Source organism: Balaenoptera acutorostrata, chromosome 3, assembly GCF_949987535.1.
Source record: "Balaenoptera acutorostrata chromosome 3, mBalAcu1.1, whole genome shotgun sequence".
Classification (NCBI taxonomy): domain Eukaryota; kingdom Metazoa; phylum Chordata; class Mammalia; order Artiodactyla; family Balaenopteridae; genus Balaenoptera; species Balaenoptera acutorostrata.
Window position 1 is genome coordinate 91,962,908 of NC_080066.1, and position 60,948 is coordinate 92,023,855.

At 44.2% G+C, this 60,948-nt stretch overlaps 1 protein-coding gene across 1 annotated transcript; it reads right to left on the reverse strand.

The window, feature by feature from the left end:
- Positions 1-14,391: 14,391 nt before the first annotated feature.
- On the reverse strand, positions 14,392-59,809 carry SQOR (sulfide quinone oxidoreductase). The gene is made up of 10 exons (XM_007169710.3): positions 59,473-59,809; positions 38,826-39,076; positions 36,110-36,280; positions 29,186-29,239; positions 25,412-25,606; positions 23,586-23,795; positions 18,577-18,760; positions 16,444-16,511; positions 15,970-16,148; positions 14,392-14,730 (listed from the first exon to the last, which is right to left on the reverse strand). The coding sequence occupies exons 2-10, from the start codon at positions 39,057-39,059 to the stop codon at positions 14,673-14,675; spliced, it is 1,353 nt and encodes a 450-aa protein (XP_007169772.1). The 5' UTR covers positions 39,060-39,076; positions 59,473-59,809; the 3' UTR covers positions 14,392-14,672.
- Positions 59,810-60,948: the final 1,139 nt, after the last annotated feature.

Here is a 60,948-nt window from a genome sequence, read left to right on the forward strand (position 1 = left end):
AGAAATTAGGAGGAAATGTTAAGGCTGTGTCTACACACTGTCTGAAATGAAGACTGACATCACATAAGCTCTCTTTAACATACAAGGGGAAAGCTCCCATGAAAACGGCAGTGATAATAACTGGTATTTAGCAACATGCAGTATAACGATAGCTCTTTTTGGATTACAAAGCACTTTGGAGAACATTATCTCATTTTATCCTCATAGTACTGGGGGGGGGCAATTATCATTATTGTTGCCATTTTTTTATATTATTATTACATTTCTATTATGAAGAAATGGCAGTTCAGAGGCCTCAAATTGGGGCTAAATAAATAATATTTTCAATGATGGTTTACTTTTTCAAGGAGAGAAGCAAGATTGTACTCATAACTTGCACGCACACACATACACAACCACAAGCTTAACATTCCCTGGACCGCAGAGGCACTTCTCAGGACCCAGAGGAAAAGGTTATAATTGTGCATTCACTATGGACCTTACATTCCTGAGAACAGGCTCGAAGACCCTCCAAACACAGCTGCACGTCTCCCTGGTTTCCACCTCTGCACCTGCGCCCATGTTCTCCCTCCCCACGCACCCTTCTCCAACACAGCACACTTGCTCTCGGCCTTTAGTTCTTGAGCTGAGGTTGGAAGAATGCATCGAGAGACCAGAAGGAACACAAACAGAGAAATCAAGAAAATTAAGTCACGGACTGTATGATATCACTTACATGAGGAAACTTAAAAAGCCAAACTCACAGAAACGGAGAGTAGAATGGTGGTTACCAGGGGATGGGGGCTGAGGGGAAAGAAGAGATGTTGGTCAAAGGGTACAAACTTCCAGTTAGAAGATGAATAAGTTCTGGAGATCTAATGTACAGCATAGTGATTATAGTCGATAACACTTTATTATATAATTGAAAGTTGCTAACAGAGCAGATCTTAAATGTTCTCACCACAAAAAAGAAATGGTAATTATGTGACGTGATGCAAGAGTTAGCTAACTATGGTGGTAATCATTTTGCAATATATGAGTGTATCAAATCAACACTTTGTACCTCTTAAACTTATATCACATTATATGTCAATTATGTCTCAGTAAAGCTGGGAAAAAGATGTGTTACAAAAGACAAAGAAAAGCTGTGGAAATGTTCCAGATTAATGAAAGCTAAAGAGACATGACAACTAAATGTAATACCTGACACTAGACTAGATTCTATACTAGAAGGGGAAAAGTGCTAGAAAAGACAGCTGATAAAATTGGAATATGGACAGTAGATTAGATAAAATACTGTATCGCTGTAAATTTGTGAGGTTGATAACTGTACTGTGGTTACCTAAGAGACTATCCCTATTGTAGTACACCTAATATTGTAGTTCAGTATTTAGTGTAATATAGTATTTAGGGTTAAAGACCATGATGCATGTAACTTACCCTTAAATTATTCAGAAAAGAAATGTATATACACACATATATATAGTATGTATAAATATATGTATATGTATGCATGTATATAAATGTATGTATATGTATATAAATATGTACGTACAAAGATTCCATATATTTAGAGAGCGAGGAAGAAAGATAAAGACCATGAATGATACAGTAAACCCGAGTAAAATGTTCCAAAGGGTGAATCTCAGTAAAGGGTATATGGGTGCTACTTGCACTATTTTATGTTTGCAAACTTTTTGTAAGTTTGAACTTATTTCCCTGAAAAATTGGAGGAAAGACATGGTATTTCTGGCCCTCAGGGCTGGGTTCTGGAAGAGCTAACAAGCAGGAAGAATTCAGGTATGTCTTTGGCCCTCACCCGACAGACCCTTTTCTGTGCCCCAAACTTTTTAACAATAATATTAATTCACATTAAAATGGCTAATGCTTTAATAGCGCTCTTGTGCTTATCAGACACCACTTTACCTTAAGACACCACTTAATGCCTTAAGTATATTAACTCATGTAATAATGGTTCACACACTATTATCCCATTTGATATCATAAGCCCAATTTTATAAATGAGAAAAGTATAAACCAGTAAGCCAGTAACTGTCCGTAAAGGGTGGTCACCTTGGGCAAGTGGTGAAGCCAGGACTCACACCTGCCTCTTTCTGTTCCATGTTCCGTCCTTTTTCCACCCCCATATGGTTCCCAAACCTGGAAGAGCACCCAACTTACTCAAGAGCCTTTTAAAAGTATAGATTCCTAAGTCCTCCCTCAGATTCACTGGTCAGAATCACCAGAAAGGGGATCCAGAGACCAGTTTCTGGATTTTGTTTGGTGGTTTGCCACCCTCTTCTGTCCCCATTATGCTCCCCCATTATCCCTGCTCCTAGACATCCAGTGTCCCCCTGATCACACCCTCCCAGACCTGCACTCCTACTCATCTGGCCTCTGGCCTCCTCTATGGAAACACCAGCACCCAGAGTCCCTGCATGCCCTGGAAGGAAGGCCCTAGCTCAAGGATGTCAATGGCCAGCTGATTCCAGCTGAGGGGTAAAAGGCCCCATAGGCCAGTCCAACCTTCTATTTCACTCCCAGGTGATGTGGGATATGGTAAGCCTAGAGGATTCTATGCTCATATGCCCATTACCACACCTCCTTCACTGTAAAATGAGGTTTCTGGTCTGAAAAGCTGTTAGGTAGGCTCCCATGACAGTAAACAAGCACTCTGTGAACACTGGGATGATATTAGTAGAGGCGCAGGAAAGGCCAATGACTATCTGGTGGGATCAGTTCCAAAAAGGATGAATCACTGTCCCATACAGGGTGATAAAGGCCTGAGGGCATCAACTTGGTGACAAATGTATGGCTGGACTTCTTGAGAAATGGTACCATACCAAGAGTTCATCTTTTGTCTCTGCCGTTAACACATCAGGTATTCAGAAGTGACAATAACTGGACCAGCTTTGGGCAAAGGAAGCCCATGCAGAGCCTCTATCCCTGCTGCTGTAGCTCCTCCATCCATGGGCCCATTGTGCGAGCACAGGGACTGCCGAGAGCACAGGCTGACAGACATCCATCAGACGAGTCATCTTGACTACCTGGTTGCTGAGTGACCCCTCTGCTGGGTATTGATGGTCAACATAAAGATCTGCCCACTCCCACAGTTCAACCACACGCTTCTTCCCCAGACTGCCGGTCTTGGATCTTCCACTCCTGCTCCTTCCAGACACCTAACCAAATTATTCACCACTGCCCAGGAGTCCATGGAAACTACCTCAGGCCACCTCTCCTTCCATACGAAATGGACAAACAAGGGTACCACTCACAGCTCTGCCTATTGGGATTATCTCCCTCATCACAGTCCTTAAGGCCACTCTTGAGTGAGGCAGTAGTGTGACAGCAGTCCATTTCAACCCCTGCCAACAGACCCAAGCTCTTCTCCCAGCGTCATAGGGAACCTCCACCCCACCCCACCCCATGAAGCCATAATAAGAGCTGGGGGAGATATTGGTGCAGCAGAGGTAGATACCACAGGGATGGCCACCACCTGTTCATGTAACACAGATTGCCAGGCTTCAGCCCAAAGTGATCTAGACTGAATCCCCAGGCAAAGGCTTTAAAAAGAAAAAAAAAAAAAAAAAACTTGATTGTCTGTACCACCAGGTTTGGGAACCACAGATATGCAGTTGCCCAGCATCAAAACTCAACACAGAACATAGTAAGGCTTCATTGCATAAAGTAGATAGATCTTTGCCCTCCTGAAGCCTAAAGTCTGGTGGGGGGAATCAGTGGATACAAACTTCCTTAATGAAGGTTTAAAAACTATCACTTTAAATCGATTGATAATTAGAAACCAGAGTGGTTACTTACAATCAGAAATGGCCTGTTGAAATGAGGCAATCAGAAATGGCCAATAGCAATATTCTCCTCTGTAACAAATACGTAATTTAGACACCCCTCAATCAGATCAAGAGTTGGGAGCAACGAAAATTGGGAGAGGGAAATAGAAAAAGAGGAAGACTGGTGCCTTTAGGTTACCTCAGACAGAGGAAAGCAGCTACCCCAGACTTTAATCCTAGGTGTTATCAGGGCAAGGGAGAACCCAGCACTAGCCTGAGAGGACGCTCTAGGTAAGTGTGCAGCTTGCATGCATATGCACACGGTGTGGATTGCCAGCCATAACTCACCAAGGCCTCTCGTGGCTTTACAGTTTCCTCCCATATGGTACCGATGACCAACATCCCAGATTGTACAAGACTCCTAAATTCAAAAATTCTGCCTCCTGTCACAGCAGATGTAGTCTAATTTCCAGTTCCAGAAACGTGTTCATCCTACCTACAGCCCATATTCCCAATGCTGTCCATTTCCTCCAATAAATAAACACATACATACTTACTTACATACATACATACATACATACATACATACATACATACATACATACTGTGTTTATGTGGGTTCTTAACATTTGTCAAAATACATTGTGGGGGTTTCCCTGGTGGCGCAGTGGTTGAGAATCCGCCTGCCAATGCAGGGGACAAGGGTTCGTGCCCCAGTCCGGGAAGATCCCACATGCCGCGGAGGGGCTAGGCCCGTGAGCCACAATTACTGAGCCTGCGCGTCTGGAGCCTGTGCTCCGCAACAAGAGAGGCCGCGATAATGAGAGGCCCGCGCACCGCGATGAAGAGTGGCCCCCGCTCTCCGCAACTGGAGAAAGCCCTCGCACAGAAACGAAGACCCAACACAGCCAAAATAAATTTTAAAAAAACATTGTGGGTTTTCCCCAAGGAAAAGCAAGACTCATAGGACAGTATTGAAAAAGGAGGTGCGCCCTCTTGTGGCCCTGGCCTGACCTTGTCGCTTCCTAGCCACGTGCGCTGGGCAAGTTACTTCCCTAATTTGTCTCAGTCCTTTACAAAACACAAGTAAAATGCCCTCCCGTATGGTGATCACGAAGATTAAGTATGAAACTGGGTGCAAAGCCCCTAGTCAAGTGTCTGCCTCAAAGTACTCAAAATTATACCAATTAATATTATTTTGATTATGATTGTGATTATGGCTGAGCCGACTCACCTCGCAGGAACTGGTAAGGGAAGGGAGCGCGGCGCCGTCCCTGTGGTCCCTGTGCCGTGTGAGGTGGTGGGGAAGGTGGCTGGACAGACGGGCAGAAGCTCCCAAAGACGCGGAGTTCTGGCTCCTTTACTCAGCGCTCACCTGGCTGCCAGTTAATCAGGTGCAGGTGGTAAACACGCACAGCTTGGCGTTACTTCAAACCTAGCGTTTACTGGGCCCCGTTTGTAAAAGAAGATCCGCAGGCGCTCCAGTTCTCCAGCAGGCGGCGCCCACAGCCCAGCTCCGGGACCCAGCCAGGCGCGCTCTCCTCTTCCCCGCTCCCTCTCCACGGGCCAGGACTTCACTGGCTCTGTCACAGAGCCTACTGAGAGACCCTGGGAAGCTGAAAGGGCTCCTGTTGGCAGGTCCTGGAAGGAATCCCTGGTGTCAGCAGGCATCCTGGGGGAGCTGCCGTCCCCCATCCTAGTCGGGAGGATGCTTTGAGAGGGTGCAAAAGGACCATTCCTGAGAACGCAGGCTCCCTTAGGGTCTAAGCTCTTCCAACGGGGGAACCCAACTTACCCACCTGAAGACCCCAGCAGCCGGCCAGAGACTGAGTGAGTGAGTAAGTAGACTAATGTTGACAATGGAGAAGAAGATAGGATGTGTCCACCTTCTTATTCTTGTAGTAAAAAGAGGTTTTTAACCCCAGCATCTCATTGGAGAATCACCACCACCACCCCCATTCTTAGTCCAAGTGGCTCCCACAGGGCTGACCCAATCCTCTCCCCCAAGATTGGTTCAACAAAAGTCACAAACTCAGCTTGGATCATCACATCTTTCCCCAGATTTTTGCCATTTTAACAGTTAGAAAAGAGGGACTGTGGGCTCTAAAGACCAGAGGTAAGCCTGCCCCTGCCCCACTTTGTTAGCATGTGAAGTGGTGTACCTGAGGAAGAAACCAACACAAAGAAACGCAGAGCAAGAACAAGAGAGGAAGAAAGTGAGCCTCTGTATCCAGCCATGCCTGATCTCCTTCCCAAACTTCTAAGTACATAAGCCAATAAATTGCTTTTTTGCTACTTGGAAAATGAGAGAACTTGGACTAATGCCTGGCTCCTTTTTCTTTTACTCCTGAGAAGAAATATGACAGCACTGAAGTAAGAGAAGCCTTCCAAAGTAATCCTGATATCAACAATTTTTCTAAGACACAGTGAGAACAGACTGCAGTTCAAATCCCAGTTCCGTGTCTCATTTGCTATGCAATCTTGAAAATCTTTTGGAACTTTTGACAATGAACACATAGTTCCTAGTCACAAATAACAGACTTTTCCTAGATTTATAAATTGGATTCTAGAAAAGTTTCATTTTAACCACAACCATTCAAATTACTATATTGTTTATACAGTTATTGATGTTGAAGCACCTACAGTATTGTATTTGCACAGAAAATCCATAAGAAGGCATTCCTCATTTAGAAGACAACCACTAATTAGTCAGATATACAGTGGGTTCGTAGGATGTATGGATGGATTTACAAGCTGCACTATTACCAATTTGGAGGAAGTAAGCAATAAAATCAGCTTTGCTGGAGTGAAAAGGCCTCCATTTGCTGAGATAAGGAAGAAATAGAGTGGGGAGTTTTCTGCCACAATCTTGTTAAACTTCAGGGGATGGTCCCCAGTCAACCTAGGGCATCTACTCTGGGAGGAAGGGCCCTGACTGACCACTGAGATAGTAAACAGGGGTGGGCAGAGGCCAAGGGCTGGTCAGCACTTGTCCCTTTCCCCACATCCTCCCATTGCCCCCATACAGGGATTAAGTGACCACTGCCCTTTTTAATGAGGTCCTCCCAGGTGCAACGCTTTCTCTCCTCTCCACCCTCTGCCTCTCACCACCTCTCCCTCCACTCTGCTCTTTTCACCTCATTGCTTTGCTTCAGGCCTCTCTCTGCCATTCACAGGACTACACATGCCAACAGGGCCCTTGGGCCAAAGAGATTGCCAATGTTTTCCATTTCCTGGAAGGTCTCCTTTAAAAGGAATACTTATAACTTGCTTTAGCCTATAAGCTTGGAAAGATATGTTAATCCCAGGCTTGTAAATCCAATTTTCTTATGTCAAAACTACTTTATGGTTTCACTCCATGAATATCACTGAGTGAAGGAGTCTGGGTAAAACCCCACCGCAGAACTTGGCTGAGACCCCACAGTTGGCAGGGATTTGGGAAACTAACCTGCTGGCAGTGCCTCTCTCCCTGTCCGGAATCTTCTCCTCCACCCCCCTCCCTCTCCGTGGCGGCACTGTCATCCGTCACAGTCACCCAAGCCTGGCAGTCATCCCAGCCTCCCTATCGCCCACCCACTGTAGTCATCCCAAAGCCCTGGGCTTCTGTATCCCTGACCCTCCTATACTCACCTCTGTATCAAGGAAGAAAGCTGGGAAAAGACAGCTGATTTCATCCGAAGTCTTCCAGTGAGGGAGGGGCATTCGCACCAGATTGAAGACGGAAGAGAAGCCCTTTCCCTTTGGCAATGGCTGGCGTATCAGTCTGTAGACATGAGGCTTGCATAGGCTTGCAGGCAATCACCTGATTTGATGGGGCAAATGCTGAGATCAATGGGCCAGTATTCCTGCAATTTCTGTAGCCTCTTGACCCCCTGAAAACCAGCAGTACTTGTCCATGATGTTTGTTTCCCCAGCCATTCCTAGAGTTCTGTACGTACCAACTTCCCAATGTTCCAGGAGTTGGTAAAGTTTTTTCTGTAAAGGGCCAGCTAGTCAATATTTTAGCCTTTGAGGGCCACGTTCAGTCTCTGTCACAACTACTCAGCTCTGCCGTTGTAGCGCAAAAGCAGCCCTAGACAATACAGAAATGGAGGAGGATGGCTGTGTTCCAATAAAACTTTATTTATAAAAACAGGCAGTGGCGGCTTCCCTGGTGGCGCAGTGGTTAAGAATCTGCCTGCTAATGCAGGGGACACGGGTTCGAGCCCTGGTCTGGGAAGATTCCACATGCCGCGGAGCAACTAGGCCCGTGAGCCACAATTACTGAGCCTGCGCGTCTGGAGCCTGTGCTCCGCAACAAGAGAGGCCGAGACGGTGAGAGGCCTGCGCACCGCGATGAAGAGTGGCCCCCGCTTGCCGCAACTGGAGAAAGCCCTCGCACAGAAACGAAGACCCAACACAGCCAAAAATAAAAAAATTAATTAATTTTTTAAAAAAAACAAAACAGGCAGTGGGCTGAATTTGGCTCACAGGTCATAGTTTGCCAACCTCTGCAATTTTCAATTCCTTTCTGCCTGCACTATTTATATAGTGGTTTCTGTTTGCCTGACGTACAGTATCCTAAATATTCATGAATTTTTCCCCTCCTCTCCTTCCTTAGTGCCTTAATTCAAGCCCTCACCCTCCCTTGCTGAAGTTAGTTGGCCCTGGCCTTGGTCAGCCTATCTGGAGTCTTCTCTCCAATCCATAGCTCACCCAAGCTGCTACAGTCTCCTCTCATTCACGCATAAATTCCTTCAGTGGCTCTGCACCCCTTTGAGTTTACGTTGTGTCAGTCAGCGGCCCAAGGGAAAGCAGATGACATGGTCAAGTGAGGATAATTCACGAAGGGCTTATGTACAAAGGTGGGCCAGGTTGGGGGAACCGCAGGCACAGTGAGGTCCCTCGGGATTCATAGCCAGGGAGCTGTTTCCACCCCTGTGCCCATCAGGATGGGTGCAGGGAGAGGGCATCAGAACCCAAAAAAAGAGAGTGGGTCTTCTCCAGCCATCTGTGCTGAAGGACCAGATTTGTGGGTTTTGTTTTCATTTTGTTTGATTTTTTTTTAAAATCTAATTCTTCTCAGACTAGTACTTCTGTAAAATACAATTAAAAATTATTGGGAGAAAATGAAATTTGAAAACACATAAAACGCAAGCCCCAATTTTTTTATTATTAGATTCAACAGGTAACAGATATAAAATATCTGTCAAATTAACTCCTACTCTCAATTTCTGTTCTTACCTCATCATAGGGCCAAGATAGCCCCGCCAGGAGGGAGCCAGAAAAATAAATGCCCCAACCTTACTCTCCTCCTTCCCTCCCACCTCTTACCAACCCACACTGGCCAAACCCAACCAGAACCTAGACAGCAGCGGAGACCATTCACACGGCCTGTGCTGGGCCACCTCCCAGGGCAGACAGCAGGATGCAGAAGGTCCAGGGTGGGGCTGGAGGAGCAAAAGGCAACATCAGAGATCCCAACCCAAGATCCTCCAGAAGCCCATTTTCCACCCTGTCTTCCTGTCGTTCAGTATCCCTCGCACGCGTACCAAGTTACCCAAAGTTCCCACAGCCTCCCGCCTGCAGCCCTTAACACATACTGTTCCCCACGCCCGGGAAGTTTCCGCTCCTCTGCTCCCGGCCAAGTCTTCCTCGCGGTTCAGGACTGTAGCGGTAATAATGGTTTGGGGTGCTGAGAACATTTGTCCATCAATCTACTTCTTTAGGTAGCAAACCCCACTCCCCTAGCTATGAAGTGGGCACATGGCCAAAATGTAGCTGGTTCGTTCAGCTAATAAATATTTACTGAGAACTTACTGTGTGCTGTTCTAGGTCATACTGTTCTAGGCACTGCTAATACAGCACTCAACAAAAAGAGCACTCTTTCGGATAGGGGAAACACATTTATTTGTTTATCTGCTGATAATCAGAATCGTCCCCCAGAACTGGTCTGTGGACATTTAGAAAGACAAGTTCTTTTTTCCACTAAGGAGCACAAACCAGGACATGCATGTAGCCCTCTTCCCTGGGCACAGTGAGAAAGCCTGTCTGTCACAGAGAGTGAGTGAGAGGGAAAAAGAATTGAGAGAATTGAAAGGAAAAGAGAGCACCTTGATTATATTATGACTCGTAGATCTAGCCAAATCTGAAGTGAACACCTGAATTTCCCAGTTACATGAGTCAATAAGTTCTCCTTTTTCTCTTAGGCTTATTTGGGTTGGATTTCTGTCCGAACCAAATGAGACCTGGCTAATACACGGATTCATCTCAAACTTTACCTTCTTCTGGATATTCTCCCTGAATGTCTGGTGTAAGACAGTGGCATATTCTGAATGCTATGACCACACACAGATGGGACATCTATCTTGGCGCTTTATGGAAAGAATCCAGCAGAGGATTCTTGTCCTCACTGAGGACAAGGGCTTTCATCTCTGAATCCCCAGGGCCTTGTGTTTATTAGATGCCCAAAAAATATTTGTGGGAGTAGCTGATAGTGAATTCTTGCAGTCAGTGAACCCCTATAACCAATAGTATGTATCTATCATGTGTATTTATATAGCCTGGAGAGAGGGACTGATTGAGATCAAGAGAGATTGAAATACAAAGGGCCTTCTGTGATCTAAATTAACCAGTGGCCCAGAGAGTTTCAGGGACTTCCCCTAGGTGACAAAGCCAGTGAGAAGCAGATCTGGGATTCAAACCAGGCAAGCTGGATCCAGACATGTACTCTTAGCCACTACCCCACATGGGCTAATCTATAATGCTGGCAATTTCCCAACTCTGAAAGTCTGTCGAAATGAGGCAGGGAGCTGTGGTGGTATCAAGTGACAGAATCCGTCTTGCTAGAACAAGGATGTTGGAGAGCCGTCATGACCCCATTTCTCACAGACAGGCAGGAATTTCTAGTCTAAGGGGAAGCTGTATTTCTGAGCACTTCATTCAACTATTGGAGTTAACAACAACAATCACAGCTACAGTCTATGCGCCGAACTGCTAAAAGCTATACCTCAATTCATTTAATGCTTGTGTTAACCCTGTGAAGTAGGTATTGTTACCCACTCTCCAGGTTGTAAAGTGGTGATTAAAACGCACTAGTGGGACGCTATGAGGCACGAGTCAGTGGGAGAGCCAGGACCCGAACCCCCGTCTGTGGCTCCAAATCCTGTGTTCTATCCAGCTGTCCCTCGAGAAATCTGAACCCAGCTTGTGCCAGTACAGCACCAGAGTTCCTGCCTTTTGGCACCACTGCGGGCCTGGGTGTGGCCCCAAATTGCAGCTGAGGGATGCAATTACAGGAGTTTTACTGCATGCAAACATGGAAAGTTATAACTTCATTTAGGGTTGTTCACAGCGTGCACTCCTCCCGGGAAGTTACTTTTTAAAAATCAATACTGGGGGAGAAAACTGTTCCATATTTCACCACCCATCTTTCTCAGCTGTGTCTTGTGACCTTTCTACCTATCTGTTGCAAAGTATTAGCCTTGACTTTCTCTAGCATTAGACAAGCAATCGCCTTAGCTACTTGGCAGTTAACCTACACAGAGAGACCTGGTTTTCATTCATCCTTTCAGAAAGCCTCATCTTATCCAAAGCATCGCTCTTGTTCCTTCCCTCCCTGAAATGATTACAATGAGCCTATCCCAAACGAAAGTTTCATCTCTGGTCTTAGGGCATAAAGCAGGGACTTTGCTTTAAAATCAGACTGGACTTATCCAGTGCATACAAACAATCAGAGGAGCCACTCTTAACTGTTGCATTACAAAGCCACCTTACACAAAAAGACCTTCCATGTCTTTGATAATTATCTGTTATTGGAGGATTATGTGAGAAAAGTATCTAGTGCTGACTATATACCAATACTCTCCAAGGCACATGACATATATTTGTTACATTAGTTAATTAGCAGTTTTCTCAGCCAGGACAAATGATCCGTGCGCCTTGAGTAATTACTCACCCATCTCCTTCTCCTCTCTACAACCAACCCCTGGGTCTTCAACGCATATTAAGTGTAAAACACAGGTCACAAAACAGTACTTACAGAATGATCCTATTTGTTTTCAGGAACTTTATATGTAACAGCAATATTAGTACACTAGAGAAAAAGACACCAAGATGCTATTAGCTGTTACAACTGGGTGATGGATTTGGAGTGATTTCTATTCCTTTTGTTGATCTCTGTTCTCTAAAATTTCTACAAAATTTAGAAATAAGGGGGGAAAAAACCACCAAAAATGTTTTTAATATTTAAGAAATAAATAAATAAGAACCAACTAAATCTGAAACCCTGTGCCCCCACTGCTGACTTAAGTCTCACTTCCCTCCCTGTATCTCAGTGGTCCCTAAGCTGCCACCCAGCTCGGCTTTCACTATATCCACACCTCACCCCGGACTGACACCAAGGGTAGGGGTGGGGGGACAAGGAGGGATTTCCCAAGTCAGCAGTCCTAGCCCTGTGTCACTTCTGGACTCTGGAGGCATCAGCCTCTGAGCTGGAGCCCTCCACATGGTGGGACCAGCAACCTCACCCCACCCCAGGCACCACCTTTGGAGAAACCACCACCTATCCTGGTCTTACCCCTCCCGCCTTACTGCTGCTGACCCGGCTAACTGGAGGCGGTCCCAGAGAAAGGCCTCGCCTCGGCCGATCCCACATTCGTGGTTAAGGAGATACGGTTTCATTGGAGACCAATGTACTGACCAATAATGGTTACTGCTGCCTCCAGCCCCGGCAGTAAATTCTGCCCGGCATAATGTGAACTGAGGCAATTTCCTGATGCTTGGGGGTTTATTCGGAATGCATGATCAGAAACAGACCCAAGAAGCTCCAGCTCACCCCGGGAGGGATTTCAAAGTGACTCACCCCAGAGCCTCAGCCATTCCCAGAGACACAGCCTCACTCTCTGAAAATACATTTTTGCCCACGTTTAGGGAGAGAGTCATGGCTGGTTATTCCCAGGACTTCTTGGACCTCGCAGAGAAAGATCATTTGGGGGTGAACGGCCCCCAGCTCTCCCTGACTCAGCAGCCCACCAGGAGGCAGGCTGCAGCCATCTCGGGCAGGAACTCTGTAAAGGCCCAGGGACTCAGAGAACAGGGCAGAAACACTCCACCTCCGCCTGTTTCAGAGCAGCACAGGGGGAAAAACAGTGCCACCTATTATAGCACTGCTCTCCCATTCTAGAACTGAGGTGGGAGTGGGAGGGCTGAGTGTGATCACTACAGTGGTCAATATAATCTACGGTCCAAATAGGACATTTCGGAGAGTGAAAGGGGGCGCCATTGATAGCTCTGCCAGAATAACAGATGTTAAACAGGAATATGTGTGGTCATGCAGAAAACACCTCCCACTTCTATTGCCAGATTAGGGGTCTGCTGCTAGGATGGTACCCCGTTCGTCCTCAGAACATGTGCCACATGTGAGGAAAGTCTACTTTCCAAATCAGAGCAAGGCCTCCTTCGGCAAGCACCCCAGCATCCCAGGGAAAGGAGAGGAAACTGTCCTTCAGGAACCACAAAACTGTGGCAGGGCGCTTATCTGTCAGTTCACCACTGCATCTCCAGGGCCAAGACAGTGCTTGGCAGCTTGTAGGAGCTCAGTAAATCCTTGCTGAATTAATGAATGAATGCCTAAGCAGAGTTTCTAAAGTCATCAGGGAACATCAGGAAACCAGAGAGACTTAGCAACCCTAGGTAACACTGTTACCTAAAATAGGTAACAGTTTAGGTTTGAACTCTAAACCGTTATAAAAATCTAAGGCATTGCATAGACTGCTAAGCAATGCCCTTTGGCGGAGTGTATAAATAAATATGAAACATGCAAAGCTTTCAAATACCAGCCTGAACTGAAACTGCAAGCTTCCAAACAAACTGGTTGGGAACAAATGATTTTGCTGCTGAACTTCAAATAAAGTGGATCTACTTCCTGCAATATTTCCAATGTGATCTCATTCAAAATTTTATTGGTCAAAATTGGGACTGAATCAATGCCACTCTCGCTGTGTGTATGTTCTCTGCAAAGCAGGGGCCATGAGAGAATTAGATTTGCAAGAGATTTATTGGGGGAAATGTCTGTCAAGGCTAAAGAAGGAGGAACAGGAGAAGGCAAGGGAGGGCTTTCAGACCATGATTCAGCAGGGACACCTGGGAGAGGAGGAGGGGAAGGAAGGAGGGATGGGAAAGAACCACCTCAGGCTTTATGCAGTCCTGAGAAAGTTTCAGCCAGGCTAATGGGAAATCCTGGAGCCAAAGTTGCCAGGAAGAAGAGTTCCACATCCTGTAGGAATAGGCCAGCATGAGTACCCACCCCCAGCCCCGCATCAGTCACCGGCTAGAAGAACGTGATCTCAGCATGAACATGGTGGCAGAGCAGAGGGGCAGCAGCTGGGCTCTCGGTCCACTGCCCCCGCAGCACCAATTCTAGGCCACACGTCTTCGGGGCTTTCACAGACACTGTTTGAAATACTATTCTCCCTGGAATGACTCTTGTTTCCTGTAAATCCAAACAGGCTCTGGTGAAATTACGCCCGCTATCAGTTGACTACTCGAAGTAGATAACAGGTAAGCTATCCCACCACCACCATCTTTTCCTCCCCAGGGCCGTAACTTTTCATTCCACTAGTCAAGATAGAAGTTTCTCACAGAATGTCAATCAATGGCAAGCTTTTATTTAAAAAATAGAAGTCTGTTCTTTCATTTGCGTATTTCCAAAGAATCAAGCTCATCCCGGGCAGCCTGCACGGTGGCTGTCCAGAGGGACTGAAAAGGGAGGCATCTGGTCACCATCATCCAGCAGTAAATTCTTTACGGGGTTAGATTTTGAATTCTTCATGCTGCTCGCGGTCAATCAGTGGCTGTGATTTTGGTCCAGGAGCCATCCAAGGATGGATGGCCATCCCTCCAAGCCATCCAGAGGCTGAGCCATCCTTAGCTCCTACCCAGATGGAACAACTTCCGCAGAAAGGCCGGTCCTCCCCAGTAACCCCTGTAAGAAATGACACGGAGAAGTTCTTTGCGTCGGAAAAGATGGGGGTGACTTCGGCCAGCCTGGCGGCTCCTCACACAAAATACTTATCAGGCCATACAGCAAGGCTGACAGCGCAGCAGGAAGATCCCAGGACTAGGAGGGGACAAGTCCTGGCTTTGACACTGACTTGCTATGTGAGCCTGAACACGCTGACTCAATTCAGCCAAACAAAGCCCCTACTACATGCAGACTGCAATCCTTTCTACTTTCACTTGCTCATGAATTAAGTATAGGTCAGGGTTTCTCAACCTCGGCCCTCTTGACATTTTGGACCAGGTACTTCTTTGCGGTGGAGGCTGTCTGGTTTAGCAGCATCCTTGGCCTCTGCTCACTAGATGCCAGGAGCGTCCCCTCCAGTTGTGACAACAGAATGTATCTCCAGATGTTGTCAAACGTCCCCTGGGGAGCAAAACCACCCCTGGCTGAAAAACACTGGTATCGATATTCTGACTTACTTTTCTTAAAGGGTTTAGGAAAGTCAAATGAGATCATTTTTTTTTTTGCAACAAAAAAAGAGGAATTATTAAGTTTGGTACTCCTTTCACTACTTGAATGCCTACTATGTAGCTGTCTCTTTTATGTATTGTCTCATTCTTCCCCATCCTGTGAGGAAGACAATGTTACTTTCATTTTGCAGATAAGAAACTTAAACACAGAGAGTTTAAGCAACTGGCCCTAGGACACACAGCTAGTAAATGGCAGACACATGATTCAAACAAAGGTCAGACTCCAAAGCTTATGCTCTTAATCGCTATGTGTTCTTTGTCCTATAACATAATAGAAACAAAAGCAAGGTAGCAGATGATAAAGTACTTGACATGTCAAAAGTGATTTACTATGATGATTACTATTATTTATCCAGCAGCAAGAGAGAACCAGAACCTGGAAGACAGAAGACTCGGTCACTGCCAATAATGAAGACAACAGGCTGCACCCCCTGTGGGTGGTAGCTGCGCTAGGGCTCCCTTCCCTCACCCAGGGCAGCCTCTTTCCCACCACATCTGGCTGAGGCTTCAGAACCCTTCTCAGGCTGCCATCACTAATCTATGAGACATGGCACAGCAAGGTGGTTCCCTTTCGCCAGTCCTGCTCGGGGTCATATCTCCTGAAGCTGGAAGGCCTTTTGGAAACAACCGCCCTGCACAAGTCGGTACGATCTGCTGACAGCTGTGCCTCTCCCCCAGGCAATGCACTGACCTTAGCATCACATTCCAATACAGGAATGGCATCATGTCAGCCTTCATGAGGTACATGGAGAGCCTCTCTTTGCTCTGGTCAAAGGGGAAGGTTTCCAGGGGCTGAGCGTTGTAGTCAAATTCCGCAAGAATAACACGGTTGTAGCCAGTCACCAGCGGACACGACGTGTAGCCATCATACTAAAATTGGCCATGAGACAGAGTTGGAAAGTGGCTTCTTTCATGGTGCTATCTAGATACTTTAGAATTTATTATTTACTCTGAACAGTTGTAATTTTTTCTTTTTTTGTATACTCTAATTTTTTGTACAGTGAAAAAATAGAAATTATATAACACGAATATACTAAAGGCAAAAACTGAAGTGCCCACATTAGAGAAACTAATTAAGAAAGTGGCAAAATTGTGGGAAAACACTGTTTTCATGCAGAATGGAAGATGGTCAATTGAGACAGTGATTCTTACAAGGCATACAAACCTTCTTCACTGGTGTTTGATTCTTCATAATCAGAGAAATTGTTCTGTCAAGTATTCCTGACTGGGCAGCTACATGAGAAATGGAGAAGTCAGAAAAACATAAGCATCTAGATTTTCCATGAAAACCAATTTGCAAATAACTTTAATGTGAACAAGTTAAGAAGACCCCATCCCTCTAGATTGTAACTAGAGCATAACTCTTAACCCAGTGATGAAATCTAGCTTCACCAGGGACAAGACAAACTAACATGAGGGGCTCCTGAGGTGACACAGTGGCAGGTAACACAGCCTCACTGTGGAAGTCTTGCCGAAACGTATGATCTGAATCTGATCATCAAAAACTACTAGACGGTTCTAAATTATGGGATATTCTACAAGATAACCGGCCTGGACTCTTCAAAAATGCCAATGTCATTAAAGTAAAAAAAAAAAAAAAAAAAAAGTCAGAGGCTTCTAGATTAAAGAAAACCAAAGAGACAGGACAACGAATACAGAGTGTGGCCCTTGACCGGCTCATGAATTTAAGGGGAATTGGGGCCGGGGGGCAGATAAAGCTATAAAGGACATTTTTAGGGAAAATGGAGAAATAAAAATTGGATTGTATTGATGATTTTATAATACAATGTTTAATTTCTTGGACATGATAATGGTCTTGTGGGTATAGAGGAGAAAGTGCTTTTTCTTAGGAGATAGAGGTAGAAGTGTTTGAGGGTGAAGTATCATGATGTCAAAACTTACTTTCTAATGACTCAACCAAAAAATGTACATAGTGATCAAGCAAAATATTAATTTATTGGTTAATTATGTTAGTCACAAAATACTAATAACTGGTTAATACCTGAAGGGTATATGGGTATTCACTGTACTTTCAAATTTTTAATAGATTTGAGATTTTTGAAATGAAAAGTTGGGGGAAAATTACTGTTAATAATGAAAAAGACAGGTTTCCCTGGTGGCGCAGTGGTTAAGAATCTGCCTGCCAATGCAGGGGACACGGGTTCAAGCCCTGATCAGGGAAAACCCCACATGCCGCGGAGCAACTAAGCCCGTGCGCCACAACTACTGAGCCTGCACTCTAGAGCCCGCGAGCCACAACTACTGAGCCCACGTGCCACAACTACTGAAGCCCGCGCACCTCGAGCCCATGCTCTGCAACAAGAGAAGCCACCGCAATGAGAAGCCCGCACACCACAACGCACCACAACAAAGAGTAGCCACTGCTTACCGCAACTAGAGAAAGCCGACGCGCAGCAACGAAGACCCAATGCAGCCAAAAATAAATTTTAAAATAGTAATAATAATAATGAAAAAGACATTCAGTGGATTTCCTGGAAAGTCTTTCTTAGGTTGACATAGTCAAGCAAAAGTAACACATGTTTGGCAGGTGTGTAATTCACACAAAACGCTCCCATACCCGTCAGCAGGGAGGTCCGTGTTTCATAGCATCTAAAGAAGACAGTTCCTGTCTACAGAATACAGAATCTAAAAGGCAATTCCCTCCATCACTGCTAGAGCAGAACATTGACGTGAAGAATTTAGTTTCCCAGGCTGAGGCCTTAATCATGTACCAATCAGGGCACTCTCCACTGTATCTGTCTTAACAGTGCAATTTTCTGCTCTGCAAGCTTTCATTGACTTGCATGTGTTTTCTGGGGAAACAAATGCTTCCCTAGTTTTACGGTGTTTCAGGCAGAAGAAAAATAGCCAACCTGCCTGGCATCGGGGGCAAATAAGGCCAGGGATGCGAGCACGGCAGTATGAGAAGTAACAGAATTCTAGAGAGCTGGAAAAGCGGTACCTCTCTCTCTCTAATGCCCCCTCCCCTGAAAACCACCCCTCTGCCAGAGAAAAGGCAGATGAGGTCATGCTACTCTGGTGCAAAGCACTCAACAGATACTTTCTTCTTTACACAACACTAGGTTCACTTGACAACTTGCTTCTGTGTTGGGGAGGCCAAAGTCATTTTTAGGCCACAAAAGTTTCTTCATTATTAATGAAGATAATGAAATATATCTTCATTAATATAATTAGCACATAATGAAATGCCACTTGTGCCCAACTTTTGTTTTTGTTATGACGGTGCCTGAGGATGACATCATGTTGGGTGGGGAAGAAACACAGCTCGTGGTCTTACCTACAGCAGCAGCGGTCTTTGACGTTGGCAGGTTGGTGCAGTCCCCAATCCCAAACACGTTTGGGTAGCGCTTGTGCTGCAGAGTGTCTTTATCCACGTCCACCCAGCCGGCAGCATCAGCCACAGGACTCGTCTTGAGGACATCCGGTGGGCTCATTGGTGGTGTAACATGAAGCATTTCATACTGCAAAAAAGGAGAGCATCCAAATGTGTGTTTCTTCTGTTATTTCTATAGCCCCACAAGCTCCCGTCCTAACTCCCTAACCCACACACTGTACTATGGCTGCACGGAGCAGTATAAGTTAGTGCTCAAACTGATCCACACCCACTCCAAGATTTTCCATGCTCCTGTGCAATGTCGTGATAAAATAACTGGCATGGTCTCCCTGTACAGAGGGCACGTGATCCCTTGGGCAGTAGGCATGGGGGAATCCGAAACACTGGCGTGAACCTCACTAACATTTTGAAAGAACTCATTGATGTTTCTATTTATTACTAAAACAAAGTGGGGGGTGTATCTCAGTTGCTCTCTCCCTGACCCTCAGCTATCGACTTGTAAAGTCTGGTACTTCAGTTTTATTCTGCAAAGAGGTTCTCAGAGCACCTGAAACTCGGCCATGTTAGGAGCTCATAAGTGGGCACCATTCCCAAATGTGGATCAACACTCAAAATACATAAAGAAAACCATCAAAACACCAATTTAAGGTGAAATAAAGGTGGCAAGAATATTGGCTAGCACTTTGAAGAAGGAGGGGTCTGATTCAGCGTTGGGTTTACTGAACCATGTGGGAGGCAGGGTGGATTTTTTTTCCAAAAACCTGTATCAGGGTTACCCTTGGCAATAGGCACTAACCAAACCTGGTCAATTCTGATCGCTCATTTAACTCTTTTGTTTATGTAATGTTCTTTTTTGTTTACATGATATTTTGCAGTTTATCCTTTTTATTCCTTTTATTTAATAAACTCCATCTAGCAATATCAAATTGATTTAAATGTACACAAAACATTTCATTATGGTGAAAACTTTAGCATCTTAGGACAATCCTAACCTTGTGATAGTCAACAACCCCTGGTTTCTATAAGGAGCTCTGTCCCCTCACCAGGGCCTGGCAGTCATTGGTGGCAGAGGGAGTTAGGAAGGTGACTTGTATTTATTCCCACTCTCAGACAATTATAAGCTTAATCAACCTTAAGGTAGAAGGAGTGGGGCAAATGGGCAGTGTTCTGCAAAGTACTCTGGGTGGCTCTTTAGGGGCCTGGGTCCCTGAGGCTGGGTCTGTTCATTTACATGGAGACTGAGCACATGTCTGCAGGACAGCAGATGGAACGGTCAAGAACCGTCATCCACCAAATTATTAAGGCCATGTCTATACTTCTGCAGTTAACCAGACCACTTTTTTTAGCTGAGGACTAAACCTTACTAAAGTTAATGTGCTTGAATTTCACAAATACACGTGAATTTCATATATCTTTTCTAGAAGGAAGGTTAAATATTTCCACATAATCATCATAAAGGTATGAAAGTTTTATTTGAGAAAAGAACTACTGGGGTCTGCTTTATAGATTTGCTGAAAATTAACATTAGCATTCAGTTGTAGCTTGTTCTTTATCCATTATTTCCATAAATTGAATCTGATAAATAACTTGGTTCTCCTTCATTAACATAAATCATCTATTCAGAATATAAACTTTAATGTTTATAAGCAGCATTTGGGAGACTTGTGGAAAATGCAGGTTCCTGGACCCCACCACCCCCAGATCCCAATCCAGTAGGTGTGGGAGAAGAACAGGAATCTGCACTTTAACAAAATCCCCTAGTGATTCTGACATATGAAACCTGTAGATGATAGTCTTAGAAGCTCTGGCTTGAAGGAACAGGTTCATTTACAATGAAAAATGAAATGCTGTTACTTAGACAAGTGATTTCACCTTTCCCTTCCTCATCTATAAGGAAATGCACTACATTAGACAGTCTCCAAAATCTCATCTAGTTCTAGGACTCCATGATATAAAAAAAGTTTAGATTTTTAAAAACATAGGAGACTTGGACCAGTTCACAAGCTCTCTATGAAGGATCAGAGACTACAGGCTTTTGGGTACATTTAATTCTTTACAGCAGTGGTGTCCAATCCTGGTGACACAAGAGAATCATTAGGGGAACTTTTGAAATTCCCAATCCTCAGTCCACACCCTAGACCAATTAACCAGAATCCTTGAGTGTTAGACCCAGGCATCAGCACATTTTAAAAGCTCTCCAGGTTATTGCAATGTGCAGCCAGGGCTGAGAGCCACTGCTCTAAAGCCTTTTGGTTGATTTTTTTAAATTCATATTTTAAACAGTAGAATTGGGTCTGGAGGGAAAATCTTACCTAAAATCCTATACTTCAAAAGGGCACAAATAATCTTCTTTCCTTATAAACCCTTTAGTAGAACAATAACCATTTATTTATGCAAGTCCCTATCTGTAGCCTCAACTATCCACAGCACAGTTGAGAACCAAAGTAAAAAGGACCAAATAACAAAATTAAGTCCATGCACTCAAGCTCATACACTTTGCTCATAAAAGTATGCTGTGGGCCCTCACACATAGCCCATTTGCTTTTACTTTACATGAAATGTAATGAGTTTGGCTATCTCATTTTCCAGCCAATAAAAAATTAGAAATAGCGATTTAAAAGAGCTGAAGCTGGAGGGAACTTCCAAAGTCACAACTGCCTGACAGCCAGGAAAAAAGAAAACTGGAAAACCACAAAGGGGACACACACAAAGTCAAATAACAGAGTAGCCTGAGACTCTTTTGTAAGGTGATACCTAGCCCTAAACAACCCAGTAGGCCCTAACAGCATAACTATGCAAGAGCTATGCAAAATTATGACCCTGAGCTGGGGCAAGCAGATGAGCCTGAGACATGCTGTGACACCAGAAAGCGAGGAACTGCTCAAAAATATGATGGGGACATGTCACAGGGACATAGGAGCCATCCTGAAAGGGCTCCTACTGACCAAATCTGGGACAACTTGAGCACCAAAATAATTAAGGACAGGGATGAATTATAAACCACTGGGGGAAAAAACAGAAATTCATGAGTTCATACTAATAATTACTTAATTAATTGAGAAGAGAGGGCTTTTGCTGACAGGATGCCAAGAGTCTACCAGTAAAGGTGGAGGGAATGCTGGACTGGAACATCATTTTGCAACCACCGTAGTAAAGCCTGGATTAGGCAAAAATCATCAATGGATGTTAAATCTAGTGGGAAACTTTACTGAGTAGGGTGTTTGCATGGTCTGAAATTGCACCCCCCCACCCCCGCCAAACTCCTTATTATTACCAAGGAAGAAAAAGAATAATAATTATACAGTGGAGGAATTGGACCATATCTTGACTGGCGATCAAAATGAACATCTTCAGCGAGGGGCAGATGAGTATTGTGTGCTTTCCAATGTGATGCCCTAGAAATACACACCACTTATGCCGTATTTCAGTCCAAAAAGCAGAGCCTGAAACTCATCAGAAGAAAACATAAACAAACCCAAAATGAGGAACATTCTATTAAAAAATAAAAGTGGGGTGGGAGGGAGCTGTATTATTCCAAAATGTCAGTGTCATGGAAGACAAAGAAAGGCTGTGGAAACATTCCAGATTAAAGGAGGCTAAAGAGACATGACAATTATACCGGCTTCTGTCCTGGAGGGGATGGCACTACAAATGCTACTTGTCAATCAACAAAACCAGACTGTAACTCATAGATTAAAATATTGTATCCATGCTAAATTTACTGAATTGATAACTGTACTGTGGTTATGTCAGAGAATACTCCTATCTCTTAGGAAATTCACAGTGAAATATTTAGGGGTAAAGGACCATGTTGTACAATGTACATAACTCACCTTTAAATGCTTTGGGAAAATATATTATATTACATTACATTACATTATACTTACACATAGAGAGAAAGAGAGAAACAGAAAGTGAAATCAACGAGTAAAACTTTATAATAAGTGAATCTAGGTAAAGTCTATATACAGTCTTCTTTGCACAATTTTTATTTTTGCAACTTCTCTAAGTTTGAGATTATTTCTAACTAAAAGTTTTTTAAAATATGACCTTGAGTCATTAGCAACATTTTAAATGATAGTCATTACATGCCATTTAAGAAAGGAAAGATGTGTGAAATACATTTTAAAAAGAGCTTGTACTAGGAAGCTTAAAATGTGAAGTTTTGATGTTTACAAAATTAATCTTTGGTTCACTTCAAAATTTCCTTTTATGGACTCCTTCATTCCTCTAAAAATGCTGAATGAATAAACTGTGACTCTATGTACTGTTTCCTCATTAGTAACAGCTCTTGCCAGAATGACATAAACAAATGATGCTTCCATGCATCTTCTCCAGATGCCTTTACATCTTGTTCTTAATGTACTAGTCCCACACTTCACAGAAGAAGAAACAGACACATAGAAGCCAAGCCCATATACAAAGGCTAGATCTTTCCAAGCAGGATATGGCTCCACCAGATCTTTCAAGGATTTTTAAGCATTTCCTTTCAGGCACAGGCGAAAGATGTTTAAAGACAGCCCCTTCCACAGATGAAAGATACCCATCATTCTTGAACTACCCACAAGCAGGGCTGACTCTCACAAACCATAAATTGAGACAATCACCAAATCCTGCATTTAAGGAGCCTTTCTTAAACTCTAGGCAATAACTGAAGTTGTAATATATTTTTGGCAGCTTCAAGTGACTCAATGCCAAGGAAGTACACACAAAATAGCATAAAAATTCACTTGGTACCGGTAGATGAACCCTGCTCACCTCCCATAGACACAGCCTCTTATCTCTTTCTCTTCCCCACCCATTTTGGTCCACCGTCTCCCCTGTTGCAACCCTTAGATGCTCACTGTAACCAGCCTCCCAAGCACATGATGATGATAGACAAGGAAGTGGGGGCCTCAGCGTCGCCTGCATCTATGGCACTGCTCAGCTGACAGCTTCACCTCCACACTCACTGAAATCACTTGGGTCTCTCCAGGTTTGTCCAGATTTTCAAAAACAGCCTCTTGTTTATCAGCTCGGACTTCAATGAGGTTTTGCTTGTAGTTAACGGTGAGGTTCCTCTCCCGGATAATCTCCTGCAGGGCTTCTGCATACTTCTTGACCCCAAAAATTGCTCCAAGAGAAGTGTTGAAAATGATATTGGCCTTAGATCGCTTCCCTGTCTGAGAAAAAGGAAAGAATAGAAACAACCAACATCAAAGTATTACTCCAGCCACCCTTTTTTTTTTTAACCTAGACAAGACTTAAAACCCTCAGAAGAGACCTCGCCAGCTTTCTTCATCACTATGCGCTGGTGGGTGAGCTGTGGACCAATCCACTGCCTCCTCATTTTCTGTCAGTGACACAGCAACTAAGAGCAACTTGATTCAGGTGTTGAGGTGGATCCTGTTCAAAGAGGGCCAGAGATGAAAGTCAAGTCCAAGGGAAGATAGAGCTGAACTGTTTATTCATATAGTCATTTGTTGATTCACTCAGTAAACATTTAATAAGGTCCTAGAGTTGGCCCGATACTATTCTAGGTGCTGAGAGGACAGAAGTGAACAAAACAAAGTTCCCGTCCCCTTGGCTCATACACTCTAGTATTGTTCATATGTTTCAGAGAGGCTGGTATCCTCCCAAGTGCCTAAGATCTTAAGGCACCTGAAAGAGAACCTTCCTCTCAGGCCATCTAAGACTTGGGAGATGTTATGCAAAGAGAATTCCAGGAGGGAAGAAAGCTAACCTCTGACTCTTTTCTTTTGTTCAGCTCCGTTTAGGATTTTCTCACCTGGATCACACTATTTGAAAGAAGATGGGTGGGTAAGAACCTCAAAAGGCTGTGCCAACCCGGAATTCTCATGACCCAGAGTGACCTTTTCTTAGAAACAGCAGTGATGGTGGACCTGTTCCTTAACTGCCCACCCCACAGGGTTGGGGCAGGTTTACATAACCCAGGGGAAGGCCTTCCCAGTGCCGGGCTCCAAGCACACATTCAACACCTCTTCAGTCCCACCTTCCCCTCCCCTTCTGCCCACCTGTCCCTTTACAGAACCAGAGGCTGCTTTGAATCCTGTCACTGTCTCAAGTCAAACCGCGCTTTGGTAAACCAACTGTGACATCCCACACATGGGCAGGAGGGCCACAGCAGCTTCTCCACAGCTTCTCACCAGGTGTACCTGAGCTGTGGACACCTGAAGGTGTTTGAGGAACGCTGAGAAAGCATCCCCACCCAAACATCTCTTTCCACTAAGGTCCAAAGTTCTAAGTGAACAATTTTTTGCCTTTAGACTTGGCAGTTTGCCTATTACACATCCAAGAATATATAATAAGAGCCAAAAAATATTCATAACACTGAAGTTGAGCGGGAGCAACTGAGGATATTATTATGTACAAACATAAACAATGTGCAACTAATTGTGCATATGCACAGATATATTTAAACAATCTCTAACATATCTCACCAGTAGGCTTTTATACACACATTTAAAAGTATATTACAAAGATTATTTAATAACATATAATACATATAAATTTGTATGTACAGTATGATTATAACCATGTTAAAAAAAAAACATGTATAGGGAAAAAAATGGAAGTACATGTCAAATTGATGACAGCAGCTATACCAAAGCAATTGGATTATGAGTGACTTCTTCCTTTTTTTCTATTTTGTAAGCTTCCAATTACATAATTTTGTACATATGTAATAAAAATTTAAAAACAGAAAAGGCACTTTGACATGGATAAAAATGAAATCCCTTCTGCCCTCCTTGTCTCCATCCCTGGAAAAGAAGCATACCTTCCTGAAATAGGCCTCTGATAAATACATGATCTTCTGCGGGGCTCCAGCGCACTTCACTGGAGTATTAGGGAAGGTAAAGATGGCATTGCCCTCCTTAAAGTCCTGCAGAGCTTTCCATGTCTTCTCTACCGTCTTAACTGAATAATTGGACCCTATCTTGGGATGGGCAAAACCTTCAGGGAGGCCTTTGATCTGCAACAAAGCACACAAAGAAATTATTATTTAACAAAAGTGCAAACGGAGTCTGTGTTTAGAGTCCTTGTTCTCTGCCATTTCTACAACCTCTCAAGTATTTCAGCACAATCATTAGCCCCAGGACTCAAACACAGTGGAGCAGGCAGGTGGCTGAGGGATCTGCTAAGCCCAGAGCTGTGGTGCCCGCAGTCACCTGTCAAAGCACAGAACAGGCTTGGCCTGGCGGAAACCCTCCTGGCCTGGAGACCAGGATTTGAACCTATCTCTTCCCACCATCAGAGTGAGGACAAGAAGCCAGGCTTACTTCCTTTTCAGAGAACCAGTTGCCTTACTGGGAAGAAAAAGAACAACAGGCAGAACCAAGAGCCATACTGTCAGTGATTAACAAAATTAAATTACTCTGTATCAGGTTGGACCAGGCCCAGCTCTTGGTAAAGGCCACAAAGGCAGGAAATTAAAAGCATGGACTTGGGAACCCTACAGACCCAGCCTGAGTCCTAGCTTTCCACTTACAAGCATTGTGATCCTGTGTAAATTACCCAGTAAATCAGCTGGTGGGTCTCAAGTGTGGTCCCCAGAACAGGACCACCTGGGAACTTGTCAGAAATGCAAATTATCAGGCCCCACCCCAAACCTACTGGATCAGAAACTCAGAGGCAAGCCCAGAAATCTGTTTTAACAGGCCCTCCAGGTGATTCTGATGCACACTGAGAAGCTCATATTCAGCATCTGTGAAATGGGGATAAAAGTAACTGCTTCGTGGGGTTGTTGGCAGGAATAAAGGAGACCAAGTGTATAAGGTGATTAGAAAAATGACACTTACGTGGTAGTGCTTTGTAAGTATTAGTGTATTCCTGCCAGGAAGATTAACTGGGTCCCTGTCTTAAATGTTAGAAGGTTCATACAATGCAATGAAGATGGAAAGGAGTGAGTTAAGGGACTCAAGCACAAGCAGGGAACGATCAAAAACAGTCATCAAGATGGCCTTGTCCTTCAGAACCTCCCCAGGCTGTTCTCCAGCCTGTTCTCCAGGCTGTAGGGCACCCAACTGCAGAGTCACCCAACATCTATTCCTCAGGTCTCAAGGAAACAGAGTCCTATGGTCTCCTCCATTGCATCCAACATTAAGAGCAACTATTCCTCTGATTACTGACTATATCTTCTGCTGCAGTTTAAGTAGTTGTAATATTCTCAGTCTCAACAACAGTAACCATTTATTACCATAAAATCACCTTGCATTTTAATGTTTCTGCAGTTTCACATCTATGTTAATATTCACTCTATTCACTATACTCCTCTGAGGGAGGGGGTGGAATATTATTGACCCACAGACGCAGACGAGGAAACTGAAGACCAAGGTTGAGAGACCCACCTAGACTCTTACAGAACTAGATACCGAGGTCCCTGACCACTGCCTGTGGCTCTTCCCACAGGACCTCCACACTTCCGGGCTCCCAAAGAAAAACTCAGTATCCAAGAGATAAACAAACAGCAAATCTGCCTTCGTCGTTTTTCTCTAGTCTGAAGAAGTTGTTGTTAAGGAAAAGGATGCCATAAAGTGGTAACCAAGTTCCTTTTAAGGAGACTTGGTCATAAAGGGCAGTTTATGACACCACTGAATCCAAGTTGCTTCTGGGAACCTTGAAGCAGGAGCCAGGAAAGTCTGAGAAAGAGATGAGATAACAAGCTGTGCGCTGGGAGCTGTGGACCATCCTACTGCACTGAGCAGACCAGCAAGCAGGACACGGTGCTGCAGAGACCCCCTCGGGAGCTGGTGGGGGAAAGAGGAGAAGGCAGCTGGGCAGAGAGAAGCTGCTGCGGTTCAACAGAGCCCAGATCAGAGATCCAGCCCTTCTGGAGGCCCAACTACATTCCTGCCCCCGAGATCCAAACACCTTGGTATCCTCATCAAAGAAATCCCTTTCTGTTTACACTAACCTGGGTACTTTTCTAGTATCTGCAAAGCGTGCTAAGTAACACAGTAGCCCTGGTAATGTTATTCATGTTCTCTTAGCCTCAGTTTCCTCATCTATCAAGAGGCGATAAAAATATCTACCTCACAAGCAGTTGTGAGGAATCAGTATTAGATTCCTAGCATGGTCCCTGTACATAGTAGAGACTCCATAGTAACAGTTACTTTTAAATATTATTTTTTTTTATATATAAATTTATTTATTTTATCTTTTGGCTGTGTTGGGTCTTTGTTGCTGCCACGCGGGCTTTCTCTAGTTGGTGGCGAGCGGGGGCTACTCTTCGTTGCGGTGCACGGGCTTCTCATTGCGGTGGCTTCTCTTGTTGCGGAGCACAGGCCCTAGGTGCACAGGCTTCAGTAGTTGTGGCACACGGGCTCAGTCGTTGTGGCTCACGGACTTAGTTGCTCCGTGGCATGTGGGATCTTCCCGGACCAGGGATCGAACCTGTGTCCCCTGCATTGGCAGGCGGATTCTCAACCACTGCACCACCAGGGAAGCCCACTTTTAAATATTATTGTTTCTTGGTTTACTGCAAGAGAGTGCTAAGAACTCTCAGCGCTGGTCTCTTCAAACAGTCCTCCTCTCACGGCACCGGGCTGTCGGGGTGACAGGATGGTGGAGATGGGCTGTCTTTGCTAAGTCAACTCTGGTGGGCTTTTTAAGAGGCACGGACGTCCCAGAAATTATAACTGGCACCTTTCTCCACAGAGCCTCCTCCACAGTTTGTCGTTATATGAGGCCCATGACCCATGGCACCAAACTCATCACACCTTCACACCAAGTCATGGCTTGTTTAAACCTTCACAGAACACGTCCCAGGTCATTTTCACTACACCCTACCCTGGACATGTCATGATTCTGGTTTTTTACACAGAAACACACTTCAAAGACCCTGCTGATCCAACTCATATGTGGCCCTCACCTGGACCGCATTCCTGAAACCTGTGACCTGGTCATCACAATGCTTTACGTGCTTCAGCTGCTTATCCACAGTCCCCAATAAGCTTCTGGAAATCATAATTACTAACTCACCCTATTATGTTTTAGGAAAATAAATTTGAATCTCACAATTGTCAGAAGGCATCTGGCGCTCTAGCTCACTGAAAAGGGAGGTCTAAGGAACTTCAAGGGCAGCATTTATATTGTGTCGGTCACTTCATACCAGCTCTATGCAACAAAACTCAGACATCCTTCCAGCTCCTGATAAGCTAACTGCTGGTATTCTACCCTTAAAGTCTGCTTAAGAATTCACAATCTAAATCTTACTTTCAAAGGAAAATTTTATCTGTAATATAACCAACTAAGTCCTACAGAGAAACATAGTTTTCTTGTAAGTGTGGAAAAGGCTGCTATTTTGCAAGAATTACCATCAGGCCATGGACACGCTGAACTCTGATTAAAGTTTAAAGCTAGAACATATCATGATCATTGACAGAATCTTAGAGAAGACTTTTTTAAAACCATAAAAAGACTGCTGAGAAATAAAACTAGAAGGGGATTTCTTAATACTCTTTCTTGTCAAAATGAATGTAAAGCAACTAAATGTGGTTTTGATCGTAGCATAAGTAAGCCAGTGTAACATAAAAGTAGCTTAAAACAGTACCTTCTCGTAGTCCAGCTGAATTCCGAGAGCAATGATAAGATATTTGTAGGAAATCTGCAACACAAAAAAATGACATTTTAGACCAGGACCCAAAAAGTGGCAGCCCAAGGGCTGACTCAGGCCCCAAATGTGCTTGGCCAACACTGCGTTTCCATTTTTTTACCGTGACTGACTTGGGGCTGTGGGTAGTGGGCAGGACAGCAGGCAGGGATGCACATTCCAGTTTGCCATCATGCCCACCGTTCTCTGCTGCCTCACACCTCACTGCTTCACAAATATTGTATAACCTGCCTGGCCTCTGGGAGCTCGAGACGCCTGTATTTTTACACAGTGGAGAACGACAGCAAAGAGGCCACAGTGCTTCCCTAGTGCTTGTGTTAACACAACATTTTTCATGTTGAAGAGTGGGAGGATGACTTTCAAATCTTAAAACAATCAGCTCTCTTTTTTTTTTTTTAACATCTTTATTGGAGTATAATTGCTTTACAATGGTGTGTTAGTTCTGCTGTATAACAAAGTGAATCAGCTATATGTATACATATATCCCCATATCCCCTCCCTCTTGCATCTCCCTCCCACCCTCCGTATCCCACCCCTCTAGGTGGTCACAAAGCACAGAGCTGATCTCCCTGTGCTATGCAGCTGCTTCCCACTAGCTATCTATTTTACATTTGGTAGTGTATATATGTCCATGTCACTCTCTCACTTCGTCCCAGCTTACCCTTCCCCCTCCCCGTGTCCTCAAGTCCATTCTCTACTACGTCTGCGTCTTTATTCCTGTCCTGCCCCTAGGTTCTTCAGAACCTTTTTTTTTTTTTTAGATTCCATGTATATGTGTTAGCATACGGTACTTGTTTTTCTCTTTCTGACTTACTTCACTCTGTATGACAGACTCTAGGTCCATCCACCTCACTACAAATAACTCAGTTTCGCTTCTTTTTATGGCTGAGTGATATTCCAAAAACAATCAGCTTTCTTTAAAAGCTATCAGGCAACTTGTGAATCCCCAGCAAATCTGACCTGTCCTATGAATTGGATCAATATCGTAACTGAGAAACTTCTCTTTTGAGGGTCACTGAAAAGGAGGTGTGTGATATAACCTACCTGATCTTGTTTAATGATCTGTTTGGAATTTAAAACTCCTCTCTTTAAATATGGGCATTGTGCTTACCCATGCTGAGGGCAAAAGTATCCATATTTATTGTGATGGGAATGGGGGTTTAGGATCAGAGGGAAGACAAGTTGAAGCACCGGAGTGTAAGCAAGAAGGATGTAAAGTGAAAGGACTTGCCTAGAAAACTGGAGAATGACTCCAGGAGCCCAGAATGGAACCACAGGTGACCACTGCCACAGTCTGGTACCAAACAGAGAAGCACTTGTGTTATACAGCAGCAATGTTCTCCTCGCCACGCCGAACGCTCCTAGAGGATGAAGCTTATGTCTTGGTCCCTATAGTCCCAGAATCTAGCACAGTCACTAAATTAAAGTGAGGAAGTTGGTAATGCTTGTTGGATGAAAGGACACGTGGATGGTTGATTTCAGTTGCTTGTGAAAAATACAGTTTATCAAAGTGGACAGATAATATATACATCTTCACCTGTATGATTTGCCTACCCATAGAGACCGGGTGCCCTTAAATTCCTTGGTCTGTAGGAAGGTGTACCAGGCCCATTAAATGGCTGAGTGAACTGTGTTGAGTCTTCAGGGTGTGAGGTTAGAGATGGCACGGGGTCTGGGGGTGGTGCCCTACAGGTAAGACATATGCATACTGTCAGCAAGAAAAGCCATTGGTTTGTGCCTGCCTTGATGGTTCTATTAGAGCATAATATTGATTATTTTAAGGACTAGTAACAGACGTGCTTAAGATTATGAAAACAAATAAATAAAGAAGGGAGAATAAACCCTAAAGTAGCAAACAACACAAGAAAGCCTCAAGTCTTTTGAATGAGCTCAAGCTTCCAGGCCAGAAGACCTAACTCTAAGGAACTGCAAAAACTTGTAGACAAAACTTTTGAGCAATTTCAGAGAACAGTGCAGACCCCGCTGGAAGGCTAAATATGGGCAAGTGTTCTAATTTTAAACAGGGGATGGGGGAGGTACATTCTGACACTAACAATTTAGTAAATAGGATGTTTAAACATTTCAAAATTCCAGGCCCATCTACTAAATAGATGTCTCGTAATAATTTAGAAAAAGAAAAGCATCAGCATGTGTTCACAAACTGTAAACCTGCTTTCCATCAGTCAGCAGTCAAATACTCTGCGGGCACAGAGTGGATACTCAATAAATATTTCCTTTTCCTTTTTTCCATGTATTCTTTTTTTTTTTTTAATAGATCTTTATTGGAGTATAATTGCTTCACAATACTGTGTTAGTTTCTGTTGTACACCAAAGTGAATCAGCCATATGCATACACATGTCCCCATATCCCCTCCCTCTTAAGCCTCCCTCCCACCCTCCCTATCCCACCCCTCTAGGTCATCGCAAAACACCGAGCTGATCTCCCTGTGCTATGCTGCTGCTTCCCACTGGCTATCTTACATTTGGTAGTGTATATATGTCGATGCTACTCTCACTTCACCCCAGCTTTCCCCTCCCACCCCATGTCCTCAAGTCCATTCTCTACGTCTACATCTTTATTCCTGCCCTGCAACTAGGTTCATCAGTACCATTTTTTTTTTTTTTAGAGTCCACATATATGTGTTAGCATATGGTATTTGTTTTTCTCTTTCTCTTACTTCACTCTGTGTGACAGACTCTAGGTCCATCCATCTCACTATAAATAACTCAGTTTTGCTTCTTTTTATGGCTGAGTAATATTCCATTGTATATATGTGCCACATCTTCTTTATCCATTCATCTGTTCATGGATATTTAGGTTGGTTCCATGTCCTGGCTATTGTAAATAGTGCTGCAATGAACATTGGGGTACACGACTCTTTTTGAATTATGGTTTTCTCAGAGTATATGCCCAGTAGTGGGATTTCTGGGTCATATGGTAGTTCTATTTTTAGTTTTTTAAGGAACCTCCATACTGTTTTCCAAAGTGGTTGTATCAATTTACATTCCCACCAACAGTGCAGGAGGGTTCCCTTTTCACCATACCCTTTCCAGCATTTATTGTTTCTAGATTTTTTGATAATAGCCATTCTGACCAGCGTGAGGTGATACCTCGTTGTAGTTTTGATTTGCATTTCTCTAATACTTAGTGATGTTGAGCATCTTTTCATGTGCCTCTTGGCCATCTGTATGTCCTCCTTGGTGAAATGTCTATTTAGGTCTTCTGCCCGTTTTTTAACTGGATTGTTTGTTTTTTTGATATTGAGCTCCATGAGCTGTTTGTATATTTTGGAGATTAATCCTTTGTCTGTTGTTTCATTTGCAAATATTTTCTCCCATTCTGAGGGTTGTCTTTTTGTCTTGTTTATGGTTTCCTTTGCTGTGCAAAAACTTTTAAGTTTAATTAAGTCCCATTTATTTCATGTATTCTTTAAAAAATAATAACAGCAACATTTCTTGAGCATTCACTCTGTACAACGCACTGTTCTGAATGTTTTACTTGTTTTAACTCATCTAATCCTCACAGCAACCCAATGAAGTAGGTATTATTAGTAGTACCAATTTACAGATGAAGAAACTGAGGCACAACTTGCTCACAAAGATTTACTGAACACCTTCTATGTGACAGATATTGTGCTAAGTCCTGGACATACAACGCTAAACAAGAAAGACCCAGTTCCTACCCCTCCAGGAACTCAGTCTAGTGGGCAAGACAGACATTACCAGATAATCACACAAATAATTACTAAACCACAGAATGCTGTGATGGCATGTCAAGGGGGAACCTGACTAGTCTGGTAGATCAGGAGGCTTGCCTGAAGATGTCACCTCTAAGCTAACGATAAGCAGGAGTTAGCTAGGGGAAGAGGTGGAAGCAGCATGTGCAAATGTCCTGGGGAAGAAGGAGGCCATGGTATTTGAGGAAATGAGAGGCCAGTGTGCTGGAGTAGGAACAAGGAAGAGAATAGAACCAGGTTAAATCTGGAGAAGGAGCAAGGACCAGTCTACACGGGGCCTGGGGGACACATTCCAAACACACAGAACTCTGAATCAGGGAAAAGTCAGAGACACAGACACACTGAGGCTGGATTTCAGCAGTACCCTCACATTGTAAACAGGATAGGAAAGTGTAAACAAAGAATGGAAATGATTTGGTAAATTTTTTAATATTTTCAAAAGAATATTGATTGATTTATGTAAGCTAGAAAAAAGTTCTCTAGGGGCATGTTAAAGAATTAAAACCTTGAACTTAAATGAAACCATCATGGATAATGGCAAGGAAAAATTGCTAACTGGATGTCTGAATCAAAAATCTAAAAGATCCAGGCAGGCTGGGAGGGTGAACCAAAACCAAGAAGAAGAGACATTGTATGTAGATTTCTGATATCTGGCTATGGAATACTTTTGCTTAAAAAATCTCGGAGAAGAGTCTCACCAACTAATACCAACTTCTTTCGCAGCCCTAAAACAAGACTCTACAACTCTCCCAAGGGTCTAGGCCTTAGATGTCTAAGCAGGACTCAGAACTGGGAGCACCTCCCAGTGCCTCTCATTCTCAAGAGATAAGACAAGTTTATGTTCCTTAAGATACACACAAACCCAATCACAGAGGACTCTGAGCTATTCCTATAATGCAGAGGGGTCTGACTAGGAGGCAGGCACTGCTGTACCAAAGGGGGATGTGTATTAGAAGATACAAGCCCACTGGTCCCATGAGCTGGCAGCAGACTGGCAAGGGAAATGAGCCCCAAAACTCAATCTTGTGAACTGAGAACAATCTTGTGTTTAATCCAGTCTGCTCTCCTGGACATGCTGGGGAAAATATGGAAGTGTTTCAACAGGGAGAAAATAATATATAAAATTTTTAATTTAATGTAAATAAATAAATATGTCTGTATATATTTTAGGATGCGGGATGCTTGACTTGACAGTAGATCATGTGAAAAAAAGACCCAGTGGTTTGAGCTGACCGCTAGCCCAGCATGAATCAGCACTGTGGTAACTTGGCAAATGCTAGCTTGGATTCTATCTAGTTGTGGGAGAGAATGTCCCACTCTATTCTGGGCTGTTCTGTAGTGTTGGCTACTCTTCTAGGCACCTCTAGGGGCCACGGATCATGGGGGCAAAACAAGCCAGATGATGTCTCAAGCAGGGTAAAGAGGGTAGTGAGAGGGCTGGAGCTCATGAAATCTGAGGAAAATGGAGACAGCAGGACAAGTCTACCTGAGGAGAAGACTGACACAGACTCTAAGAGCCACCTTCAAATAGTTGGAGGGTTTCTCCACAGAAAAGAGAGAAGGCTTTCTCTCCCACACTACAGGAAGAATAAGGAGCAAGAACAGTATTATGGCTACTATCACCCTGGAGGCCCAAGAAAGAACAAAAAAAGAGGTTACAGGAAGGTAGATTCTGACTCATTAAAGGCAGAACTTTCATATAACCTGTCTATCTATAAAAAATGAAGAGGGATAACTTGTCAGAGAAGTCCCTGGCCCTGGAAAGTGTAAATACTAACCCATTTTAAATTCAACCCCCTACCCCACGTGCCTCAATCCCAGTAATTAGGCTCTATTTTTTTAAATGAATATTCATCACCTTCTAACACATTATATAACTTATTATGTCTACTGTTTATTGTATGTCCTCCTCCACTAGAAATATAAAATCCAGGACAATAAGGATTTTTGTCTGTTTTCGTTCACTTGTATATCCCTAAAACTGTACCTAGGTTATAATAATGCTTAATAAATATTGAGGAAGGAAGGAAGGAGGGGAGGGAGAGACGGAGGGGAGGGAGGAAGGAAGGAAGGGGGGAAGGAGGGTTGGTTCAGGGTTGATCAGGGTTCAGGGAAAGGCTGCAAACAATCTCTGAACTCCTTGAAATTAAGTGCAAAATTAGGTACATATATGCATTTTCTAGACTGGGCTAATTAAGATCCACACTCAGAAAGATCCATGACCTAAGGAAAGGTTGAGAATGCCTGGAGCCAATGGTCCCTGCTTAGAGCAAGGGGTTGGATCTGAAAGATTCCCACCAACTCTCAGATTCTACAGTTCTGTGAAAATGCTGGAGTGCCCAGTCTGGAGGGAACCGGGTCAGGATATTAAGGCCAATAATACCCTGGGGGCCCAAGAACCATGGGAGCCCGGAACAGGCCTGTGCGGCACGATGGCTGTCCTGGGCTCAGCAGCAGACGAGGGGACACGATGCACTGATGGCTCCTAAGCCTGTCTTCTCACCGTCCTGCCCTCATCCCCTCAGTCAGACAAAGGGGCTGCAGTTGCGGAAAAGCTGTGATCCCTGTGTGGTTGGGGGTGGGGGGGGGGAGGAGACTTCTAAATGGTGCTGAGCAACCATGAGCCTCAAGCTGCAGCAGCAGCAGTTCTCAGCCCTGGCACCACCGCAGTCACACAGCTCCCTAACAGCTCTGGCCGAGCTCCCCCGCGTGTGACTGGGACGGATACTTCCCAACACCCCCTTCCTCTGCAGGACCAGGGGTCAGAGAGAGAGGCTGGCTGCTTCAAAGGAAAAGGGAGGGAGGCACCTGGTATTTTCACACAGAGCAGTAGTATTTGTTCAATAAAAATTCAGGCATATGATACTGTACCAAGCAATAGGAAAAACAGTGGTGTTCAATAAATACTTGTCTTCGTTGTTCATTTATTAATTCAGCATCACTCAGTCCTTCCATCTATCCCATCCTCCATTCCCCACACGCCCTCCCATCTCACGCAGTATTCAGCACACACACACACGCACACACGCACATGTATACCGCCCTCTTACCATGAAGCTGTCCAGTTTGATAATGGCTGTGCGTTCAATACAAGCCCTCAGGTTAACAAAAGCCAAAGGACGGTTACCTCCTTGTCGTTGTCTGTGTGGATGCAGTTCTTGTCTGGGTTCAGATCAACCACTCTAGCTTTGATCCACTCTACACCAGATGGAATCACACTCGCTGTGGGACGGCCAGATGAGGCTAATGGCTTGGCACCAGCTCCCACCAGGGTCCAGATTGGCTGGTAGAAATGTCTCTAAGAAACAAAGTATTTGGAGATTCATTTCAATGTGAGGCCGATCAAAAGGGTCATAGCTCAAAGTACATGAGCTAGACTCTCTCAATTCCTCCCTCCAGACCCTTGGAGCATCACAGAGAAAAGTCTCCAGAAGGTTAGTCTTCCCACCACTGACTCCACTGATGTCTCCTACTGTGTTAAGCTCTGAAGGGCAGTCACCTACAAAAGAATTCTGCCAAGATCAGCAAAAAAAAGCCATAAACTATCTTTAGTGAGCACTGTATTATTTATTGCTTAAATAATACAGATTTAAGATTTTGTGTTTAACATGTACATGTTACATATACATGCATATAAGCACACACACATTATTAATCCATTTATGTGCACGGATATAAAGAAAAAGTAAGCCCCAAAACCTAAATATGGCTCCTCAGAAATTTGTGAGGTGAGTCTGAAAAGTTTACTGCCACTTTGGGGATGCTCAAAACTTCATTAACTTCCCACTATGTTTCCCAAGCCCATGGGGAGGACTACAGACATCCCCCATCAGCACTAGGATCCCTCTTCTCCTTTCTCAGAGGCATCAGATCCTACCATGATACCCAAACTTCCAGTATTTTCTGGAGTTCTCCTGCTTCAGATGGTCCACTCTTGATCTCAGTTAGTTGTGAAAGTTCTAGGCTCGGGGCCAAAGGGCATATTGGCTTAATGATCTCTGAGAATTCCAATGCATCCATGGAGTAGACCAGGGGACCAAGAGATCTCAACATTGTCAAAATGCCTCATACTGGCCAGACAGAATTGCCCACACCCCCAGAGAGTGAAGAGGACATGAGGAACAGCTCTGCAATCTCCCTACAGCCATAATGCATGGGATCAAAGATAAGGGGGGCAGAGGTCTCCAGTTGTGAGAGCTCAACGATTTCAAGTCCATCTTGAACAGAAAAGGGAATGAAAATACAAACTCGGATTATTTTTTAGACTGCAAACAAGCACAAGCTCTAGCAGTCACTAAACCAGACACAGGAGGGAAAGTGCCAAAGGCCTGAGCCGCTGGCAGCTCCTGCGACAGCCCCTGTCACGCACTTCCTCACAGAGCGGGACAGACCCCATTCTGGCCTCCTGAATTGTGTCCAGTGCCTTGGAGGGGCCTGTCTCATCACAAAGAGTAGTCCCACCAGGGGGCCTTCCATGCGTTAGCTACAATCCACCACAGGCCACCTGATACAGCTCTCAGACCACTGTCATTTCAAATGTTGTCCCTGAATTAAAGTCACTTTTAAGAGGAAATAGACGGAGAGGGCCCTCCAGTCTCCCCACAAGTCACAACCTACCAGTTGGAGATTGCAAAAAAGCCCTGGGCAGCCTCGTTTGGTACTGGGAAGACTTCCTGAAAAGGACCGTGCCTTTCTTGCCCTACCCTCCTCCACCAAACCAGCACCAGATCCATTTTGCTTTTTCCTCCCAAAGATACAGCTTCCCACTGGTGCACACCCAGTTCCTTAGGAAACATTAAGCCAACCGCCAAAATGCTTGACTATTTTTTGAAGCTTTGGACAATCTTAAAATATTTTTCATGAAATAGTGCTTTACAAACACTTCCCAACTTCCCTCCTCGTGTCTGCTAGCTTTTTCTGCTTTATAATCTGTTTATAATCTCTTACACTTATATTTCTCAAACCCACTGACACCTTTTCAGTGGGTTTTTACCTTCTCCCCCCCACTGCCCCTCAACTCATCACCCTTTCTCCAGACTGGAACAGGGAAAGGAAGGTGCAACAGCCACTGATTTTCCTCTGGACATGAGACTGAAGGTGGAGGATGACACGAGTTGAATTGTTTCTCTCCAAAATATATGCTGACGTCCTAACCCCAGGACCTGCGATCATGACCTTATTTGGAAATAGGGTCTTTGCAGATGTAATCAAGTTAAGATGGGGTCATGCTAGACTAGAATGTCCTTAACCTCTAATGTCTATCCATCAGACTGTCTAACGTCTAATCCAATGACTGGTGTCCTTATAAGTAGGTCATGTGAAGACACAAGAGCCACACAGAGAGAAGGCCATGTGAAAACAGAGGCAGAGGTCTGAGCGATCTACAACAAGCCAAGGAACACCAAGGACTGTCCACAACCACCTAAACTAGGAGAGAGGCATGAGACAGCTTCCCCTTCCCCCTCAGCCTTCAAGGGGAGCATGGCCTTGCTAACACCTTGGTTTTGGACTTCTAGGCTCCAGAACTGCGAAAGAGTAAATTATCTGTTGTTTTAAGCCACCCCCTTTATGGCAATTTGTTATGGCAGCCCTAAGAAACTAACAGAGAGAAGAACATAAGCCAAGAGATCTGTCCTCGCTCTCCCCCTCCCCCCACCTTCTCCCAATTCTTTGGGACAACCTGCTTTTTATGCCCAGAAAGAGAAGCACTAACCTGGGAACATGGTGGTCTAGGCATGACAGTCATCCCCAACCCAGCCCCTAACCTACGCATGCATGTGCACGACACACACACACACACACACACACACACACACACACGCACTCAAAAGGGGGAGACTTACCTCGCTGGGCTCAATGATGGCCACATTCTCTGCGCCCACTTTCCTCTTCATGCGGGCAGCCATGGTGATCCCACCACTGCCCCCACCCAGCACCAGCACCTCATAGTGGTTCTTGGCTGCGAGGCTGGCCCCTGTGTGAAGCTGAAGTGGTTTGGCCTGCTGACAGCCCAGCCTGAGGAAGCAGGCAAAGAGTCGGACACGGGGGCCAGACACCACAGCGGCCAGCGGGGTCATCTTCAGGCTGGATCAGGCTAGAAAGGAACAGATAAGGCTCTGTGTAAGGAAGGAGCCACTATGGGACCAAAGCATTTTCATTCAGGGAGGGAGGGGAGGCTGGCATCTGGCCGGCTCTAGCTGGTTGCCCCCGTTTCAACACCACCTTCCCACCTGGCTGTGGTCAAGAGCTTCTTGGGAATGCTCCACAGATGGCTAACAATTGGCTAAGCTTTTCCTTTTCTCCCTTTTCTCCTCCTTTCGGGACGTCTCAGACTTTGAACCAAGTAAGTCTCATCTTTTAAGTTCTCCTCATAATGTGCCTGTACCTCTCCTTGTCCCTCCCTAAAGCTAGGGCATCATCTACGGTATCCCGCTGTCATCCTTCTCCTCTCAGGCACATTCCTCAATTCTTTCTTTGGCTTTTCAGTCCACCAAATATGTACGAGTCTACAGATAGACACCTGAACAACCCCTTGCCGCAAAGGGCACCTGAGACCTTGCTGAAACAGAAATAGTCCAGCAAGAAACCCACCTTCTCTGTAGCTCAGAGTTCAGGCCAAGGTAATCAGAGCCTCAGCCCCACTAAGAAGTACCCGGATCTGCCTGCCCAGCGACACACGATTTAAATCACTGGCTACAGACACATAAGCAAAGGCCCTCCATATCTTTGGCAGTTTCAACCAGATGATGCAAAAGCCATAAAAGGAGCCCTGCCTGGTATCATAAAGTTATATTTTATGAAAAGAATCTGCATATGCTGCTGACCAGTCTTTTATTATAACCAATTCGGTAAATAATCTCCCCTTTATAGTTCTTCCAAGAGACACACTTTACCTTTAGGAAAAGGTGTTTCTGCTCTGAGCAGCTGGTGCTTTGGCAGTGAGGAAATGAAGGCGTCTCAGAAACTGGCCTTGGCGTCATCCCATCCATAGATCCGGCCTTGGATACAGGCCTCACATCTTGGATACAGTCTATTTTATAACTTGAGGGGTCCAGACCAAACTATCTCCCTCCCTGCGTATTACAGCACCCCAGATTCCACCATCAAGCTCAGCCCTGTGGGTTCAACAATGCTCCAGGAACCGTTTATTAAAATGCAAGTACCCAGCTGGGGGATAACACTTCTAGCTGCTGAGTTCACTAACTTCTTAATGGGAACAACTTAATTATATGACTTCCCCCACCAGTGGAGAAGAGGAAGGCTACACGAGGGAATTAGAGAGAGCTGGGAGGGAAAAACGCTATGAAAGGAAGAAAGAAGGGCCCTGGAGGAGTGAGAAGGAGGGGCCGGAGTGATGATTTTAATTAAGATTAACTCTACTCCAGTGTTTTGGAACCCCTGACAATTTCCTCAATATTTCAGATCTGAAAAGCAACCCAGAGCTGGGGGGAGGGACATGGGGGCCACAGAAAGTGGGGCAGGCTCATACACTGTTGCCACAAGTTTAAATCAGTATGACCCTTATAGAAAACATTTCTCATCCTTTGACACTGCATTTTCATTTCTGGGACTCTGTTCTAAGGAAGTAACCTCTAATACTTAAGAAGACAAACCTTTACAAAGATATATCTCACATATTCATTCATAATACGTTCAACCCTGAGTTAACTGGTTTGTGGATTGGATCTGATTACGTCCTGGTTACAGAAAAAACAACTGCAGGCTCCACACTGGCCAAGGAAGGCTCAGGCTCCAGACTATTCTAACCAAGGCTAATTTATGATTACTTCTCTTTTAAATAAGGGGGGGGGGGCGGTGTGCGGGGAGATGGGCAGGAATAGCCATCTGCATGTTAAAACTTTGGGGAAGGGTTAAGTAAAATATGGTTACACAAGATGACCTATGTAGTCTTTTCAAATTATGTTTACATAATTAGTTTTCCAGAATAATTACGTTATGATCAGGATGTAAATTGGAATTACAATATGAGCTCAACTATGTAAGAGAAAGTGTATTTTAAAAAACAGCAAAATGTTAACACTGGGTAAGTGGTTTTTCTCTGGGTTTTAGAATAATGGGTGATTTTGACTTCTGCTTTTCTGTATCTTATAAATTATCTACTGTACACATATATTAATGTTATAATAATGAAATCTATTTTGATGACAATAACAAACATGTACTGAGTCCTTTACATAAACATTTAACTTGTGAGATGGCTGTCATTATCATCCCCATTTTACAGATGATAAAACTGAGGCAGGGAGCTCACAAATGGTGGACTGTGATTTGAACCTGGGCACTTTAGTGCCAGAGCCTCTGCTTTAAACCACTATATCTATTATCTCTATCAACAACAACAAAACAGTGCTTACATGATAATCTTAAATGAAAAAATCCAGATATCTTTTCCACACTTCCCACAAAAGGGAAACCATTTTTTGCACGGTACTGACACCTAAATATTAGCAATGTTTTGATAACACTATAATTGATTTTTTTGCCTCTTCTTTGCATGTGCTTTTCTCACGTTTTCTTTAATGAGCTTTAAATTTTAAAAATCACTCAATTTGGTTTTATTTGTTTGGTTGGGTATTTTGTTTGCTCGTTCTTTGTTTCTTAATCATTGAGGAGTGGAGGAAATCACCAAGTAGGATATTGCTGTTTGCTAGGGAAGAAGATATTTTATGGTGAATAGACAGTCGTCACATCCTGCCTTTGTATATGTCCACAGAGCAACGGAATCACAGCAAAACTCCTCGCTTGCCTTTTAGGGAAACCACTTTTTCATGGTCCTGACACAACATCTTAACTCCATGGAAAGAGTTACAAAATAATGATCTAAAAGGAGGCCTGGCTAAGTTTCTGATTTCCAGCCACGCCACCTGAGGCTCTTCAACCTCCTAATTCCCTTCCAGCCTAATACCCCATGGTTCTCCTCTTGAAAGAGGAAGAGATTATGCAAATATTTCCTTCATTCGGCCAAGAAGGCTAGTTCTGTTTTATTTCAGCAGTTACCCGTAGCCTATTTCTGGATTCAGTGTAAATAAACACAAAGTCCTCTGAACCAGTTCTATCAACTTCATTAATAACAGTCATCAAGCAGAATATCCTGGCCTTTGCAGTCAAATTTCACTTGTGAACCATAAACAAAAATTTCACAAACATAAAAGAACGTGTTAGAGGAAATGTTCCAAGTTTGAAAACACTTGAAAATCTCAGGAACACTCTCATTCTAACAATGTAATGTCGTCCTCACTTTCGGATCAGAAAAACCAGAACCACAATCTAATGCTATTTGTGGAGAAGGTAGGGCATGATACAAAGTCAAAGACCAGAAAAAACCCAGGACAATAATGCATAATCATAATTTTTTAGTATCCCACTTTGGAACTGTGGTATAATAAAATATATATATTTGGACTTTATTCCCCGTTCATGGTACAAAGCTCCTAAAACCCTTGGAATTTCCTGGGTGATAGGAGTTGTTATTCAATAGCAAATAATAATAAGGAGCCCCTTTCAACCATAACTGTTTATGTTAATGAAGCGACTCAGGATGGGACCCCTAGATAGCTTCACGATGGAGGCCATTCACCAGAAAGGCCAAACATGTCATTAGAGGGTTGGAATTTTCAGCCCCGCCCCCAGTTTCTGGGAGGAAATGGGGCTGGAGATTGAATTCTATAAAAACTCTTGAACAGGGGCTTCCCTGGTGGCGCAGTGGTTAAGAATCCGCCTGTCAGTGCAGGGGACACGGGTTCAAGCCCTGGTCCAGGAAGATCCCACATGCCGCGGAGCAACTAAGCCTGTGGCCACAACCACTGAGCCTGCGCTCTAGAGCCCGCGAGCCACAACTACTGAGCCCGTGCGCCTAGAGCCCATGCTCCGCAACAAGAGAAGCCACCACAATGAGAAGCCCGCGCACCGCAACGAAGAGTAGCCCCCGCTCTCCGCAACTAGAGAGAGCCCACGCGCAGCAACGAAGACCCAACGCAGCCATAAATAAATAAATAAATAAGTAAAATTTAAAACAACAAAAAAAAAACCTCTTGAACAATGAGATTCTGAGAGCTTCCAGGTTGGTGAACGTGCTGAAGTGCTGGGAGGGTGGTGACACACCCAGAGAGGTCATGGAAGCTCTGCGGCACCTCCCACCCTCTCCCCCCACCCCACCCCATACCTTGCCCTACGCATCTCTTCCATTTGGCCATTCCTGAGTTGAAATAAGCTTTATAAGAAACTGGTAAGTATAAGTGAAGTGTTTTCCTGAGTTCTGTGTGTCATTCTAGCAAATTATCAAACCTAAGAGGGCATCCTGGGAGCCCCAAAATTTGTAGTCAGGCAGGCAGAAGTGTGGGTCGCCTGGGATGCCATTTGCAGCTCTGGGATCTAACATCAGAACTGAATTGTTGAACACCCAGTTGGCATCAGAGAACTGGTTGGTGTTGGAAAAGACATACACCTGGTGTTAGAAGTAGTGTCAGAAAATATCAACAGGAACCAAGAGAAATTTCTGACATTGACCTAAACCAAGTCTAGAGTAACAATCAAAAAACCAGACAATTGAAGGAAGCAGGTCACACAGTCTTAACCAGAATGAAAAAAAAAAAGAAAGAAAAGGCCAAACTTGACCCTGAAGTCAACAGAAAAGAAATAAAAAACCTCTGTCAACAAAAGAACTAAGGAGCATAAATGTAAGTCTCTGAGTCTCCCTAGAAGGTAGCCTGAAACACATCTACCTGTTAGGTTAAGAAAGAAGAATTACCCACTAAGGATGCAGAAGAATGCAGCTGCTTTCTCTCTACCCTCTTACAAGGTGAAACACACACTTTTTAAAAGAATCAATAAATAGGGCAAAGTTAACTTTCATTTAACAAGCGGCACATTTATTTAATTGAAGTAAATGTATTTCATATAACAAATACATGTCCTAGTTAAATAACCTCATGCTTTTAAGTTAGATAAAAATTCAATTAATGCTACATCAATTGAGTGCTTCCTTCAAAGAATCAAAATAAATGCTTTGTTACAGCTGTAGTAAAATCCCTGCTGATTGAAAGATAAGACAGCCTGCTAGGCATCTCCTACTTACATCGCTGGCTGCTGACTCCAGACCCCCTGGTCTAGACAAGTCTTTGGGACTCCACACCTCTCACAGCCAGCCTTTCTGGGACAAGCCGCAGACTGCCAGTGTCGAGAGCTCCCTAATCCTATGCCACGTGCATGCCACTCACTGGGTGTCAGCTAGGACACTTGGCTCAGTTCAAATAGAGCTGGCCTCTAAACAAGGATTATTCAGAGCATCTTAATGAAAGACCCATCAGGCCAGCAAGACTTAGTCCATCTTTCAGCTATTTTTGCTCTTGAGGAAACAGGGGGTCTTTGTATGGGTCACAATTGTCTTATCTCAAGCCCATGCCAGGCTGGGCCCTCATTGCTTTCGGTTTCAGTAACTACAAGGCCAACCTTTATTATATCGTCTTCGTAGAAAACTTCAAAAATCAAAGAGGAAAACAGACAACGAACAGCCTCCACCTCTCACCACCCACCTGGTTCCTCCTACCTGACCTCTGGGCCTCCAGCTTCCCAGCCAAGCTTATGCTGAGCTGTCTGGATCCCTGTGGGTCCTAGTCTCTGAGACACAAGTGAACCTTGTCTACACAGCATGGGTTGGGCTTACACTTAGTGCCCAGGTGGTAAGACTCCTGGAAGGCTCTTCCTCCTCCATTAGCTCCTCCCCCTTGGGCTTGCTGGGCCTTTTAACTTAAATCAGCCAAGGCTATCAGCAGTTATTTACATCTCTCAACAAAATTACTTCCAGAAGACAGGGTTCGATAAGAAAAAGTAGGGAGAAACTATCATAATAATCATAGCTAACATTTACTGAGTGTTTACTAGTTGTACTTATGCTGTCTCAGAGACAATAACTTTGTAAAGAGGGTGTTAGTATCCCCATTTTACAGACGAGAAAATTGAGGTTTAGTGTAAAGTTAGAGCACCTGCCTAAGGTCACCTCACTGATTGAAGAGCAGAGTTTAATTCAAACTTACTCCTCAATTGAGTTCTCACAGTGTTAGACCTAAGAGATAATTCAGGGAAAATGCCTACCAGCTGAATTTTATTTAATTCAAATGTAAAGTAGCTTATGCCCCAGGGAGTGAGTTGGGAGGGAATATATGATATTAAATTTTAGCTTACTAAAGAAATTGGAAGAAAAAAATTTAAGTTTTTTGGGGGATGAGTGAGGTAGAATAATAGTATTGATGTAAGTTTTTATGGGCCCTTAAATTTTTAAAATACTGGGATTCTTGCAGTTTAAATGATTTGGAATTTGCTCAAAAATATTACAGGAGGTGAGTAGGTGGGAGTGTAGATGACATCAGATTGGCCATGAGTTGATAATAATTTTTTTTTAATTGAAGTATAGTTGATTTACAATGTTTCAAGTGTACAGCAAAGTGATTCCATTATATATATATATTCTTTTTCAGATTTTTTTCCATTATAGGTTATTACAAAATATTGAATATAGTTCCCTGTGCTATACAGTAGGTCCTGGTTGTTTATCTATTTTATATATAGTAGTCTGTATCTGTTAATCCCAAATTCCAAATTTATCCCTGCCCCCCCTTTCCCCTTTGGTAACCATAAGTTTGTTTTCTATGTCTGTGAGTCTACTTCTGTTTTGTAATTGTAAATAAGTTCATTTGTATCATTTTTTTAGATTCCACATATAAGTGATATCATATGTTATTTGTCTTTCTCTGTCTGACTTACTTCACTTAGTATGATAATCTCTAGGTCCATCAACATTGCTGCAAATGGCATTATTTCAGAGTTGATAATAATCTGAAGCCAATTTATGGATATATATATGGGCATTCCTTGTGATAATCTGTGAATTTTTGTATATGCTGGAAAGTTTCCTCAATAAAAAATTAAAATGAACGAATGAATGAAACAGCAAAAAACAGTGTGTCAGGGTGGACATTACCTTTGCTCTTTAGTCACTGAAATGTTAAGGTCTAAGCATATTTCAAGTAATAGCAAGATAACAGAAATACAAGTAGTAGCAACACAATTATAATACTTCCCTCCCATGTGCCTAGAGCTTTACAATTCACAGGACCCATACCTGAGTCTACACTGGAGGTACTGATACCACTTTACAAATGGGAAAACTGAGGCTCAGAGGGCCGAGGTGATCTTCCAAAGGTCACTTGAATCTGCAGCAGGGTCAGAGCTACAGTGAGTCCTTTCCGTGAACAGCAACTTTTTCTGAATGCCCTTTGGAGCAGCAATGCAGGCATTAGCAGGAGCCTGCAATTCAGAGGTGGAGAGCTCCCATTCTGGACCTTCTCCCAGCTCCGGATCTCAGGATGACCTCTTTGCTGGTGCCCCACATGCCATCCCCCAGAAGGGCAGCCCTCCAGGCAGGGGCAGATCCAGGTTTTATGGGCAGTGAAGCCTATACAAGTTGGGGACCCAAAATTACAAATACAAAATTAGATAGTTAATATTAATTTTGAATGAGAAAACAAGTCCAAATAAATGTCTGGATCCTTGGTGAGTCAAGACCCTTCTGAGATCTCTTTTTGGCAGTTTATCAGAAACATAAGCATAATGCTTTCTGGTTATAACCTGGCTACCCCTCCGCTCCTGGAACTCCCAGCACCCACAGAGACCTGTGCAAGAGAGAGGCCCTGAAGCTTAAACTTCATTTGCTTCTGGGTAAATCCACCTCTAGTGCCTACTGCACTCCTCTAGGGCACTCTGCCCGCCCACCCCTCTGGGACTCATGAACTGGCCTGGTCCCTCCCTCTACCGGTTCTGAGCTCTGCCAAATCCCCTCCCACCCCTTGCCAGCATACCATGGCTCCTTTGGACAATCTGAAGCTGGATCCTGATCCCTATTGGAAAACTGGCTCATCACTGTACCATCTCAGACTCCTATGTGCCAGGCACTGTGCTAGGCACTAGAGGTAGACATATCCCCATTTCACCAGCTGAAAAAAGTGAGGCTCCAGGAGACTGGTTACATCAAGGCTACACAGCCAAAAAAGGACAAAACCAGGATTAAACCGGAGTGGATGGAAAGGAGAGAGGGAGAGAACCAAAGCAAACATCATCCCTTTCCCTATTATACAAAGGGCACTCCTGGAAATTGGCTCACACCATTATGGAGGCTAAGGCCCAAGATCTGCAGTCAGCAAGCTGGAGATCCAGGAGAGCCAATGGTGTCGTTTCAGTCCAAAGGAACAGCAGGCTCAAGACCCAGGAAAAGCTGATGTTTCAGTTCAAGTACCAAGGCAGGAGGAAACCAATGTCCCAGGTCAAGGCAGGCAGACACGAAGGGTTCTCTCTTCTTCGTGGGAGGGTCAGCCTTTTTGTTCTATTCAGACCTTCAACTGATTGGATGACACCACCCACACTGAGGAGGACAATCTTCTTTACCCAGTCTACTGATTCCTCTGGAAACACCCTTATAGACACACCCAGAATAATGTTTAACCAAGTATCTGGGCACCCTGTGGCCCAGTCAAGTTGACACATGATATTAGCCATCACACCCTCTGACTTAAACTATAAAAGGGCAGGTCTAAATATGGAAAAATGTCAGGAAGGAAATTGTCACTGTGACTGGATTGCCAGGAAAATACCAAACATTGCCCCCCAAATGCTATGGTTCCTTAATGTGATCTCATCTCAATCTGAAGTACATGCAAGTATGTAGGCATATTTGTGGCACTTATCAATGGCACTGAATAAGACACTTCATGAAACCTTCCTGGAGATATTTTGAATCCTACTGTATTAATCATGTTTTTAATTTCTGTATTTTATGATTGTTTTGACATTTGGGGGCTTTGCTAATCCTAAATAGACTGCCCCTCTCAGGGCTAACCAACTCCTAAAGACAGCAAGCAACTCAGTCTAGGAGCACACTTTTGATAAGTAAGCCAACAAACCCAAAGTCCATACCTGAACCACTTCCTCTGTCTGGCTTTTACATTCCAGAAGGCAACATTCTTCTGCCCTAATCATCCCAGGACCAGACATGAGACAACTGATAGGGCAGCCCCTATACGCCAGAGCCCACTAAAATTAGTCAAATTAGCCAATCCCAAACCTGGTCCGTCTGTTCCCCCTGCCTCATGAAAACCACATTACAGGTTTTCCTTAATTTTTCTGCCTCCTGACCAACCTGCATGCTTCCCCATGTGGCCCTGGTACATGGTGTACCAGGCCTCCCATTCCTAGGGAACTAGGAGTCAAAACTTTGTCCTTCATGGCAGTCATCTCCTGATGTGCTGGTTTCACCATGCCTGATTGAAAACAAATCCCAGGTACATTTTAATACACTACATTAAAGTGCATTCACTACTGTCCAGTCAGATGGAAGATTTTACATGTTTAACAAATTTTGCTCTACTCCTTCTCCTTACAAACTCGCTGAACTGTCAGGTGGCATTTAAAAAGCAATTTAATTACATATTACTGTCGAATGCTATAATTATGTGAGTGAGTGAGCCAAATTTTGCAACTAAATAACATAGCTACAGTATGATTTTTTAATGCAATAATTACTCCTGAAGAATACAGCACCGGGCCATCCTCTCTTTTGTCCCACTCTATCAGTGTATTGAAACGAGATATCTTCTCCAACAAGGAAAGTTTTCACATATATTTTAGCCATTTAACCTTGATAAAAGAGAGGTGTCATCAGCCAGAAGTGTTCAAAAAACATCACCTAAGCTACATTTTTATTTACAGATTTATTTCCTACACAAAAGGTATGCAGATTAAATTACATTTAGCTATGCTAAATGTGCAATCATATCTTTATGGAAAGAAAGAGTTACATGAAATCTGCATGGTCACAATTCTGCTGTATCTAAGAATGTTTCTACAAGTATTCGTTGAGTACCTACTACATACAAGGACCTGTACAGATGGATAGAAATTTCCCTACCCAGTCCTGGTCCCATTCCCAGTCTATTTGCTTTAGATGCTAATGGAAGAACAGCAGAGATTGCCAGTTACTGATAATGTAGGCCAATAATAAGGTGAGCCAAATTTCAGGGGAAAGGTGTTTGTTTGGTTGGTTGGTTTTGGCCGCACTGTGTGGCCTGCAGGATCTTAGTTCCCCAACCAGGGATCAAACCCAGGCCCCCTGTAGTGGAAGCGTGGAGTCCTAACCATTGGACCACCATGGGATTCCCCAGGGAAAAGTTTTTTTTAATGTTAGAAGGTCTAATTTAAATATTGGAAGGTTAAAAGTAGTGAGATGTGTGTACATCTTTCCCTTTCCAGCTTGAGTAGGGATGTGTCCTAGTGCTTTGTGTTTTCCTCTATACTCAACAGAGTTTTTCTGAATGAATTAAGTTCTACCTTCATTCACTGTGTACACATCTGACATATAAAGGTATTGAATAAATCCATCCATCTGCTAATTCATTCTATGCTCTAAATGTTTGTGCCCTCCCAAAATTCATAAGTTGAAATCCTAACTCCCAAAGGTTATGGTATTAGTAGGTGGGGCCTTTGGGGGTGATGAGGTTATAAGGGTGGAACCCTCATGAATGGGATTAGTGCCTTATAAAAGAAGGCCCAGGGAGATCCCTCACCCCTTCTACTATGTGAGGACACAGGGAAAAGACATTGGCCCTGACTCAACTATGCTGGCACCTTGATCTTGGACTTTCCAGACTCTAGAACTGTGAGAAATAAATTTCTGTTGTTTATAAGCCACTCAGTCTGTGGTACAGTAGTCCCTCCTTACTCACAGTTTTGCTTTCTGTGGTTTCAATTATCCACAGTGAACTGCAGTCCAAAAATACTAAATGAAATTAAATTTTTAATTTCAGAAATAAAAAATTCATAAGTTCTAAACTGCATGCCATTCTGAGTGGTGTGATGAAATCTCACGCCATCCCGCTCCGCCCCACCTGGGACATCAACCATCACTTTGTCCAGCGTATGCTGCCCCTTAGTCACTTAGTGGCCACCTCAGTTATCAGATCAACTGTATTTCAGTGCTTGTGTTCAAGTCACCCTTGTTTCACTTAATGAAGGCCCCAAAGCACAAGAGTCGCGATGCTGGCAATTTGGATTTGCCAAAGAGAAGCTGTAAAATGCTTCCTTTAATTGAAAAGGTGAAAGTTCTTGACTTAAGAAAATAAAAGAAATCATACACTGAGGTTGCTAAGATCTACAGTAGGAATGAATCTTCTATCCATGAAATAATGAAGAAGGAAAAAAATTCGTGTTAGTATTGATGTTGCACCTCATACTGCCAAAGTTACAGCCCCGGTGTGATAAGTGCTTAGTTAGGATGGAAAAGGCATTAAATTCATACAGCAAGATATTTTGAAGACCACATTCACATAACTGTCATTATAGTACATTGTTATAATTGTCCTATTTTATTATTGTTGTTGTTAGTCTCTTACTGTACCTAATTTATAAATTAAACATTATCACAGGTATGCACATAGAGGAAAAAACATAGTATATACAGGATTCGGTACTATGCATGGTTTCAGGCATCCACTGGGGCGGGGGCAAGGGGGTGGGTCTTGGGACGTATTCCCCCACCGATAACAGGGGGCTACTGTGTTTGTTATAGTGGCCCAAACAGACTAAGACAATTACTGAGATCCTATCCCTCATTACGCCAGGAGCTGTGCTGGGTGCTGGGAAAAAAACCAGTGAACGTGTCACATCAGGTCCTTGTGCTGAAGGAATTTACATTCTAGTGGAATGCAGTACACGTTAGCCCCTCACCGCCGACTATTATTCCCTTCTGAAGTGCCCCTTCCTGTTTCCTCATCTTAGCCGTGGCCCAAAGTGCAGTCCAAGTCACAGCTTCTCTAGTCCCTCCAGCCCAGGTTGGTTCTACAAGTCGTGGTACCTGTCTTGCCCTTCTTGGAACCTTCTTGTGGTCACTGTTATTTGTTGGCATTTTGATGCATCTGTTTTCTCAGAGAGATTGAAACCTCTTGATGGTTGGAGACTCTGGTTCTAACTCTGGTCCCATCTATCCCCACAACACTTATCAAGTATCTGGGCCCTTCTTGTCAACCCTGGGGTCCAAACAGTTGGTGGCAACAGGGAGAAAACCTCTGCAGTCTACCAGGAGTGTAGCACTCTCTAGCCACCTCCTCAGGGACAGTTGCCAAAAAATGAGGCACCTGTATTTTCCACCACCTACATCATCTCTGGATTAGGGGAAGGAAAGTTGGCGTTGGCTTCCAAAAATCCGGGTTTATATCCCATATCTTAGATTTAACTACCAGAAGCAAAGTACAATGTAATCAGTATGAGCTAAACACCTTAGGTGTTTTGAGGAGAGAAGAAATAATCAATGAAAACTTGGTGAAACAGAATCTGAGCAGCAGGTAAAAGATTGGCAGCATTTGGACAAGTGGAGATGCTATGGGAGGGAACAGCATAGGTAAATGAATCAAAGAGTAGGCTACTGCCCTCCAGACCTCTCTCCAGCCTTCTCTGCCCTCTCCAAACCTGAGAGCTGACCTGTGAGGTGGGCATCAGCTGGCCTCCCTGGTCCTCTGGCTTCCAGTTGGATTCAGCCAGTGGGAGGCACCAGTAGATTAGAGGATGGGAAAAGAATGAAATTAGGATATTTATTCCCCAGACCCCTCCCAGCCAAGCCTCAGCTGAGCAATGCTGGATTCCTCCAGCTGAAGGCCTTGGCTCCTGTGGGGTGGCCTTCTCCTCAGCTACTGCCCTTACTCAGAGTTCTAGTAATCACTCCATCTACTTGTTTCTTCAGGCCCCAAATCAATACCATTGCTTCACCACTCTTGTTGGTTCCCTCTAACCCTGCCCACATCTTTGTAAATAGTTGTTTCATTAAACCCTTCTTAACAGCACTGTTTGAGTGTGCCAAGTGTTTCACAAGACCCTGACTAGTAAGCTGGGAAGGCCAACCAGATATGACTGCTATTGAGAGGAGTAGATAATAAAGAAACAACAGAGCCCGATTATAAAGGGCCATGCTAGGGAACTGAGGCTTTATATCAAAGTTTTCAGAACAGAGGGGGAAGCTTTGAGAAAATCAATCTAGTGTCAGGGAGAAAATTAAATCAAAAGAGAGACAAAACCAGTTCTGGACCTCAGTTAGGAGACTAGTATAGAGGTCCAGGTATAATAATAAGGGCCTGATTCAGTGCTAGCATTAGAAATACAAATAAAGATCCAGATAAGACAGAGGTAAGGGAAAGAGAATGACTGGATGAGAGGTAAGAAGGGCCCCTGCGGGGACGGAGCCAAAGTTGAATCTAGGCAGCTAAAGAGAGAGGAATTGTGTGGGCAGAAACAGGGATGTCTAGGCAAGGGCCTGTCTGAGCTAGTTTGGGACAAGTTAGGGATTTGGGAAATAGAATTCCAAATGCTAGAATGAGCATGGCATAACTGTGGACAAGGAGAAGGGAGCCTAAGCTGGTGCCAACTGGGAAAACAGAGAAATAAGACTGTATTGGCATATTAAGTAAAATTTGAGGTTGGAAGCTTAATCCTAGACAATCGTAATCTCATCTAGGGGTCACAAAGTAGCAACCTGCAGGCCCAATGCAGACCACAGCTGTGTTTTGTTTGACTCACAAATTCTGCTCAAATTTTGAATTAGTGCCAATGTTAAAAATTTTGGATATCTTACCCTTGAGATTCCAGATTATTGGCCCCTCTGACAACACTGAACCCACATTCTCACATGTCAACTCTCGGCTGGAGCTGAGCCGTCACTGCCCATGTAGACCCTGCACGAGGTTCCCTCTCACCCAGCCCCACGTGGCCTACAATACTCCTTTGTTACTGCTCAGCCCTAGCTGCACATGAGCTGTGGTCCCTGCTAAAGGCAGTGAGAGTCCTTGGAAGTTCTTAAGGAAACTGAAGAAGACCCCCTGGGGGGAGTCAAGAGGATGACTTAGAGCAATTCAGTTGAGTTCAGCATTTTTGAGTGTTCACTATGTCCCAGGCACTGTGCTAAGCACTGCGGAACCTGGGATGAATAAGAAGAGTCTATTGTCACAGGGAAGACCAGGAATATGAAGGTCCATTAAGTGGCTGATTCAGAAATTCAGGCACCAGCAAGGGCTTAGAATAGACATGAGAACAGAGATGAAGGTGTGAATGCAAAACAGATGTTGAAGGAATTTTTGTGACAAATTAGCCATAGGGGATAAAGAAGGAAGGATGTGAACTGGGACCTTGTTCAGGTGGCTATACTGAAGAGACGGTGTAAGTAACAGTATTGGATTACTCCGAGTGCAGTGAAGATCCAAAGCAGGGTGCGAGAGAAGGAAGCCACGCCCCTTGAGGACCCTGAGAACAAAGGATCCGAAGGAGCTGAGCCCAAGAAGGGATTAGGCAGGTGGCGCCCTTCCTCTCAGCTCACCTCCCCTTGAATTCAGCAACTGGATTACTATTTTGTTAACAAATAAAGAAAATGGGGCAATCTTCATTTAGGCCTGCAGGGCCATGTTGGAACTCTATCTCTAGAGCTGTTACAATGCCAAATATTTGTTTAAAGATGAAGCTGTGAAGGTAGTGCTCTAGTAGTGGACCAAGAGCAAATCGTCCAGGCAACAGAAACAATCCCGTACAGCTCCCTGATGATTCAGGGTTTAGTCACATTGGGTTTTTTAGTTCCCTAACTCTTTAGGGGGAAACTGTAGGAATTTTCTTTAAAGAATTACCGATTAATGGGCTTCCCTGGTGGCGCAGTGGTTGAGAATCTGCCTGCCAACGCAGGGGACACGGGTTCGAGCCCTGGTCTGGGAGGATCCCACATGCCGCGTAGCGACTAGGCCCGTGAGCCACAATTGCTGAGCCTGCGCGTCTGGAGCCTGTGCTCCGCAACAAGAGAGGCCGCGATAGTGAGAGGCCCGTGCACCGCGATGAAGAGTGGCCCCCACTTGCCGCAACTAGAGAAAGCCCTCGCACAGAAACGAAGACCCAACACAGCCATAAATAAAATAAATAAATAAAAATTAAAAAAAAAAAAAGAATTACCGATTAAGAGTTACGAATGAGGACGTGGCAATGAAACAGTGGCCCCCTTTGCTACTGAGAAATTTCCTACAAGTTTCCCCAGCCTATATTCATTTTACAATCAGAGAGCTTTGCAATAGGGAGGGACTGACAATTTCACCAAACCATACATTTGCTAAGCAGAAAATAAAAATCCTATTAACAGAAAGAGAATTCTCTCACATTACAGCTCCAGAAAAAGAAAAAATAAGACAGTCAATTGGATTATTTCAACTGAAAGTTAAAGGTTTTGTCTGAATTATATGGGGTGGGGGGGAAGTGCCTTGTTTCTCTGTTGTTTTAGCCAGTGGGAGCTTGACCACTCATGTTCTAGTGTATAAATCATCACAATTTAGCTCCCCTTCAACCCCACCATTCACAGTTGGCCTCTAGTCAAGTATACTGAAGGTTTCAATGTTTGCATATGCCTGTGTGTGTCCATCCCGAGGCTGTACAGCAAGACACACAGGAGAGGGAGGCCTAATGTGGAATTAATTTGCTTCCAGTCACACAGCAGGGATCCAGCTTTGCCTTGATCTCCTGAACCCATTCAACGATCACAATAAAATTACTCATCAGCCTCTGGAGTGCTGGAATTCCCACTCAGAGTTTCACATACAAGAAGACTCTGAAGAGTGGAGTTTCATTATAAACAGGGACTGGCCAATTTGTCAGGCATATTGTTCCATGGAATCCAGCGTGTGAGGTCTTAACACAATGAGAAGAGACTCTTTAATTACAAGTTACACATGTGTTGTTTGAACGTGATTGAAGAGATGCCAAGTTCAATACTTTAATGGTTAGGATAGAATGAGGGGGTAGACACAGTAACAGGTGTGCCAGGTTCCCTAAGCTAGTGTCTTTCCTATGTCTAAATAAATGACACAGTTCCCCATTCCTGCAAAAGCCTTGTCTGAGGACATGTCAGGAGTTAGGAGACCCAAGTCCACATTCCAGGTAGTGCCAGGTAGGGCTTGTCCTTAACTATTCTGGGTCATGTTTTCTTCATCAGTGGAATAAAGGATTGGACTGGGTAGTTTCAAAGGTCCCTTCCTTTTCTAAACTCTGTGATCCTCTAAACGAGGGGAAAAGGGAAACAGAGGTTCACAAGCAGATACTCAAATGGGAATACTTGTCCTACTAACTCCATAAATTGACTGGAGCTCTGAACTACTGCAGCAAAGAATGACAATGGTTTGTAACCAAGCCTTGAACATAATCAGAATGGAAACCAAATCTCCCTTTCTCTTCCCCCAAGTCTGACACCAGGACCATTACTGACCATGATTCACTGGGCAGTTGCTGTGCACTATCCCAGACACAACAAAAACATCAGAAAAAATTATTGAAGGTTTTCTATGTGACAGGTATTACACTGTGAACTTCACATAATTTCTCACAACAACCCGAGAGCTTGGTATTATTATCCCAGTTTACAAGTGAGGAAACAGACATTGTGGAGCCATGGGCAAGTCACAACCGCTTTTGAGTCCTCTTCCACAAGCGTAAAATAAGTGGATGTGTCCAGTTGACTTTAAAGGCCTCGCCTACTCTATGACTCAAAACAAGCTTGGATTTGATTACCTAGACCTTGAAAGGCTCACGATTATCATGCAAACCCAGTTGGCCAGAAAATAGGATGGCCCGTCACCCGCTTAAAGCACCATGCACATGCTCACAGAAACACAAAACCACATTTACTAAATGCAGCACCTCCTTGGGATGTTCTCACAATCTATACTGTAAACAAGGTGATTGTTAAAACACATCAAGACACCATGGGCTGCCTTACAGCAAACTGCCAAGGGAAAAAGAAAGTATCATAGATTGAAATCACCATAGGCCCCACTATTGAGGTCTCCCCCTTCCAGAAGTCAGGGATTGGTCCCAGGATAAAGACACAGATATTTCCTCTCCATCACTGTAGATTGGTCCAGAGCTGCTGGTTCCCAGCTACACAGAATGAAAGCTCCCTGAGGGCTGGGCTAGGGTCAAATTTGTAAATTCATTATGACTGGAAAGGAATTACCCCATGGTACTTAAGGATGAGCACCAACACCATCATCCCATCACCCACCATGCATTTATAAAAGCATCTGCTCTGTACATGGCTCAGCAGCTAGGCTGGTCAGTTGCTTAAGACTGTTTTTCCTAACAGTCAGGATCATGAAGGTGAAGAAGGCCTTAACGACCTCAGACAGGATCCAAGGGACAATACAGAGTGTCTGTAGAAAGAGAGCATAAGATATTCTTGGGTAGGTGAAGGAGAGGGGTCCTAAAAGAAAGTGATGGACCTGCTGGGATCACGACTTAGAATAGAGTGCCAAGTTATATTAACTTGTTAGAGCTGCCATTAAAAAAGAAAAAAGAGAGAGAGAACCCACAGCTAAACAACAGAAATTTATTTTCTCACAGTTCTAGAGGCTGGAAGTTCAAGAGCAAGGTCTCTTGGGGCCCTATGTAATTGCAGCAGTATAATATTTTGATATATTAACCAACTCTTTTCACCTTGAGATTCCCAGTTACCCTGGGAGTCAACCCCACTCATGCAACCAGACATGTGGCACCCACGGCCTCCAGGAGGGTTCATCCCACGGAACTGCAGAACCAAAAGGTCAGATGCTTAGCTTTTGTTTTCAAAAGGCAAGGTCCAGGTTGAATTAGTCTGCCTGATTAACATCAGGCTATCCTACAGCAAAAATTGAACCAGAAGTATCAGCGGCTTGACACAAGAAAACTTATCTGGGTTGAGCCTTCCTCCTCCACCTTTTAGCAACATCATTTGGAACACATGGCCTTGAAGGTCGGTGCAACAAAGGAAGAAAGAGAATAAAGAGCTCACATTCAGTGTAAAATTCCTCAGCCTGTATATTATTCTGCTCAGGACGCCATAACAAGATACCACAGACTGCGTGGCTCAAACAACAGAAATTGATTGCTCACAGTTCTAGAGGCTAGAAGTCCAAAATCAAGGTGTCAGCATGTTTGGTTTCTCATGAGGCCTCTCTCCTAGGCTTGGACCTTCTTATGCCCTCAAATGGTCCCGTCTCTGCACACCCCTGGTGTCTTTTCCTCTTCTTATAAGGACACTAGTCATAACGGATTAGGGCCCCATGCTTATGATCTCATTTAACGTTAATTACCTTTTTAAAGGCCCTCTCTCCAAATAGTAAGATCCTAAGGTACGAGGATTAGGGCTTCAACATATGACTTTTTGAGGGGACACAATTCAGTCCATAACACCAGCATTTGCCCTCTTCAAAGTTACAGGCATAGACAGCCCCAGCGTGGTCTAAATTTACTGTTCTTTACAAAGTTCTCTCCCCATCTCTCTGCCCCAACTTAGCAATTTTACAAAGTAAACCACAGGGTTCACTGGCTGGATCTACTTTTCTTCTTCCTATTACCATCCACATTTATTGGATTACATAGACTTTTAAGGCTGGGAATTAAGAAGCAACTAGTTGGCTTTAGGTCTAGTCTAGGCAGCTTGTAGCAACTTTCACCTTCTGCTCCTATTTACCAAATCTTCAAGGGTCATAGAGGAGTTATGTAATGGGTGACGGAGCAGGGAAACATGAAAAGAAAAGAGGAAAGAGAAATGTGCATCTGTGCCCAGAAATGCCTCATCATGGGTCTGTCTCCATGCACTATAAGACAATTTCCTGCGTTACATCACATCAGATTAACAGGCCTAGACATGGGCAAGATGGAGGAGAAACTGTTCTGCAAAGGAGTTCTAGTTTCCTATCAACACTCAATTTCATTTTCTCTGGCAAAACACCAGCCACACAGACCCACACGCACAGACCCATAGGCCCTGATTGACATTTCAAGCCCTCCAGCTCCAGATGTGTTTCTACATTGTTCAGCCAGTAGGAAAAAGCAGCTCGAATTTTAAGCAGAGTCATTTCTCAAACCACCAGCTGTCTCCTGGATAAATTCTGGGTTTTTTAGATGTAGTTACAAGCAACCCTCTCCAATGCACTTATTCATTCAAAAAATGTTTATTGACTACATTCCATATACCAGGATTGGGGACATAATGGTGATGGCCACAAGCTTGGGGTCTAGTGAGGGAGACAAGTTCTAATAAATGGTACTTATTTCACCCCTCTGTGCCAGGTGCAATACTGGACACCTTAAATACTTGGGAAGGTACGATTATCTCCACCGTACAATGAAGAAGCCAAGGTGAAAATAAGTCCAAAAGACAAGCTCATGCCGCTAGTCGGTGGAAGTGTCAAGACCAGAAGCCATGTGACCTGACTTCCTGAACTTGGGTGGAAGATAAAAATTTATATCTTTATTTTCACTAATCTCTAACTGAACTTTAGCACTTTCTTCATATATTTATGCAAGAAACCCCAGCAGTACTAACAGTACCTATGACTTTGTCACCAATAGAAATCACAGATATTTTCTTATATTACAAGCATTGCCGAAATCTTGAGATATTATTTATGTTCATTACTATTTCAAAATTATGATAGCTATTAGATCCACTGCTAGATCATGTTACTTAATGCATTTGTTTTTCTAAAGGCACATATACCACTACATAAATTCTTTTCATATGTTGACAAGTGTTTTGGAATAGGTTTCTTTTATAATACTATGCCTTTTATTTTACACCTTCAAAAGCACTGCACCAAGAAGTGGTCCTTAGTCTTCCCAGAAATGCCAAAGTGGTACTTGGGAGAAAAATGGGTCAGAACCCTACATTACAGCAATGGGCAGCCCAGGCAAATCCAGAGACTCTGCTCACTGTGTCTTTGAGTAAGAAGCTAGGTTGGGATTCTTTTATAACTAAAAGAGAGAAGCGAAGAGGAAAGGAAAGGACCCCAATTCCACGAGAGGACCCTTTCTACCCTTTCCACCAGTTCCTGCTCAGCACGTGCCCTAAATGCTCCCCTCTGCTGGTTCCAGCCGCAGCTGAAGCTGACTCCTTGAGCGCCCCTCCGTGCCACGAGCTGTGTGGATAAATGTGCCCCACTGTGGGCAAGCAGACGTCACTTCCTACCCCCGGGGGCTGAGCACCCCTCGCGCCCTGGGAACCATGCTGAGTGTCAACAAGCGGAAGGTGCCAGAAATTCCCACACACGAAGATACCAAGACATTCCCATACACAAGACAACGGATACTTCGGGTTTTTAACCGCCCCTCGCAGGTCAGCCTCTCCGCGACCCCGAGGCCCAACACTGCCGGAAGGAGTCCCAAGACCCGGGTTCCAGTAAGGGCAGCACTAGCTGTAGATGCCGGGGGTGGGGAAGAAAAGTCTGAAGAGGGATGTAACCCGACACACAGGGGCCGCGCAGTCCCAGCTGCTGGGACAGAGCTGGGTTAACAATCGGCCTTAGGGGTGATCTCTGTCCCCGCCCGGTCCCCCTCCCCTGGTCAAGTGCCCGATATAGGCCGCGGGACGCCTCTTACCCAGGGGTGCGCAGAGCCTCCGGCCACAGCGTTGGCGCAGCAAAAGCGGCCGCTCCCTGCGAGGGCTCTCGCCTCTGCTGGGACCCGCCCGGCCCTGGGCGGAAGCTGGAGGCGGGGAGAGCGAGCCCACCCCCACCCCAGGAAAGTTCCGGAAAGGTCCCGCCGCTGCCCCGCCCGGCGCCACAGGCCGGGGAACCAAGGCCAAGTGCAAGCGGCACCCAGGCTTCGAGCGCGCACAGGGTACAGCCAGGGACGCAAGTCCAGAGGGCCCGGGGCGCTGCCAGCAGGGCAGACGCCCCTACCCGCAGCGCACCCTGGAGCGCGGCCGGGTGCCCTTGGCGCGACATAGGAGGGCACGGAGGCCACCTGTCGCTCCCCCCATTCCCGGGTGCCTACACTGTTGCGTAACTGGGAGGAACAAAGGTGAAGGCGGGGCTGTGGATAGAGGCCCTGGCGGTTTGCTTCGGGTCGTCCAGTGAGCCCTACTGGGCTTCTCATCTGGTTCCCAAGACTGTCCAGAGAGACAACTGTTCCCGCGTTCATTTCACAGATAAGGTAACGGAGGCTCAGAGACGCCCCAAAACTTGCCTTGGTAAGCGCCGGAGCAGCGCTCTTCCCTCAGGGTGGAGGTCAGGGTCAGCTGGCTTTCAGACACTGGTCTCCACACCACGTTGCGTCCTACTTTCATGACTGGACGTTTTCAGCTGGCTGCTCTAAGTAGGTGCGAAGTGTAGGTGAGTGGTCGTCGACCACATCAGATCTAGAGCACCTTTTTATAACATATATAGGGTGTCCGGAGTCTTACTGCAATTTTAAGCTTTTATAACTTCAGATGTGAGTTACAAACTTTCCTTTAAAGTCCCTTGAAAGTATAATTATTTACGTTTCTTTTACATTTATTTCGTTCTGTGAATTTTGAATAATTCTTTTTGAATTTTTTGTTTCAGTCAACTTTTTTTTTTCTTTTTAAAGAGGAACCCTAGCAAACTTAAAATTGAGGCAATCACAGAGGTAAGAGCTCGGGAAAGCAACCTAATAAAGTTGTCCCCCTGCATTGGGCGCACAGAGTCTTAACCACTGGACTGCCAGGGAAGTCCCTATGTACTGTCTGTTTTTGTCACTTGTTATCTTTTTTGGCTTGAAGTCTATTTTGTCTGATATGAGTATGGCTACATCCACTTTTGTCTGCCATTTGCTTGGAGTATCATCTACCATCCCTTCATTTTTAGCTTATGCTTGTCCTTGGAGCTGAGGTGTGTCTCCTAGAGGCAGCATATAGTTGGGTCTTGTTTTTTAATCCATCCAGGCACTCTGTGTCTTTTGATTTGTGAATTCAATCCATTTACATTTAGGGTGATTATTAATAGATGAGGACTTAGTACTGCCATTTTACCTTTTGTTTTCTGGTTGCTCTATATCTCCATTGTTTCTTTGTCCTTGTGTTTCTGTCTGCTATTTTAGTTTGGGGGTTTTCGA

Coding starts and splice junctions, on each gene's coding strand:
- SQOR (XM_007169710.3), bottom strand. CDS start 39,059: ATGACCCCGCTGGCCGCTGTGGTGTCTGGCCCCCGTGTCCGACTCTTT. Junction 36,281..38,825: donor CCATCATTGAGCCCAGCGAG/GTAAGTCTCCCC, acceptor TTTGTTTCTTAG/AGACATTTCTACCAGCCAAT. Junction 23,796..25,411: donor CAGAGGCCTATTTCAGGAAG/GTATGCTTCTTT, acceptor CCTTTTTCTCAG/ACAGGGAAGCGATCTAAGGC.